Source organism: Calypte anna, chromosome 3 (genome assembly GCF_003957555.1).
Source record: "Calypte anna isolate BGI_N300 chromosome 3, bCalAnn1_v1.p, whole genome shotgun sequence".
Classification (NCBI taxonomy): Eukaryota; Metazoa; Chordata; class Aves; order Apodiformes; family Trochilidae; genus Calypte; species Calypte anna.
Window position 1 is genome coordinate 17637213 of NC_044246.1, and position 71388 is coordinate 17708600.

The 71388-nt window shown below is 40.6% G+C and overlaps 3 protein-coding genes across 7 annotated transcripts; 1 reads left to right on the forward strand and 2 right to left on the reverse strand.

Moving 5' to 3' along the window:
* Window positions 1–4953: 4953 nt before the first annotated feature.
* Window positions 4954–11671, reverse strand: CRIPT (CXXC repeat containing interactor of PDZ3 domain). Its single transcript, XM_008496527.2, has 5 exons — window positions 11571–11671; window positions 11289–11354; window positions 10843–10897; window positions 9667–9770; window positions 4954–6853 (listed from the first exon to the last, which is right to left on the reverse strand). Exons 1-5 carry the CDS (start codon window positions 11584–11586, stop codon window positions 6789–6791), a joined length of 306 nt encoding a protein of 101 aa, XP_008494749.1. The 5' UTR covers window positions 11587–11671; the 3' UTR covers window positions 4954–6788.
* On the forward strand, window positions 11639–29683 carry PIGF (phosphatidylinositol glycan anchor biosynthesis class F). 2 transcript variants are annotated; one of them, XM_030446565.1, is made up of 6 exons: window positions 11639–11703; window positions 12086–12336; window positions 13933–14024; window positions 14767–14883; window positions 18289–18397; window positions 29301–29683. In XM_030446565.1, exons 2-6 carry the CDS (start codon window positions 12109–12111, stop codon window positions 29412–29414), a joined length of 660 nt encoding a protein of 219 aa, XP_030302425.1. In that variant the 5' UTR covers window positions 11639–11703; window positions 12086–12108; the 3' UTR covers window positions 29415–29683. The 2 variants fall into 2 exon arrangements, with proteins under 2 accessions (XP_030302425.1, XP_030302426.1); XM_030446566.1 differs by lacking the exon at window positions 11639–11703 and adding an exon at window positions 11743–11817.
* Window positions 25053–49143, reverse strand: RHOQ (ras homolog family member Q). Of its 4 annotated transcripts, none has more exons than XM_008496582.2 (5): window positions 48961–49143; window positions 48759–48817; window positions 31504–31668; window positions 30657–30752; window positions 25053–30022 (listed from the first exon to the last, which is right to left on the reverse strand). In XM_008496582.2, exons 1-5 carry the CDS (start codon window positions 49100–49102, stop codon window positions 29867–29869), a joined length of 618 nt encoding a protein of 205 aa, XP_008494804.2. In that variant the 5' UTR covers window positions 49103–49143; the 3' UTR covers window positions 25053–29866. The 4 variants fall into 4 exon arrangements, with proteins under 4 accessions (XP_008494804.2, XP_030302427.1, XP_030302428.1 ...); XM_030446567.1 differs by having other exon boundaries at window positions 29728–30022; window positions 31504–31601; XM_030446568.1 differs by having other exon boundaries at window positions 29728–30022; window positions 31600–31668.
* Between the last annotated feature and the right edge of the window lie 22245 nt (window positions 49144–71388).

The following is a 71388-nucleotide window of genomic DNA, read 5'->3' on the forward strand; positions in this document are numbered from 1 at the left end:
ACCGTATGTGGTATGTTTGTGTTGTGTTTGGAGACTCATACAAGAGAAACTGCTATGCCACAGTTTGCTCTCACCTCTTGTTAGAACCTTGCAGTTTCCTAAAATTCTTGCTGAAGTTATTTAATTCATAGCTACCCAGCAAACAGCAGACAAGGTGTTCTCTCACTGTACTCAGCATAATGTCACTCTTACATTTTAGTAGCTGGAATCTAAAATGGCCTACTCATCCAAACACAAGAAATCAAAACCAAAACAAGCCATCCTAGCCACTAACAAAGCTTACAGAAGACAAACTTCTATCCCTGAAAACACTTAGGCTGCTCTTTCTTTTATCACTGATACATGTATATAAGCTCTTCCTGTTGTCTTTGGTGTCTCTGGGCAAATTTAATTTGTTCAGGGTTTAAATTTTTCTAACCTAATCCCTGGCTGCTCGGACAACTTCTCTATATTTCTCCCAGGCTAATTGTCCTTGATTCCATCCTCTGCAGGCTTCCTTTTTATGTCTGAGTTTGCCCAAGTGCTCCTTGTTTATCCATACAGACCTTCTCCCTTTTTCACCCTACTTCCTCTTTGTTGGGATGCATCACTTCTGAGCTTGGAGGAGTGAAAATGTCGAGATGCTCTTGGAAAAATGTCATCCTGCAACAACCTGGACATGCCTTATTCTTTGATAGAATTGGGATAATATATCATAACCCATAGGTGACAAAATGAGAACAAACTGACAATTTTAGGTATGAAATGATTTGCTTTACGATTTGTTTTAATTATCTAAGACAAATTATTTAAGTTTTCTCTTTTCAAATGTATGTGACAGTCTAAAAATCTTTTTTTTTCTTCACGTACCATAATACCTTGCTGATCACTCTTTCCTTAGTTCAACTCAATGCTACACTTATCAAAGTTTAGCAGAATGTGTGTCAGCCTGATGCAGAGGTTGTTATAATAGGGAAATGTGAATAAAACTGTTAAAATAGGAAATATGAAGAAACAAGGGTATTATTAGTAATAATATTCTTCCAGCTGCAGGATGCCACACAGAGCAAGTGCACAATTCCCCCACCTTCCTCTTCACTGCAGCCCTACCAAAACTAGGCAAATACATATTGACCTACTTACCTGTCCATTTTTCCTAACCTAGGGTGGGAAATGTACAGTTTGGTGAGTTTCTGAATTTAGATTTTACATGTTCTGATGAGACAGACAACAAGTAATGTTTTTAATAGCTCACTATCCAAACAAAAATCTATTTTAAGCTTAGAATTAACTATTCTCTCAGTCACTGCTTCAGGCTCTCTCCAAATTCAGGCTCACACCACTGCATACACAAAATATGCCTGGCCTTTTAAGGACTTCTGTGAAAACCTAACAAGTAGACTTGCTGAAAACAAAATAAAATAAAACAAATCTGAAAATCAGTGGAACACCTCTCCCTTATATCACTTCTGCTTATTCCTGATCCTTTAGAAAACAATTTTGGATCACTGAAAAACCATGTCAGCACTTTTGCAAAAGCCGTCCATAGAAAGGCAAGATTTAAGATGGCTAAGTCTTTGATTACTTCAATTAGCACTTAAATATTTTAATCAACAATAGAACTGGACTAGATGCCAGCTCCCCAAGAGCTACGCATCTCATAGCCTGAGTTGTACTGGTGTGTTACTGAAAAGCATAACAGCGAATGCCCATGACACAATCTGGGAGCTGTATAAACTTAAAATCTTTATATTCTATGGCAGCAAAAAGAGTAGCAGAGAATTAATAGCAAGGAAAGCTTTCCTGAAGACTGGACTGATAGTAACATAGTTCAGATGCTGGTGGCAAGACCTACTGGCCAGTAGAAACTGTCCATGTGACCTGGAACAGTTAACAACACTAAGATTTAATCACCAAACCCTTGCAAAGGGAGAAAAAAACTAAACCTCAACATTTGTTTTCCCATCACCACATGGTAGATGAGCATACTGCAAGTGTTTATGCTTAATGAATCACTAACATTAGTAAGTTCAGCCTGCACCTTTCTGTACAAAGGGAGAGACAGAAAGTAAGGAGTCATTTCTAGAAATCTACTAGAAAGCCAATCTGGGAATGTCTCCTTAATTAAGTAGTTATTTGGCCATCAATTCAGTGGTGCCTGATAAACCTACTTGCTATTTATGGCAAATATATGTCAGCAAGGCAAAAAAAAGAAATATTCATAAAGTGTCTTCATGGACCACGTAACAGTAAACTTTACAGCAATAAACTTTACAGCAATACCCACATGGAAAACACTCCTCTCAGCTCTTCCTTCAGCTTCTTGGCAAGATTTCAAACAAATTCTTTCAGGTTCCTTCAACAAATCTGTTCCTCTTACCCTTAGTGAGTGAAGTAAGCACTCCTTGTCAACAGAGAACTCTCATTTTCTGCAGGTGTTACCCAGACATGATGAACTCATGCATACTTCATGAAAGTTCTGCAAAGTCAACTATGGCCCCCACCCATGAAAGTTGATGAAAAGCCAGTTTCTGATGAATTTCAGATGATAACTTCTTCCATAGAGGCAGATGTCTGGGAGCAAGACAGGCAGTTCAAAACAAACTGGTCTTCACATGGGGCACATTTATAATCCTCATTAAAAGAAACATTTGGCTGTTAATACTGAATATTCTCATCATGCCTCATCAGATTGTCCAACTAGCTCTGCTGATTGGGAAAGCAAAAATATTTTTGCTTAATAGCAAACTTCAGCTGTGATGCAGCAATGTGTTCATTATCTCATGATATTCAAGCAATGTTTTCCTGCCAACCGTATTGTGTTTTGCATCCTGCCACATTTTTTTCTAAACCAGTGATCTGGTAAGCAAAAGAGATACCTGCATGATCCCACACTGAACCACTGCCCACAGATCATAATCAAGCTTCTGGTAAATCAGTGACTGGTCAGTAACATCCCGAAAACCACTCTTAGATCCTCCAACATTCAAAACAAGTAACAGAAAGGGCCCATCTTTAGGCCATACATATTTAAAGGAGACCAGGAAGCCCAGTTTCAACCTAGGGAAAACAATTGAGGGTTTTTCAAAACAGATTTTATTAGCCCCAGAATCTATTTCTCAGTGTAGAGGCACTATCACAAACAAAGTTTTGCCATACGAGATGTAAAGAACCAGAGATGCTGCTCTTTCTGTCTTCCAATGAATAATGAGTCTCCCATGCTGGGGATTCCTTCTACATCTGGGAAACTTAGAGCTTTGTGTTAGGAAAATACAGCAACATGGTTGATTGAGCTGCTTCAAGCAGCTGCTTACTTCAATCTATTATTTTTTTAATTTTGCACATACTTCTTATGTCCACTGACAGTAAAAAGGTACCAGTCAACCTTGGCCAGAATTTATGATGGTGATATTTGCAGAGGGCCCTGACCTAAATGTTTCTGTGTAGAGTGATGTTCAGCTCATACAGAACTGGAATATTTGTACAATATTTGTGCACTGCGGAGAGATGGGCTGGTGACAGGAGTGATATCAGAACAAGAATGTAGGTGCAAACTTAGCATCTGAAATCTGTCTCTTATTTTGCTAAATAAGAGATTCTGGTGTAAGTCTGAGCCGTTCTCAAGAAAAACCGAATGCAAAGTGGTTGCTGACATGCATGTATATAAGACAAAGTCTCTACTGATATCATTCTGGTGATTAAGGAAAAGAATAATCTTAGCAGGAGAAAAAACATGACATAGTTCTAAAAGTAAGTAATTAAAATAGTTCTAATGCTTTGAAACAGTATTGGCAAGTGACTGTCCTAGATGGTCTTTTCTCCAGCTTCTGCAGCAGAAATAACAGCTTTAATAAATAAAAATAAAATAAAATTAAAAAAAATTAAAAAACCCCACAACCAAACCCACTAAGAATGCAAGAACACTCTGATACAACCATCAACAGTTCCTCTTCAATTTTCATCTTTCTGGCTGCTACAGTCACAGTAACATTTTTATAGCTAATCTGTTCTTTTCTCTCTATAATCTGCATCAAAATGTTGTTTATCCTTGGCACAGTAATAGCTCTGGCCAATGAATATGCAGAAACAGCAAGGACAGTGCAGGAATTCAGCAGTACTGAGGAAAATTCTAATCCTACTAAATTTGGCAGTACAAATCTCTTATGTAACCTGGGATATAGAGGACAGTCTGATCACCTGGGAACATTAATGTGTTCTTCTCAGTACATTGAACAAAATGGCAACTTTCCATTATAGATTTTTAAATTTTTTTTCCACTGCATAGTGTCTCAGGAAAGGCATCCCATGTTAGCGAGAAATTTTTAGTATCAATGAAAATGCTTCTATATTACAACTCCATTACACAGAAGGTATAGATAAGTTTAAGAGCTAACTTAAAAGTGCTTCTTTTCTGTGGTGCACCTCAGAGGTGCAAGAGAGGGCTTGTGATCTGAAGTTAAAGCAAAGGGTGTCCAAAACAGTGCTCAGAAAACAGGCTTCTGTAAAAGTTGACCAGTAGCTTGGCAAGTTTTACAGATCTCAGGAACTGAACTTCTCAGCAGGTTAAGAAGGTTTGAGAGCTACAGATGGACAATCCCAAGCATGTACAAAACTCTAAAACAACAAATCACTCTTTGTAACCATCAATTTAAAAACCCGGAAAAGCAAAAGAAAAGCTGCCCTTCTTTTCCAACAAAAATACATTCTAACATGCAAAAGCAGCTGCCCAATAATAGGACAGAGGTGCACAAAAACTCACAAAATAATTATTAGAAAGTAATACATAATTTAAATACCTGATGCTCTTAAATAAGCTACAAATGAGGTAAGAGTTCATTCAGTGCCAATATTAAGAGTAAATATTTAAATAAATACATTAAATATTTACTATGTATTCAAGAACTACCCAGCCAAGCATCAGAAATAGAGGTACTGGTAAGATTTAGGAAGAAAGATATAGAAAGGCAAGAAAGATTTAGGAAGGCAAGCTTTATTCACAAAATAGTGAGAAGCAATCTTCTAGAACACACCCATAGGTTCTTCACCCAATCTGAAGAGTATTGGACAATCTGCCACCTGAAAGTGCCACACCCTCTGCTGACAAGCACCTTCTGCAAAAATTGAAGCCAGTTATAGACATTTTCTTTTCACCCACACAGACGATGTGCAAAAGAGATGTACACTAGTATTAGAATTCCTTGATGTGTTTGGAAACACGTGGCCTCTGCCAAGTGGAAATAAGCTTGCAGGCTGCCAGCTACCACCAGCTGGTCCAGGTACCTCCATTCAATTAAAAGGTGAAGCTTTTAACATGGGAAGCAGCAGCATTTCTTTCTTCTCTTGGGGGATCCAGCTCATTCCACTATCCTGACAAAGCTTCTTAGTAAATATAACATGCTGAAAAGAATTATCATTTTAGCAAGTACAAGATGTCAAAACATCTGGAACAAAAAATTTTGGTTTCAAATGTTCAATAATGGCTAGTTAAGGGTGTCAGGGAATGTCAGGCAACCCCTTCTAGAGAGCTACTTATAGCACAACCACAGCATGGCATGAGCTAAGAGCAAATAAAATCACTATATATCCAGTATTATTTATTTTCTCTCACTAACACAAAGAGAACAGCAAATTTTCAGTCTAAATTAGTCATGCAGCTGTCTCAGTAACAGACCTGAGAACAAAAGAAAACCGAAATCCGACTATCTATTCATAGGGAAATTTCCATTGATAGTTTTTCTGTTACAGTTGAAAGAAAGTTGCAAAAGCATACCAGATTGCCAAGAGGAGATTGCTGGGAGAAGTAAACACTTAAATAGGTGTAGTTAAACCCCCACAGTGAATTAAGAGTACCATTCTTTTCCCTTAAGATGCATGCAGTGAACACTGTTCTCTTTTGTACAAAATAATGGAAGGACAAAAGAAATGCAGGGCCATGATCAGCCTCCCACTTTTAGAGAGGCTCACTTCACTTCTTAGATCAAACCAATACTTAAGAGAAGGCAGCCTGTTTTGATCTTTCAAAGGTGACACATCCATAAGCAAATCATAGAATCCGCGAGCCAATATCAAACCAAGTATTAAAAAGCCAGACATAGGAAATCATGAGACTGAGATGGGGCATTAGAAATTGATGCTCATTATTTTATTGCCTTGGGCCACCAGATGCCATATGAAAAGCCTCCTTTCTCAGAGGCTAATAAAGGAATAGCTAGTCAGCCTTCCTGCAAAAGCAAGAACTGGCAGGGTAACACATTAAATTTCTTTACTTTTAACAGTTTATGATTGAACCAACTGTACTGCCAGAAGTAAGAAAATCCAAGAGCGTAATTGCATTAAAATCTGTGAAGCTGAACAACTAAGAGGGAAAGACATAATAGTTTGGGGTCAGAATAATTACAAATACTCATAAGTATAGAATTAAATGAAGATACTACTTTAATGAGGTGACACAAGCTGATATTTTATACATCTTTGAAACACTACTACAGGACTAGAAGACTCAAGAATACAGCAAAAGAATAACGGGTTTAAGAACTGTGTTATGATGGTAACATAGTTTCAAACCTATCCACTAGAATTATCTCCTCCTTCACTAAAAACTGTATCAGCTCCCGAAAACGAGTTCTTTTGCCTATCATTAGTGCTAAAACAACAAAAATCAATTAAGTGCATTTCTAGGCAAACAAAAAGGCTGTCTTTACCTCCTATCTCATTCCAAGTAAATCTATTATCTTCCAGAAAGTAATATTCACAAATAAATTTACAAAGACACAGAAGTTAAAAGTTGATAAAAAGACTAATCGATACAATTAGACAGACGTTTGCTTGTAGTTCTTCGTATCCAAGACCTTCTTGCCACACATTGAGCAGATGCCTATAAGCACACAAAAGGTGTGTAAATTATTTTAAAATCTTAAGTTTTCTTTCACAAAAAAGTTGCTATGTCTTTGTAAAGACTATTTTTTCAATGAGCTCGCAATGACACAGAGCATTTTCTCACCTGACATTGTGAATTCAGAAGTAATAGTAACAACGTGTAATACAAATCATTATTTGCAGCACATGGGTAACACTGCTCTTAAAAAAAAAAAAAAAAAAAAAAAAAAAAAAAAAAAGTATCATGAGACTATCATGGTTCACATCACTGCCCAAAGCCTCTATAACTTTATGGAATACTGGAAGAGAGACAGAAAAGGAAGACAAGTAAAAACAGTGATTAAACTCATTTAAACTATAAAAGTGAGGCATGAGACAGATAGGAAGTAGCTGAACTAAGAAAATACAGTCACCAACAAACTGACTCCTAAGTATGAAATTCAAAGGTGTGGACCTTCAGACAATTGACCAAGTTGAGAAGAACATGTTTTTACAGAATTATATATAGAGTAGCAGAAGTGAGAAACGATGGACACCAAGAACACCTGAGAGCTGAAGTGCAGATGCCCACTGATGTCCCAGAGGACTTTGAGCTAAACGCAGAGGGGCAACTCAGAAGACTTGAGTGGCAAAAAGTACACAAGCTCTGCATGGGCAAAGGAACAGGTTATCTCCATGCTTCCCTCTTCCTCTAAAGCCAGAAAGGGTACTAGAAGTTTTGTCTGGTAGGGAAACGGTCTCATTTTATAAGACCATCCATCAGCAGACAAAAAAATGTCAAGTGACATGTCCTTGTTAATTGTCTCCAAATCCTATGCTTTCATATATTGACACCATGTGACTGGACACATAGCAGAGTCCCTTAGGAAAGAGAACAGCAGCAAATGTGCCACATGATTTACCTTGAGGGGCAAAATGCAGCCCACAGGCTGCTCATTTCAGATACTCAATTGTGGGGTAATTATCTCTAGATTGCCTCTGAATTTAAGATATGCAATAACTGAAACATGAAGCCACACGACTGCATTTGCTTCAAGAAACACACCACAACTGCATCTTTGGTGGTTAGAACTAGAGCCTAATGCACCTCGACTTCTGCATTTTATGAACAAACCAGATTCATTGTGGAAGGACAGACAAGCTGAAAACAAAATACCCTGAAGCCCACCCAAACCAGACATAGGTTTAAGAAAGAGAATAAAGTTCTACCATATGGGATTCAGGCAGCCATCTGGTGAGCAGCTAGCAACTAGAAAAGGCAAACCTCCCAAAGCAGGCTGCTAAACCACTGACTCAGTGACACAGTATGCATTTCTAGAACAAATTAATTTAATAATTTACTATGGGTAAGTTGTAACTCTGCCTCTAACAATTGGTTCACCCCATTTTTGTGTGCTATGTGGATTCCTCGGTATCAGTAATGTAACTGAGTTCATGTTGCTTTTTTTCCCCTCCAGGAACTAAAAGTTTCAGCCCTTCTGCTTACCTACTCAATGTCACAACACTAGTAAAAGTTTCATATTCTTAAGGCTCTCCATCAAATTTGCTTAAAAGAGATTTTTTTCCCCCCAGGAATTTCTGGACAGTTTTTAACAATACTGAAGGCTTATTCTGAATATGGGAGATAGGAACTCAAGGTATAAGCAGAATTTCAGTGCAGTCATTCACACATAACTTGTAAGTACAGAAAGATTTTATGTATTAGGTATCACACAATCCAGTATCTTGCTTTCTAGGAATGACCACTATATTCTACTTTTTCTTTTTTCAGTTTCACCTTATGCCAAACTTGGCACAGAATGCACCAAGCATGTTCACAACTGGTCCAGAGAAATGACTTTTCAATGGCTGAACCACTGAATGCATAAGAATACAGGGAGATAAAAGACAACCATGAGCATAATTTGCCTTCAGAGATACTTTCTTAACTGATTTTACAACTTAGTTCTCTTTTTCTATCTTTACCTTCTATTTCCCAGGAATTCTACTTCAGGTAAACCAGCCTATCACTTTACCAAGATCAGAAGTTGGATTCGAGGTTTTCTGTGGGTTTTTGGTTGGTTGGGGTTTTTGTGGGGGGGTGATATCTGGGGTGTTTGGTCTTTGGTTTGGGGATTTTTTTTTTGTTTGTCCTTCTTTTTAGTGGGTTTGGATTTTTTTTTGAGAGCACATTATAGCTTTTCAGATTTAGCTATTACAAAAAAAAAGAGAGGGAAGAATGTGGAAAAGGGACTGCAACAAGCTATCGAGTTCTAAAAAAATCTAACTTTTAAAAAATCTAAGATAAAATCAAACCATTGCTTAAGCAACTGCCAAGATTAAGCTCACTGTTATTCTTCCAATTCTACTACTTTAGGTACCAAAACATTCTAAAAGAAGCAGAACCTTGGAATTACTTAGGTGGGAAAGGAACTCCAACTCTCTGGTCCCACCAAATTCAAAACACAGCCAAATCAGATGAGGCTGGCTCACAGCTTTTCAAGTCAAGCTCTGAATACCTCCCTTAAGAGATTCCACAACCTCTGTGGGTCCCTGTTATTGCAGTATTTGACTACTCTAACACTGAAAATTGCTTTCCTTGCATGTGATTAGAATTTTCCACATTCTAACCTGTGTACATCATCTCTTATGCTACTACTGTAAACCTCAGAAAAGTCTGACTGTCTTCTCTGCACCTTCCTGTCAGTAGTAGAAGAAAGCAATTAAATCTCATCTCAGCCTTCTCCCTCTAAGGTGAGACAAATTAAACAGTTCCACTTGCTCTCTAATTTCAAACCAAACTAGGATAATTTGGTACTTGGTAGAACTCACCTTTTTTATAGGCACACCCTTGACAATAGTGAGACCCTGGCTGATGGACAGAACTCTTACAAATCCGACATATTGCGAATTTGTTCTTCCCGTACGGATCAAACCTGGGAAAAGGGAAAACAATTTTATTTATACACCTTGAAAGAAAGGATTTCCTCTGCCTCAACCTAAAAAGTCTAAGCCAGCTGGCTTAGACAAGAAATTCCAGCAAAACTACAATTTAGTAAAGGGACATACAAGGATTATTTATAACAGTGATGACAAGGACAAGATTGTTAAGGAATACCAGAAGCTGCTAACGGACTGGATAACAGCCTTGAAGAGTTACAGGAATAACAAGAACTGAGGTAAGAGGACTCTGGCTTGTCTGCCTCAATAACCATTTATCTTTAGAGGCTCCACTTCAAGAGATTAAGAAGAAAACATGACACAAGGCATAAAGTCAGCACAACTCAACAGAAACTAAAGAGGGCAATGAGAGATCAAGACCACAGGCTCAAGAAATTACCCCCTCCTCAATTAAGACCACTCCTGACTGAACACCTGCCTTAATTAAAAAGAACACTGCACCTTTAAAAAGAAGCAAGGAGTACAATTAACCAATGAGACTGGTAGTGGTAAGTTATTAACCAGTAAGTGTAAATAAAGGTGGATCTTGATGCTTGCTAAACGGAGTAAATATTCAATAGCTTTCTGCAAGGGGTGTGCTGGCTTTGTGAATTTACCACCTAACAAAGCTTTCTGCACAAAACTGGAATAAAGAAATACCTTTAACTCTGTGTGCAGACAGGATTATTGCAGACCAGGTCAACAGACCCCATTCTGGGACAACAACAGGCTGCACAAAATCTACAGAAAAGCTCCCACTTTCCCCAAGAAGAGAGGCTTTTTTGCATTATGGAAAAAACACCTTTCCACATCCCAACATAAAAAAAATAATCAAACCTTAATGATTTTCATGAGAACTGCAGTAAAATAGCTGCCCATGCTCTATGATTCCATACACAAGAAATATGTATACATATGCATATTACTTTACCAAATAATAAAATGTCATAATACACACCAATTTTTTTGTTTTTTAAGTATGTCGAGCAACTGCCCAGAAATACAGGAAACAAACATCAGTTGCAGCAAACTTGATTTTTACAGTCAAAATGAGAATGAAATACTCACCTTGCTTTCTTTGAGGTCAATGCCTTGTTCTCATTTAACTTGCGGCCACCGCTTTCTACCAAAAGAATTAAAAAAAAATAAATCACAAGCCAATAAATTTCCCAGTTCCAAGCAGAGTGTAAAAAGCTTTGTTTACAGCTTTACTCATATGCAAATACAGGCACAAAGAGACAAAACGTATAGCACAGCATTAACGCACAGGACAACTGAACGCTTTACACTCTGCTTTGGGTATTGTCATTTCACACAAGGAAAAAAAACAAAACAAAAAGGTCAGGAGAAGTAGATTCCTAGTGCATTAAGTTAGCATGGGATGGGAACTACAGGAGTTAAAAATTAACCTGATTAGCTGTTTCAGATGTTAGCCTAAAGATCACAAGACAGCTCAGGTGTCCAACTGGCTTTAAGATACCCGAAGAACAAGTGTTAAATCTCGCCTGGGTTACCTGTGGTGTTTCTTGCGCCATCCTTCCACGTATCGGGAGTGATCACCGTACCGAGTTTCTTCTCGCCTACGTAAGGGAACACCACAAAGGAAAGGAATTATAACTACGTCGCGGCAACACTCACCACAAGCGCCGCCGGCGGGAAAACCTCAGCTCGCACACAAGGCATTCCCGGAGCCGCCGCCACCCCCAGCCCAGGGACCTGGAGCTGTTTCTGCTCCACTCGGCTCATCTCAGAGGTCGCCCGGGACCTCCGAGTGCCGGGCCCAGGGGAACACTCACACTTCTCGCACACCATGGCGGCCACCACAACAAGCGGCCGCTTCCGGGTACACCTCGGAACTGACGCCACCGCCTTCGTTTCCGGTGCCGGGCGGTCCCGCGGGGTCTCCGCGGCGGCGGCGGTGACGCTGCGGTAAGAGGCGGTTGGGCCCCTCACGCCCCCCACTCCCCGCCCGCCCCCTGTGCCCGGGACAGGCACCGCCGAGCGAGGCCCCTCAGACGCTGCCTCCCGATTGGAGCGGGCGCGGTGAGGAGCAGCCCGGCCCGGCGGCTGAGGAAGCGGCCTCGGCGGTGTGAGGGTGGCGGGGGGGCGGCTGCCCGCTCCCGGTGCCGCTGCTGTGTCCGTGGGCTTGGGGTTGGTTTGGAAACGCGTGGCGTTTCTCTGCCCCAAAATACTCACTTTCACCCCCAAAGTGAGCTCGGGGCTGTGCCCCGCGTGTCGCGAATGGGGCAGCCCCGACCCGGCCGCCCTGCCCGTGTCCGTGTGGGTGACGAGCGGGGTGGGTGTCTTGCAGGTGTCCGGCCCGTGGGGAACACGATGAGAGAAGCAGAAGTCAGGAGGCTCCTGGCTGTCAACCTCCTCTCTGCCTTCTCGGTGGTTCTGACAGCGGTTGTGCCGGGTTTCTTCTGGGACGGGTTCACGGTTTTGGGAACACACCTTGCGTGGCTCTGTGTTTGTTCTGGTTCTGTTGGTACCCTTAATATAATCTTGCACTTAGTCCTTAAAACAAATCAGTGTCCTAAGAGAAGTTCACTTGCTCTCAAGGTAAGTTATCCTCAAATTGATACCAGACAGCATGGAGGGGTAGCAGATTTTATCACTAGAACAGTCAAATGTAAAAGAAAGAAAGAAGACAGGTTTTGGTGGTGAATTCTTGTTTTCCATGAATGAGCTGAGTGTAGCACCTTTTGAAATATGTTATCCAATGTCTTCATGATGTTCAACCTTCCCTGACAGTAAATAACCTCTCCATGTGAGCAATTCTGTGCTTTTCCTTTTTCCTGTCAACACGTTGTTGTTTGTAGCCCCAGCCATTGATCTTCCACCACTTTACCTGCTGACAAAAATCAGCATAAGTGAATGGCCCCAGGACTCATTTCATAGTCCAAGCCTGACCTTCAGTCTTATGAAGAAACACCTTTTCCATGTGTAGTTTCTAATATCTTGGAAGGAAAAGAAATAGTTTTTAGAATTTGGGACAGACAGAATAGGCATTACAACTTACGCAAACTTAGTAAATTTTAAAAAACTATCTGGAAAAGTATTATAATGACAACATTTCCTTGAGTGATGAAATTTGCATACAGAAGAATCTAAATCTAGGAGAAATTTTTGCTGCTTCAATTTGAGATGGGAATATTAAAGGTGTGAATCCAAAGGAAACAGGTTTGAAGAAGGAACTTTGGGCAGCACACAGTTTGTTCAGGAGTAGGGGAACACAGCAGCATTTTGAAGTCTGCACTCCCAAGTTGCTGAGTCAGATGATGTGGTGATTCTTAAACAGTTAAACATCACTTGAAAGCAGTAGCTTTGTATGCAAAGCTTCTGTCTAGTTCTGCTGACTGAAGGGCATGTGAACTACACATCCTCATTATGGAAAACAAGTATTTTAACCATCTGGTTTAAGGATGAAGCAGGGTTAGAGTTGTTTCATGGGAGGTTTCATCCCAGTCTAGCATAAGGAATAAATATTAACAAAAAGTGTTCAAGTGAAATTATAGATTCCATTGGTGACCTGATCAGAACATTCCTAACCAGAACTCTATGCAGTGGCTATAACATCCATATGCTATAGTGAGTACCCAGAAACTGTCCAGATTCATAAAAAAATATGTTTTGAAGATTTATAAAAAGTCATGGACATTTCTCAAATGGATTTAGAATTTAAGATGCCAAGTTCAAAATGCAGTGGTTTTTATTTCATGTAATTTTAAGTATTGTATTTGATTCTGAATCTTTTCACATTACGTATTTTCTTGCTTTTAAAAATTCATTTTCTCTGAAAGACGTCTTTTAATCAATGGACGTAACACTCAGATGTAAAACAAGAATGAAAAAGCATCCAACAGGAGTATCTGTCATCTTGCTATTTTCAGTTATACTTATGTATGCTTGCCTTATTATGACAGGGTGCATGAAAAAAAAAAGAAAGATACATAGTGTGATCATTTTTAATTAATTATTTAAAGTTATTAAAGATGGGGAAAACTTTGGAAACATGCCATGCTGTTACCATACTCTGCTGTAGCTGAAACTAAAGAAATAGGTAGAATACAATGCTGTTGATAAGATATGCACTATGTTACTTATCTTTGCTTTTATTTTGGAACATTATGCTGACATTTTATTGCTCTTTTCTAGATATCCAGATTTGTAAAATGCTGTATGTACTTTTTCATGTCTTGCATACTGTTTCATACGATCATTGTTCTTTATGGAGCACCTCTCATAGAGTAAGTCAGAAGACCCTGTCTTTCTCTCAACATTTTAAGGGGCGATTGTCCTTGCAGATACTGGTGTTAAGTACTCATATTTCCTGATACACTAAAAGTATGAGAGAAAAAGAGTGGCTGCCTTGATTTTTTTAGGGGTTTATGTTGGTGGGTTTTGTTGTTTGTTTCGTGTTGGTTTAGAAGCTGTTTTTTACAATTTTTGAGATGTGTTGTTCAAGAGAGTTACATCAACTCCTTTTACTTTCTGTTACACGTATGGGTACAAACGTTTTTCCAAGTTTCATGTAGTCCTTTTTGCCCATAAGATTCTGAAATGTGCATCCTGCAAATCTTTTATTCTTTTGATATTTTTTATTTTTTAGGGATTATTAAAAAGGAGAGGCATGAATCAGCCTGCTTTCTGAGACATAAGATAGTGACTAACAATGGCATAATGTAGTTTGATTCAATGGCTGCTCTACAGCCATTCTCTATGAGGTACATTTGTGTTTTTGAAAATGTGGCAGGTATCAGACATTTAAAAATATTTCTGCATTTAAGTCTTTGCTGAGGTAACAGCAGAATACTTTCCATTATTCTCTACTATACCACACAGTTAGAAGAAAATTTTTTCTTCTACAAGAGGTTTAAAAAAGCATGAAGTGCTTTCACAAGCTGACTTAGAGGGGTTGTTTTTCTTGAAATCTTGGAACTCTTAGAAAATTACTACCTTGCTTAACTTGGTAATATTTTTATGTTGTAGGTCAGTGACTGAGACGTTTTTGTTTTCAGTTCTTTTGTCTACCTTTACTACTTTACAATGCTTGTGTATGCTGGGACCAAATATACAAGCGTGGATACGGGTGTTTAGTAAAAATGGGTAAGTTCTATTCTAAAGTTTCTGATTTTACCCAGAATAGAAATGGACAGAATTGATATAAATTCAATATATCATGGGATTTTTGTAAAGAAAGAAAAACTTGCCGAATTTAGGGTGATTTTCATATTTATAATAACAGGCTTATAAAAGCTTTTCTGACAAAATTATTATTTGAAGACATTGATCTAGACACTAAATCTTTCTTTATATGTGTTTGAAGGAAGCATTGTTTCAGATGCTCATTTTACTGGTGTAAAATTGTTCTGTGGTCCAGTATAGTGGCTGTCAAATAAAGGAGACCTGAGATGAGCTGTACAGGGAGAGTCTTGCACATGATCCAATAGTACCTTTGTATGTACTGCTTTTAAAGGATGAAAAACAAGTCAAAAGAAAAACTGTTTTAACAGTATTTTTAACATTAATGTAATAGTGAAAATGATACATTATTTGCTGTGGTCTTAAGTATCTAGTCTTTACCCATCCTTTTTTTTTCAAATTTTAAAGCAAGCTCTTTTCAGTGTTGGAGTTTTCAAGCATTCGTTTTTTCTAAAATAGTATATTTAAAGTAGTACGAGCCTTTTTACCTCCTTTTCACCTTAGTGACAGCCATGACATTATTATTATTCAACCCTATCCTTGACACATGCTAAACTTTAATAAAAGAATGGAGTTGTTAAGGCAAAACAAATCATTGCTCACTCATTTTGTAATTTTTGGAGGTTTTACAACTGGAAAGATGAGAAATAACAGATGTTTGACAGCAGTCTGTCTTTTTTGAATGCCTGTCAATTTCTTTCTTTGCTAGTCCAGATCTTAATGTTATTTCAGCACAGTGATGGCATAGGAAGCAGAGTTGTCTTGTTTGTCTTGTTTTGACATTTTTGCTGTGGCAATTTATATGTACTTCTTATTAGTGAGTTATGTGAAATAATCTTGTGGGTTTTTGTGTGACACTGAACAAGTTGAAATGTCATGCTTTTAGGCACAAGCTGAGTATGGACCTGATGCAGTAAAAGTTTATGTCTAACTTATCCATGTAGAATGAGGTGAGACTGGTGGGAACAGAGTAAAAGGATGGTTAGGTGAGCTCAACACATCTGTCTACCTTGAAAGAAGAGTTTAGCAAATGAGTTGTGCTGGAACAGTAAGCTGGAGAGTCTGATTAAGTGTATAGCTTAGTATGAGAAAGGAATGTGTTTTCTAAAATATCTGAATACCATTTAGACTTAAGTCACTGCTGGCATTAATTTTTATTACTCTTACTTGCCTGTGCATTATTTATAAGATCAAAATGTGTCTGTGCTGTTGTCTTTGCAGTAAGACAAAGAGATCTAGAAAAAGAAATTTTATCTTGAGATGCAAGTGTAAATAAGTAACAGACACCCAGCTCTTGCTCTGGATAGCTTTCTGCTGTATTTCTGGTGGTCTAGTGTGAAAATACTGAAGCACTTGATGCCATAGGTCTGTTCATTGTGTTACCTTCAAGTACCTTGTATGTTATCTATTGCATCATAATAGCTATGGTACAACTGAGTCATTCTGACTTAAGTATTTTGGGGATAATCTTGCAAAGTTCTTACATTTTTTTCTGCAGAGATACTTTGCTTCCTCAGTTTCTGCTTGCAGCACTTCAAAGAGCAGTCACTGCCAGTAAAACCACTTGTAATAAGGTTGCTACAAGATCAGTCTCTAAGTGCTCATGTCTCTAGGAGGTGGATTATATGTTCCATCTCATGATAACGTGATCTGTGACACTGCAGGTTTATTGCTTATATTTTAAAGTTTGAGAGTTTGGTGGAGTGAAGGTGTTGGTTGGATTGTTGAGTTTTTTTGTATATATGAAACACAATGGAGGCTCAGAGAGAAAATTGCACATGCTCCACATTTAAAACTGAGTACATTTTTGAGCTGGAGGTATCAATTTGATGGATCAAATAGATTTCTTTTTTAAAAAAATTATTTTTTAAAAAAATTAAACATTTTTTCTTACTGACATATTTATCTACATATAAAATGTGAAAAAGAAGCTTGTGTATTCTCCATCGTAAAAACTTAAATTCTGTGTAAATAGGAGTCTTTTCACTAATTCTGTTTGGGAAGGGCTGAGTCCAGGCCAGCTACCACTGGACTCCATATTCTGACATCTAGTGTTGTGACCAATATCATGACACTGATCATATGCTATCATGTGCTGGTGTAAGCAGATATGAGGGAAATAAAGTCTACAAGAAAGGGTTATCTGTACTAATGAAGGCAGGTTACTGTTTTTTAAATGGCTTTTGCCATTATCAGCAGTAGTTGGCTGAAATAGCCACCTGCATGCAAGCCTTTAAGAAATCAGCTTTCAATTGCTGATTTTTGCTGCTGCTTATGGAGAATGTTTATTTCAAATCACTAGTCTGAGATAAGATATCACCTGGGTAGAAAACAGATTTTATTTAGAGCTTGCAAGAAAATAGTATAAATTCATAACTAGGGCTTCTTGCAATTTTCATTTCACCTATTTTATCACATTTGTGAAATGCATACTCTTAGAAACTTAGCAATATCTTTTGTAAAGCAAGGCATCATCAAATACTAAGTGTTGCTTAGTATTTCCATCCTGGTGCAGCCCAAAATTCCAGATCTTGTCTATCCAGAAGCTGTCTTGAGATGAGCAAAATAATCACTTGGTAGACTGATGATGGACAGTGAATGCTTCTTTATTAAACAGAAACCAAACTTTTTCAGAACTTTCATAGTAGTGGTAGAAGGCAAGGAATTGAGAACCAAAGTCATTAACATCTCTTATGCCATGTGCCATACTTGGCAATGCAAGAATTCTTCAGTGTGCAATAAATTCATCCTGCAGGGAGTGACTTGAGCTTGGATGCAATGTTGCAATGTGCAGGTTACATTTATTTGCAATGTTTCTTTCCAGCTGATGGGAATTTGCTTTGGAATATTCAAACAGTGCACTTCTATTTTAAATTTCAAATGGTCATGGTCTTCAAATAATAAGAACATCTCTACACCAGGGAGTATTTTGTGACTGTGACTGTGTGCTTTGCTCTACAACCCCATGCTACCCTTTGTGTCTTCTTTTCCCTGCAATGCACACAGTACCATTGTGATATTTTCATTTAGTCAGCCAAGCTGTGCTTCAAGCTTAATAGGAGTATTTTCAGGTAAAATAGGTCAAGAGGAATAAAGTCTTCTGAATGTGTTGTATAGAAAAATTGCAATTATAGCTAAAATATGCAAGTTGCACTTTACACATAGATTGTGTCTTTTAGGAGAAACCTTCATGCTATTTATCAAATACATGATTTTTTTAATCTGTAGTCTTAAAAATCTTGGGAGAAATCACATCTAACATTCTGACATAGTAATTTTTACTTCTGTTGAAATCTTTTTTTTTTACAGAGCCACCTCCATCTGGGAAAGCAGTCTACAGATTACTACTATATGCAGTATCCTGGGAGCTTGGTTTGGAGCATTTCCTATTCCTCTTGATTGGGATCGTCCTTGGCAGGTTAGTATGCAAACCTTTATCATAAATATTAACTTTCTGGATATGCACACTACACAAAATTGCTCCGAATCTATACAGGTGGGTTGGACCTACTCATAAGCTGTGTCTACACTGTTATGCCAAAAATGTCATTGGAAACATCTGTGCGTCCAGTGTGAGGATGTAAAATGCAAAATTTTTACCTCAGGTTTTAATAGGCTCTTTGTTACAGATTTATGAATGTCTGTTGCATGCAAATTTTTTCATGGAATAGAGCTGTAAGTATTTTGATGAGAGGAAGCTAGACAGGCAGGAGGAGAAATGTGGCATTATGAAGGTGGCTCCGAGTTTGTCTGCCTTCAAGTCTGGTAGCTTTTATTGTTTATGGGTAGGGATGGGAAGATGCTTTCCTAGTGTTTTAGTTCCTTTCTGTCTTCCATAAAAGCACTTAACAGAATGCATTTTAAATGGATTTGGATTGATTTGTGGAAATGGTGTAGCCAAAGCTCTGTACTGAAAACCTACCTTCTGATTTCAAAGGAGGGCAAGCGTTATCTTTGTAGATGCATAATAAAATATCAGAAGCTGGCAATGCAGTTTCTGTCTTTGTAAATTCAAATGTCTGTGCTATTTTCTTAATATTTTTGTTGGCAGAAAGAAATTATTCCATTAAACATAACTGAAGTCTGTAATTGCCATAAAATGATTACAGGTGTGACACTTTCTTGTACATGTCCTCAAGGGCTATTTTCTTTCCTCAGGTTACCAAACTTACACACTGTCAGCTGAGTAGTAACTAACAGGCTTAAGAAGTTGATTTCAGAGGTTTGTTGCAGAAATCAGTGTAAGAGGCAGCAAACTTTTCTGAGTGGCTTACAGCTGCAATAAAAAGTTGTCTTCCACAAGTAGCTTGCAGCCTGCTTTTATGCCACTGGTCTTTTTTTACAACAGTGTAATGAGATATTAAAACTTCTATTAAAAATAATATTTTTTAGTAAAAATATAGTTTTATTCCCTAAAAGCACTTGGTTTAACTCTTGCAAGATGTTTCACCACCCATCTGACATAGGTCTGTATTAGCACTAGTTAATTGTTGATGGACCTGAATGTAATCCAAAAATCAAGGGATTAATTGAAATAAAATCTGTCTTCTTGTGACGTCTTACTCTTCTGTTCAAATGAAAGGCCAGCAGTTCTCTCTTGCTTAGATAGGATTTAAAAATGACATGTCACATCTGGCAGGTTTTATTTTATTTCCAAAAATTTCAGAATTTCTAATCTGCTGTGTATAAAAATTCTATGCACCAATGATACAAGGATGGATATAGCTATAGCTATTAAGTCAGTAGGGTCTGATTACCAAGCCAAAGACACTAATAAATTAAGACAGATACTTTAAGCACAGTTAACTTTTTACTTTGTTCATTCCCCCTTCCTCCTATAGTAGACAGACACAAGCATAGTAGTGATCTGGCAGCTTTTTGGGTTTGAAAACTTTTCCAATTCAATAAAAGCCAAATATGACTGATGAAAGTTAAGCTCTATAATCTATAGTTAGCTATCTAAAAAGATACTATCTGACTCCTCAAAACAGAAAAGCATCTGCAGAAACCTCTGATACAGAAGTTGTCACTGGCTGCTTCTCGGCATGAATGCACCCCAGAGAATTCAGGCAGCAGCAGAAACTGTATGTCTGCATTTCTCTTTTCCTTCACCATCTCCACCCTCATTTCTGACATACTCTTGATACTAAAGTTGGCAGGGGAGAGTTTCTGACTATAAATTCCTGCATCGAAGCAATTTTCTTGTGCCTAGATCCAGAGCATTTGCTGCTGTGTTCTTTCCCTTAAGGTCCCCTTATTTTTTCCTATCCCTACTTCACCTTTTATCTGGCAGGGTTTGTAACACTGGGGTGGGGCAAGAAATCCTGCTTTTCATTTTGGCTCTGAAGTGCCTTATCATGACTTTATTCATCATTCAAGAGCAGCTACAGAGAAGTTTGCTTCTCAGTCCTGAAGGCTGCCACTTCAACAGTCTTCAAAATCTGCAGGTTTAAGTGCTAATTTTTTAAGATCTGATGCATAAGAGGAAAGTTTTTTATAAAATCTAACATAGATTTAAAAGTCATTATCTCAGCAAAGCAACACAGTGAAGCACCAAAATGGCAACAAATCTTTGAGGTAGAAATTAACCTCTTCAGAGTATTTTGTTAAAGATCCTATTCATAGGTCTCAGAAGTTGTCAGTCACCTATTGATAATTCAGTGTTTTTGTGGAGATGATCTCTTTAAATTTTGATCATCAAGGTATAAAAGGAGGGGGAGTGTCTTGGCCAGACATTTCTAGTAGTTGTCCAGGAAATACCACTTCCCAATTCAGCCAAGATGAGATTTATATGAATCTGATTTTCTGAAAGCACACAACTTCATACAACAGTCTTTTGTCTTTCTATCCCTACTGAGAAGTATGGATTGAAAAACACAAGTATTGTTGCACATAGTAGCTCTGCATTGTTGTCTCAGACACCTTCAGAGCAGAGAGACATTTCTTTTGCTTTTCAGAAGTTCACCAAGCAGTGGCAATAAAACCCCTTTTTGCAAAATTATTCCTTTTGCTACTTGATGTCAGGTGATTACAGAAACTCACAGTAGATTCTTTCATTGCAGCAATGAAAGAGGAGAGATGCCTTCTGTGCTGTCTTCAGCCTAAGGCAGGGGAAAAAAATAACTTGCTCTCATAAAGGATTCTGCTGCTGTTGCATATCTGTGTAGTTTTGGAAGAAAACCTTTAGTGCGGATTGCCAGTTTCCAGAGCGACTGATCTAGACATTGATATAGTGAACATAAAAATACCTGTACGTAGTGCAGTTGCAGGGAGAGTTTCTTTATTTAAAAATAAAATATAAAATATAAGATAAAATACAGCAAGCCTCCAAAAGACAGGGACTGTCAGTATTTATACAGAACCTAATGCAGCTGGTATGCTTATCCGGATATCTACAGATTAAGTCCCAAGCAAAGTCTGAAAAAAATCAATAAATTTTAAGCCTCATGTAGGCTTAAAAGTAATCAGAGCGCAGTCAAAACTAAATTACTGGTAGGTATCTGCGTGAATAAAATATTAAGTTGTCATGATGTTGGTATCAGCTGTTTCTCACGTTAGCCTTAAAATCAGAGTTTGAGGATTACAGTTTTGGATTTACCCTACTCAGATGCAGAAAAGGGACTCCACAATGAAACAGCTTCATCTTTGGAATCACGCCAGCTTCTGAGATAAGAGCAGGTTCATTAGCAATTGTTTTCCTTTTTGTATTTTAGACTTCTTTGTTGTAAGCAATTTCATTTTTTTTAATTTGTAGCGGAAGTGGTTCTGCTCTGGAACAGAAAATGTGGATTAAATCTTACTATATGGGCAAGGTTAAATTTGTGTTAACATTTTAGAGAGCTGTGTTAAGGCTTCTAAGCCTGCTTGTTGTAAAATATGGTTCTGGTGTTCCTGTTGGCTTTGTTTAGTGTTTGTGGTGCAACAGCTACGTTATGGAAACACAGCTGCATGTGTACCTTTAGCTTCAGTTGATTCATTATTTAAGGATTGTTACTGATTTAAGGCAAAATCAGTACTACAAGAATTGGATGGGTCAACAACAGTTGAAATACAGCCATAAAGCAAATCAAAGGGTTGCTGCTGCCAGCCTGGTGCTGTGTTTGTAGCCCTGAAAGGTCAAAAGTTGCCAAAAACCTCTGACATCCAGAAGATGCAGAAATACACTACGAGTTTGTAATGAAAAATGTTATTAATATTGATTTATCTCTCTAGAACAATTTAATCTCACACAAAACATTAAGCCCTGTTTTGAATTCATATATTTTTCTACTTGATCAGGATTTAGCCTTTTTTCAAATCTGTCATCTACACTTCAAACTATAGGCAATTTCACAAAGTATCTACAGTCTGCTTTTAAATTGACTGCAGCCCAATTCAGAGTGGAGTATGTAGAGCCACTTTCATGAAGTCAGTTTTATTCACAGAAATGACTTCAGTCACCCTCCTGAAGCAAATGAGCTTGAAGGAAAAGTGAGCACTGAGGATGCTGTAATTTCAGCAACATATTGAATGAAACTGCTTGCACTTTGCTTTAAGGCACCTGCAGTCTGAATAGCCACAGTGATACACACATAGCACAGCTTTTCTGCTGTCACTCGGCTGGTTTGTGGCCTTAAAAGGAGAACAGTTGAGGGCAACATTAGGTTCACTTTTTGCTGATCTATTTCCCAGCTGTTAGATGTCTGTATTAGATCTAGCATCTTTTCCTGCAATCTTAATCTGAAAAATGTTATGGTAGTCATCCCTTTAGATAATGGTTGACTTAGATTAGTAGAAGCTAAGAAATGTATTGTACCATTACCTATATCTTACCTGATCAGAAAATCAGATGTCAGTGTCTTCCATTTTTTGTCTTTTCACACAAGTTTTTTCCTTCAGACTGCTTCAGACTTTTGTGGACTAAACTTAGTATGAAATTCATCATCAGGAGTTCCAATTCAATGTACTAATGGCTAAAGCCAAGATGCTAATTCTTCCCAAATTATTCATAAGCCAAAGAAAACATACTGGTTATTTAAACATACCTCTTGGGACACACAACAAAACCAAGATCATACAGATGTCTTGAAAATCTTCGCTTTATTTTCTATGGTTGTACGTTTGAGAAATGCTGCATACAGGGGTATTCAGATTATTGGGCCTGTCTGCATTTTAAAATAGTACTGTAAAATGCTTTTTGTTTTCATTTTTAGCATACAACAACTTTTACACTAAGTAATACTTAGTAGGAACAGCGTATTGGTTTGAAAATAAAATACCATTGAATATTTGAATAGTGCTTCAGGAAATGAAAAATATATAAAGTATTTCTTTTAGAAGTATAAAATATATTGCTGAAAGTCTGTTGGTATCTTAATGATTCATTGTTTTCATTATTCTGTTGTTGTTCTTACTGAAACTTTTTAGCAGCATCTGGCAAATGCCTATTGCCCCTTTGCTAATTTTCATAAAAATTAATTCTGTAACTATGAAATAGAGTTGGTCAGGGAGTTCTATGCTATGGTTGTTCCTGGTTATAGTTCTGTAGAATTAAGCCAGACAAAGATAAAAATAATTGCCTTGCAAAAGTGCAGGTTAGTCCCTTCAGCAGTTACATTTCTGGAACAAAACAAAACAACCACTAAAAACCCCCAAAGTTTTCAAGGCTTACTGTGCCAGACATATTTGCTTATTATAAGTGTCAGACTCTTAGAATAATTTTGCCAGTGTTTTGAGATTACTATTCTTAAACAATTTTTAAAATAGTTTGATCATTCAAATAAGGCTACTCTAGATGGTGTTCAAAAGGTCTGAATAGCTCTACAACCCTCTCGTTTCCTTTGGCCCTCTGATGCACAGTGGGTATTGTAAGGATTGAGATCAGTTAGGACAGTTCTAACAAAGAAAGGGAAAATAACTTGTTTTGTTAAAGTTGCTCAGATTTTTCAGATTGTGTCTTTCAAGTTGATGGTGTACTTTTAAGAACCACATGTGATTAAACAACTCCTGGGTTCATGTGCCACATGAGAAGTGAATGACACCACCTCTGAAAAAAAGGGGAATGCTTGGGTGTCACTAGACACATTGTGACCTGTCCTTTCCCTCCTCAGCCTGAGGTAACTTAGTTGCAGAACAAGAAGATGATGGAAGACCAAAACCTTACCAGCATGCTTCATAAGGGATGGAATTAGTATTCCAGACATCCTATTTTTCATTGACAGCAACTGAATTTTGGAAAGTGTGCAGTTCCTGGGTTTATTGCATATTTTAGTAACAGACTTGTAAAACGTTGTTGGGTTTACTCTGTGCATGCCCAGACATCCACCTGCTTGTTTTTGTAGGACGATTTTGATCTGCAGTACTTGTTGTTAACGATAAAAAGTGAGCTTGAAACAATAAACTACCTACAATGGTTTCAAATATTTAAGTGAAGGTGTTGGATACTGCAAAAGTAATAGGTGGTGCTGATACAACTGAAATGGGCTGATTGACTGCCATGTAATTTAGCAAATGTGACTGTAAATATTAACCTAGATAACTCTCGGACATTTGTAACCAGAAAAATAATGTAGAGAATATTGGGTGCAGTTCTTGGTGATCAATTGAGTAACCTGAAATAGGACTATAAACTACCTTGTCATTCTTAACACAGTTTAGAGCTTCCTTCTTGGATTTGCTTTTGGATTTACTACCTATTGTGCAAGTTTTGTTGTAAAAGACATTGCTTTATGTGAGCAGAAAGGATAATACCCAGTGTTTGAGGGGGGTGTTATACAGAGGTAGAAGCTTGTTCCACATTGGTGTGGTTTTCATTGTTTATTTAATGATATGTTTCCTTAATGTAAATGTTAATGGTGAAATCAATATGCTTGCTATAACTAGAACACAAACCCAAAGTCTAGTTACAGATGCCAGCCTGAAAAAACCCCTCACATTTTTTCTCCTCATTGTGTGCTTGTCAACACACACATTCTGCACAATGTGATAAGACACTTCCAGTTAACATGTGCATGCAACCAAAATAGATTAAAGGTATGTACTGATTAAAGAGAGTACAGATGAAACAATTAGGAATTCAAGGCATGTTACGAACAGGGAGGGAAAGTAATTGTGCTCTTTTATTAAGTTTTAAAATGAAACAAAAATTATTACATAGCTTTTTAATTGACACTCATAAATAGATCTTTTGAAATAGTAAGCATACAAAAAATTGAGTTTAGGAATACAAGAAAAGCACACATCTAAAGAATGGGACCAGTTTACTGAAGAAAAAAAAAGTGCCCCACTGTGTTGGCATTTGTAGAATTCAAGTTCCAGCATTCTGCTCCTTACTTGATAGTATTTTTAAAAACTTTATTAGGGTGTTGTTACCCTGGCCTATAAGAATCTGGCCTTCATGTCCTCACCAACGTCAAGGTAAATCCCATTGCATCATAAGCAAGTCACAGATTTGTAACTTGCATGACAGAACTGTCATACAGTCAGAATTCTGGCTTAACTATCTCCATGCATAGTACAGCAGAGGTAGATCCCCTGCTGGGATCCTGCAACATGCTCTGCTTTCCATGCAGCATGCTTGGTGTGCTCACATCAGTTCATGGGTGTTCTGAGGAGTGCTGAGGAAACCAGCTTATTTGTGTCCCCAATGGTTGGCAATTCCTATTTTGAGTCCCTATTCTTAAAATGAGTTCTAGTATATGCTAGAAGCCTTGCAGTTCTGCTGTGTCTATTTAGCTAGCCTAAAAAATCTCTTCTCATTGCTGCCAGGTAAAAAGAAAAAGCAAAAAGAAAAATTACACAAATAACAAAAGACAGGATCATTTTGTATTAACCACCGGCTCGTGCTCTGTCCTATAAAATGCAGTTTTTGTCCTTGTTAAGCACGTAGGTGGAGATTGGTTGTTGCCAAGCTGCTGTTCAGCTTCCTAGTAATCATATATAAGTTATTAAAATTGCCCTTTGCCGCATGCATTTGATAATACACTGACTCTTCCTATTAGACTGTGAGGATGGCAGCTGATGCTTCCTAGCTCTTGGGACAGATGACAGTTTCCTGAAGAATGTTCTGTCCTGTCTCCTGTGCTCCCCACATTTTTCTCTCTAGCTTAACCTTCTTGCCCCTCAAAAAAGGGCAGTGAGGCAATGTTGCCCAGTACCTCGTTCCCAGGCTGCCAACCCAGCCTAGACATTACATCAATGGTGGGGTAGAATGTGTCAGCTTCCTCACAGCAGAAGAGAGCATAAAGTAGGGTAAACTGAGCTGAATAGTTCTCAGGGGATGAGAAGGGGTGTATTACAAGCTGCATACTTTAAACAAATGGAATGGAATATCTTAGAACATGCAGATGGCTGTTAGCTGCTTAGTTCTTTATCACTTAGAGGAAGTTCATACGAAGTCAGAGAAGCTAAATGAAGTTTAAGAGATAATATGAAAGACTGGGCAAAAGCAGACTGATTAAGCAAGTAAAATTCACTTTAAAAGGTCCAGGGAAAAGTAATTGGGTCTCAGAAAAATGAGGCCAGCAGCTAATGCAAAATAAAGCAACCTACTTTCATAGATGGACAGAAGGCATATGTATGCAAGAACTGTTATTTTAGTGCAGCTGATATGCTTATGAGCTACCTCTTAATCTGTCTTTGATAACTTGCTTCTTTAAATATACTTATGGGAGTATCAAGCTATATATAACCTAAAGTCCAGCAGTCAAGAATTGAAAGGTGCAGAACTAGTATAATTACCTGGCTTTAGGGAGTATTTGTCCTGTCTTGAGGGTTAGAGAAAAATAGCATAAGGACAGCAATGTGCAGGGAGTTTCTAAGGGCCAATCAGGCTGCCTTCAGGACTACTTTGGGCCATCTGACCAGCATAGTAAGAATGAGTACTTGGCCTGGTACTCTTCTGATGTATACCACTAGAAGGGATGAGGTGGTGTTTCTTTTCTCATTCATAGACAGTGAGATGGAGCATTCTGTGGTTTTTTCCCTTTGACCCCTGTCTTTGCCAGCTGCCATTGGTGAGTGTTGGATTTCAAACGTCAGAGACACTCGTGTTAAGTGAGACAGCCTGAAACTTCTGTAAAGTAACACTGATTTTTAAAAAGGAAAACCAGAATGTTTTGAAAGACAGACAGAGGCATAATTAACATTAAAAGTTACAAAACTATTGAAGAACCATGTTCCAAGTTGCATTTAGGTAAAAGTAGTACAATAATCAAAGGTCCTATTCAGTTGTACAATCACACACTGTACACAAAGTACCAAAAGACACAGGGTCAATGAGTCATTGGGGAAGTTAGGGAAGATGAAAAATTCAGTCCAACATCTACCTACATCTCTGAAAAGCAAACAGGCAACTTAATTCACCTAATGCAGATTCACCTAATGTAGGTAACATAAATGTAGGTATCATTTAATGAAGGATCATTATTCACTCAGAGAATCTGATGTAAAAAGACCACTGAGTTATGAAGCCTCTGTCCATAGTTTTGTGAATACCAGAGTGGTATCTGACTTCATGAATGGTTAAGAGAGTACAACTTCTATTCCAACCAAATGTTACTGAGTGAGCAGCTGGACTTGCAGGGGCTTTTTTATTCCTTGAGATGTGAGTAATAAGCAAAATGCTAGAAATAACTTAATTACATTTAATTTAAAAGTTGAAAAGATCCACCCAAAGCACAAACTTAGGCAAGGCCACAAACTCATGTGAGTTTTAAATATACATAATATCTTACCATGCCAAAGCATCTAAAGGCTTTTTATAGAAGATCTACAATACCACTGTTAAATGAATGAAAACAAGCAATCTTTGGTTTGAGAGGCAACAGCCAAAATATTCAGCAACAAAAACAAGTAGCAGAGACAGAATATCCAGAAATGGAAGAATGAAACAAGGTCAATAAAGAGTACCTAAGGCACCTTGTTTATAGTCATCTTTGCTACACTCCTTAAGACCTCCAAATAATATATAAAACTGCAAATGCTAAGGAATGTGAAGATGAAACAGCAGAAGACAAAATACACTACTCTTATTCCTGGTTAAAATCCCATGATAAAAGGATTTGAATAAATACATTTTTCCAAGTGTTAATGAAGTAAAGTGAAGAATCAGAGCTAGAAAAATGAATGAAGGGAGGAACCAGTACCATTAAGAATAGGTTAATTTGATATTCATGAATTGCAAATCAAAATGAAGTAGAAAAGGCTGAACACTGAGATGTGGGTATTTTCTTTAATGTCTAGTGCATTTCTCAGTCTCAAGTACTACAGAGGGTGGAAAAATCCCCCTTAATTTAAAAATTAAAAAATAGGAGTGCAGTCTGTACATACTTCAGTTAACATGTGTTGTACAGTCAGAAGTGCAAAATTGTCCTTGCAAGAAAAACGAGGAAAAAATAATGCAAAGGAGAATTTTGAAGAGGAATAAGAATTCAGTTTATTCTAAAATACTTTTAACCATCAACTTATTTGAGACTTTCATCAAATGCAGTACACAGCTGGCTGGTTAATATAAGCTATAGGTGTGACAGACTGGTTAAGTTTTGGGTTGGCCACTCCTCCCTACAAATCTATGCCAATTTATTATTTTATTTTTTAAAAAGGAGCAGGGGGAAAATTCCCATTACTTCTTTGCCTCAATACTAGGTGGTCTGTGAAAGTGAGTAAGGTGTATTGAGTCTGTTCCCTATTCTTCTACTAGGAATTTTAGCTTATAATTAAAGTTCTCTTTAACATAACTTACAACATGTTTGCTGAACTGGTTGCAAGATGTTGAGTCAGTTTCAAGATTTACGTTCCCTCCCTACTGCTAGCCATAAAGAAATTAATTTCTTTGCCTACTTTTTAAGACCAAAAAAATAAAAACCTTCTATTCGTCTCAGTCTCTGGCCTTAATAACAGTTAATTTATACACACCTCTCAAAGTTTCAGAACACCAAGTTTACACCACGTGAGACTGAAAGGAGAAATCACCAAGGAATCTAAAGGTTTTCAGATGTGTGCAGCAGAACACAAAGTTTAGGGTAGCTGAACACTTCAAGGAATATAAATACCTGTGATTTTTTTTCAGGTAGTTTAGGGAATATGAAACTAAACTCTGCAATAGTCAGAAGCCTGATTACATTTTAATGCATATTAATAAAAAACTGTACAACAGCATTTAGTGTTCATGAAGATGATTGTTACACTTTTGGCATTTTTAGGAAAGCATGGCAAACTTCAAAGGATGGTAAGACTGTACTGTCAGTATCTAGGTTACACCAAGAATTTGTGCTCACAAAGTACAAAAAAACCCCACAAACATTTTCCTCATTGTCTGCTTGTACTTTGTGTTCTCCTTTCAGGTGTGGCCCATTTCCTGTTCCCTGGGAGCTACCTTTGGCTATTTGGCTGGTCTGATTATTGCACCTCTGTGGATACACTGGAACCGGAAGCAGCTTACATACAAAAGCAGATAACTGGAGCAAAGAGAGACAAGGTATTTCTTTGTGCAGATTCCATACAGACTGTGCAAAAGTTGTTGTTTTTTATATAAGATATATATATATATATATGTATAGTCAAAGCAGAAGATTATCCAAAATCATTTAGAGTATTTCAGGCCAAGCATCTCCACTCAATAAAATCATCCAAATGCCGTTTCAACGTGGTGCAGTTTTTGCTTCCTCTTGACTATGTAACCCTGAGAGATTGTTCCTTCCAGTCTGAATAAAATATTTGTAACAGATGTGGTAGCTTCTTATTTCAAGTTCGTCGAGTTTGATTTTTATTCCTCTGGATTTCACTGGTTGTAGAAGGCAAGAATCATAGTTTTAGCTTTCAAACCTGTAACACATTCACTGTGTACTTAATGCATTGCATTTAAATTCAGTAGAATTTCACAGTAAGCCTGGCCGTTGTCAAATGTATCTCACGTGATCAAACAGCAGTTTATGCATCTTGAGCCTATTCTCTTCTTCACTGTGTGTTTCTTTGGAGTTAGAATGGCTATAATAGCTTCATCAAAAACGGTCTTCAGTCCTTTCTGTGTTAAAGCTGAACATTCCACATAGCAGTAGGCTCCTATCTGTCAAGAAAGTAAGTTAATTCAATAGCAATGTATTTCAGCTGTTTCAGTTCTATCTGCATGCTTCTGCAGAAATTTTTTAGGTAGTGACATCACAACATTTCACTGTGATGTCTTCACTGTGAATGTGCTTCTCCCTGTAGAAGAAGAGATTTGTCTTTTGGCCAAAGATCTGGAATGTATTTAAGTTGATTTGATTTCTAAAGGAGACATATTAAATAGGCTCTTTGGAGCTACAGAATAACATGACCAATTTACATCTCAAAAGTAAGTGCCCTGATAAGCATTATCCACACAGAGTGTTACAGTGCATTCTCAAATAATTTCTTAAAAGTGCTTGAGCAGGAGAGGTCCCTTGACAGCTGAACCACCCTGTGATTTAAATTCTCCCTGAGTAAATGCTTCTGTAGTTTTTAGGAGTGTCTGCACAGAAAGTTACAACTGTTACTAACAGCAGTGATTGGTCTGCTTGTTAGCAATGCAAGGAAATATTGCTACCTGATAATCAGTCATGAGATTTCATATGTTGACTGGTAAAAGAAATAGGCAAAGTGGTAAAGGAAGAAGTAGTCAATTGGGCATAGTTTTTTTCTCTTCTTTGCTACTTGATTTCATTTAGAAGTATCTGGTTTACCTCTTTTGCCAGCTTCTGTCCTTGCTCCACAGAGATGGGCTTCTCTTTCATATCATTCAGTCTTGCCAGAGTTTTGGGGTCATCACGAAGATCAATCTAACAATAAAGATTGCAGTCATGTTGTTTACTTTTTCCAAACAAAAGTCAGCAAGCCATGTGATATCCTCTTTTTAAAGCAGATTTATTTATTTAAAGGTGCCTTACATGTGTAAAAAATGGAACCATGTCATGAATCTCATGGACCCTTCCTGATCCAAAAGCCCTGGAAACTTAAGCTGTGAACTACTTACTGCCTTACATCCAGAAGTAAAAAATGTTTATTGTGTAACACAACTCTTCAATTGGAGATAATCATCTAGCAATGCCAGAATGTATACTCAGCAGTGGCAGAAAGAGTAACCCTAACATTTTACCAACGTGTGGGTCACTTTGTAACTAAATCATTCCACTGCCCACAATACTTGTGGGCAATTGCCTCACTTCTCCCCTTCCTCCTTTGCTGCAAATACTGGAGATAGACCAAGGGTCTGTAGTTGTAGATACAAGGAACTCTAGTAACCTGGGTTATGAACAGACAATTTTATTCCATAAATTCCATGACTTTATAGAAAGTCACATGGAGAGATGCAGCCAATCTGGTTGCCCTCGTTACCATGCATTTATTTTAACAAAATGGAGGTAGCTGATTAGAAAAAGCCACAGACCCAGGTTTTCTGCTACTTTGTTCCTCCAAAGCCAGGAGGAGATGCTGCTCAGCTCCTGTCAGGCCTGGATTTTCCAGCCTTAAGTAAAGCCACTATACAATTATCTGAATTATGTAAATAATGTAGAACAGAACCAGATATACCTGTGTTCCCACTAGTAAAAAGGGAACATTAGGTGCATATTCCTTCAACTCCGGTACCCACTCTTCCTTCACATTTTGAAATGAAGCAGGATTTACCACTGAGAAGCAGATAAGGAAGACATCGGTCATAGGATAAGATAAAGGTCTCAGGCGATCATAGTCTTCCTAAGAAAGAAAAACTCTGTTATCTGCAGTACTAAATTGTTGCTTGAGTTCTCTTTCAACACTTACATTCAGAAACTACTACTATTTCAGGAATTTTGTTGAAACAAACTTTGTGAATGTTTACAACTACTCCAGGTTAGTTAGTGTGGCTGTCAGAGCAAAATCTGCATATGAGGATAATTATATGTGAACATAAACGTAAAAAAACATGTGTGTTAATACTGGTAGAAACTTACTTCTGTGTAAAAATATAAAGACAACCCTTAAAAAGGTTATCACTTAAAAAAGAGAAAAGGCTTATGGTTCAAACATATTTGCTGACCAAAGGTTAGCGCCAAGTTATACAAAGCTAGGCTAGACTTAGGCTATTTAACACACTAAAATTAAATGTTTCCTTATGGATCATATGTAGAGGTGACATTTAAGTCCCTCACTACATTTTTCTTTCTGTCTCCTAGGAATCTTATTGTCCTGTTGCTAATGATCAGGGCAGATGAAGTAAGCATCAGATAGGACCTCTTTTGTCCAGACTCTGCTTTCTGTAAGCAGGAAGTCGAAGGAGTAGGAGAAACTGCTCTGTGGGAATGAAACAGAAAATGAAGATTAAGAACACTGTCAGGGAACTGGGGTTTTTTGGGGGGGGGAGCCTTACGGAGAGAAGGTATTGTGAAAAGATTACTATTTGTGTCATTTATAATCAGAGCATTTAAAGCCATGCATCCTACTGCCAGACAGCTGCCTGGTAACAGAGTTACCTGGGAACATTGTCCATATTGTATTGTGAAACAATTCTCCCTAGCAAGAGAGAAAAGTGCATTTTGCCATAGCTTTTAGTTCCGAGCAGAAGGGAACATGCCCCATCTTCTCTCTGCAAGGCTTCCTTTGGTCTGTGGCAGTGAACCAATGCCCTACAGGACCTACTTCAGATTTTTGTTTAGGTATTTTTTGTAATCATCCATAAGTAAGACTGCACACAGGCATTGCAGAGACAGCAAAGAATGCTGGTTTTGTGCATCCTCTTCCACAATAAACACCACTTTATTTATTATCTGCAGCAGCCTCCCTCTCCCCTGTGAAGCTCCTCATCTTAATTAAATCTCACAAATATTGAAACAATTTTTTCATTAAATGTAGAGACAGAAATGTAATTCAACTGCATGTTTGAAATAAGCCAGAAAATTAATATTTTGTTTATTTCTCAATAGTCACATTACCACATTATTAACCTATCATTGGACCCTCAAAAAAGCCCTTCATTGATTAATTGTTAAGTTTTAAAGATGGTGTCACTAGAATTTAAGAAAATATGCAAGAACTTCCTCAGAACAGTTTCTGCTAGACCCATCTTTTCACTTGAAAGTCAACAGCTATAAGAGGGCAGTTACCCTCAATGTGAAATGGAGAAAAGACAACATTCTGCACTAGAAAGGAGGCCAATTGGCCAATAATCTTCAGTGTTTGTTTACACAGTATTCTTATTTGTAATCAGTATTCTCATGTGTCATTTTGATTATAGCTCTACTGCCAGTCTTGTATGCTCTACAGACTGTCAATAACTTAGAGAATGCTTAGCTGTAAGCTGTAAACATGGGCTTCTCATCCCACACCCACAGTAACTGAAACTACTGTGAAACTACATTTGAGAGGCCTTTTGAAGATCAGTTATTGCCCTGCTAATGTCAGGCTCCTATCCTGCTTCAAAAGATTAAAACTAGTAACTCTGTCTTTTCCACATCTGTGGACATTCATCATGGAAGGCAGAAATAACTAAAAAAATCACAGCATCACCTTGAAAATATTTAACACTTGTTCTTTTTTTTTAAGCATGCATTTTATGTTTCCTTTCTACTGAATATAGTTATATCCTGCTCAGGGCTGCAACTGTCTTTCTAGGGTGGAGATCAAAATCCTAAAAGAAGCTTCCCAACTGCAAATTACACCAGTCCCTGGAGTACAAAATCTGCATGCAAGAGGAGGCAGATCTGCCACTTACTCTCAGATTCAGCTCTACTAAATCATATGCAGGGTATTACTGAAAAGGTTTTCTTATTGAAAAAAAAAAAGTTTAAAATCATCATTTATTCCTCCCATCGAAGAGCTGCCTTCACTCCACTCAGCATCTTCTATCTCACACCAGGATTACAATAATTACAGTAATGTCTGAACTAAATATTGGAATGGAAAAAACATTTTGTTATCACCGGAAATTACTGGTAGTCCGTTGACCTTGAAATACCTCTTAGTTAATCCATTTCAGATTACAGACAGACCTTTCATTCGTAGCAAATAGTCATCATTTTCTGAATTCAAAGCCAGGTTATATTTGTATGGTTTACTTCAGAACTCATATTTAGTTTATCTTTTTTAATCCCATTAGATACAAATCCTTGCACATTTAGCCATATCTTGGTACTGCACCTTACTTCCCACTTACTCATCAGCACCCATCTGGGAGCGAGTGATGTTACTGCTTCTAAGGCGTGTGTGTTGCTGAACTCTTTTCCTGTCCCTGCATCTATTTATACACCTTTTGATTTATGCCCTGTCCCATCTGCACTGGGCAAGCTGTGGGTCTATCCTGTGTAATTAAGAAGTTAAACTGAAGGCAAGTACGGGGTGATTGGATACACCATGTACTGCTGCCAAAGATGTACGTGGTATTCACTACAGTGACTGTGCCACATTTACACTTACTTAAATTAACAGTGGACTTGGCTACGCCCACCAATCCTGCTGCTTGAAACAAGTCTCTGCTCTCCTTTGAACCTTGCCTGTGCTACAAAAAATAGGCTTGTAACAATACTAACAATAGCAGGTAATTGTAATAAAGCCTCACAATTAGACTGGACCCGGGTCCTCCTAAGGAGACCCTGGCTTAAATGTTACCAGCATCTATTAGGCCATGTGTGCTTAAACACTCCTTCTGTTCCCCAACAGCCCCTCAGAAATAGCAATCAAACCTGCAGACTTTCTCTATTGAGCCCTGAATAACTGCTGTACTCAGTAGACCAAATTAATTTAGACTGAGTGTTAGAGAAGCCTGAAAAAAATCTGATTGCTTCAACTATAATTTATTTCCTGAATCTAGTCTAAGGGAAATAAATGTGGTTTATTCTAAAATTAAATGCAACAGCAAAATCTAATTATACAAGCCAGTCAACATAAATTCCAACTTGACTGCATGTACACACCACACTGTACAGCAATTAGACTTCCAATCTAACAGGGGAAGCACTGCATGTGTATTTAGGCATTAAAAATATTTAAAGAATTTAACTGGAATATTTTAAGAATAAGATGGGTAAGAAAGCCACTAAGGATTGAAATATACAGCACAACCCTCAAAACTCCAGGCTATAATAGTGCAATGGTTCATTATCCAACATACTCTGGAGTTTAAAAAGAAAATTGTTTGCTGTTTGCTGAAGCAGATAAAAACAGAAAAATATGCTGAAAACATGGGAGTTGTAACCACTTTAAACAAATTGAACACATGTTGGCTTAATGAATGTTATATGGAGCTGTGTTCCCTGTAAAGGATACGACATTGCAGCAGCACCATCCATCATTTACTGAGCATCTCTGGTAACCCAGGACAGCTGCCAATAAGGAACAGACGTGGGAAAGGAGACAAAATGGATGACTAGACTTGGCTTCTCAACCAGAGACTGGGAAGAACTGTTTGGGTGTTTTGTTCTGCTCTGTTTTGGGTTTTGTTTTGTTTTGAAGAGGGCAGAATGGAAATTCATACATTGAAATATTCATTTCACCCTAGTTTTGTATTCTGTGGGTAAGTCTAGCACTGCTGTTACTGCCTTAAATGTATCTCCTTTAGAGCTCTTTTTTTCATATTACGGTACCTAAATAATCTTGCTTCTCAGGTTTATCTATCTGAACTTCTGCAAGGCCTTTGACGTGAGCCCACACAACAGCATATTTACCAAGTTGGAGAGATAAGGATTTGATGGGTGGACTGTTCAGTGGGTAAGGAATTGGCTGGATGGCCATATCCAGAGGGCAGTGGTGAATGGCTCCAAGTCCAGATGGATACCAGTGACAAGTGGTATCCCTCAGAGTTCTGTACTGGGACATGTACTGTTTAATATTTTTACTAGTGATACAGACAGGAGGATCAAGTGCATCAGCAAGTCTGCAGATGACATGAAGCTGAGTGGTGCTGTCGATGGTCAGAGAGATGGGGTGTCATCCAGAAGGACCTGGACAAACTGGAAAGGTGGGCCCAGGTGAACCTCATGAGATTCAAAAAGATCAAAGCACAGGGTCCTGCACCTGAGTTGGAACAATCCACACTATCAGTACAGGCTGGGGGATGAGGTAGAAAGCAGACCTGCAGAAAATTAGTTGGGGGTACTGGTGGGTGAAAAGCTGGACATGAGCCAACAGTGCCTGCTTGCAGCCCAGAAGGCAAATCACATCCTGGGCTGCATCAAAATAAGCTTGGCCAGCAAGAGGGGTGATTCTGCCACTTTGCTCTGCTCTGGTAAGACCTCACCTGGAGAACTGCATCCAGCTCCAGAGCCCTCATCACAGAAAGGACATGGCAACCAGGCTGGTGAAGGGACTCGAGCACAGGCCCTATGAGGAGAGGCTGAGAGAGCTGGGGCTGTTCAGCCTGAAGAAGAGGGGGCTCAGGGGAGACCTCATTGCTGTCTACAACTACCTGAAAGGAGGCTGTAGCGAGGTGGGAACTGGACTCTTCACAGACGACCTTCAACAAGACAAGAGGACACAGTCTTAAGTTGTGCCAGGGGAGCTTTAGGTTAGATATTAGAAAGAATTTCTTCACGGAGAGGGTGATTAGGCTATGGAATGGACTGCCCGGTGAGGTGGTGGATTCTCCGTCCCTGGAGACATTTAAAAAAAGACTGGATGTGGCACTCAGTGCCATGGTCTAGCAACTGCTCCGGTGGGTCAAGGGTTGGACTAGATGATCTCTGAGGTCCCTTCCAACCCGGCTAATTCTATGATTCTATGATTCTATGACATGATGAAGTGGGTCCAGAGGAGGGCCACAAAAATGATTAGGGAGGGGGCTGGAACACCTCTCCTACAAAGACAGGCTGAGGGAGCTGGGGTTGTTCAGCCTGGAGAAGAGAAGGCTCTGGGGAGATATAATAGTGACCTTCCAGTATCTGAAAGGAGCCCACAGGAAGGCTGGAGAGGGACTGTTTGCAAGGGCCTGGAGTGATAGGATGAGGGGCAATGGCTTTAAATTAGAGAAGAGGAGATTCAGATTTGATGTTAGGAAAAAGTTCTTTACCATGAGGGTAGTGGGAAAACGGAACAGGTTGCCCAGGAAGGTAGTTGAGGCCTCGTCCCTTGAGATATTAAAGGTGAGGATTGATGAGGCTCTGAGCAACCTGGCCTAGTTGAGGGTGTCCCTGCTTACTGCAGGGGGGTTGGACCTTTTATCAGAGTGGTTTCAAAGAATGTTTATCAATATGGTGATAGGCGCTTTATATATATAAATATAAATATTTATATATATAAAGGTCCCTTCCAACCCAAATTATTCTATGACTTTCTGCTGCCTTGTACCTCAATACTGAATCACTGATTTTTCACTATATTTTGATGTCTGAGTAGATTTTTTTAACACATCCAAAATTCGTCTGTTTCTTTTTCTGAATTTTACCTGCTCAAGACCAGAGATTTTGATGTATGCAGACTGCAGAATGGTGTTGCAATTCCGCAGCATTATATTTTTCTTCATTTCAAGGGTCTGCTCAGACTAAAAGTAGAATGCAGTGCTGTATGTAAAGTTATACAAATAATTTTGAACTAGTCCTTTTGCCCCATTCCATGGATATCAGCTGAGACATAATTAAAAACACACAAACTGTATTCATACCTCTAGCACTGACACAATCTGTCACCCTGAGCATGTTTTCATCCTCTCTACTTGCATCTTCCCATCTGTAGGAGTTTGCTGCTTTCAGAATGTGTTAGTCTTTGCAAAACACTCCAACAGCCTTTGATATACATACGGCTTATGTGCATCCCTTACATGCAGGGATATCTGTAAAAACATAAACTAAGACAAAGTGAAGTCCTGCAATTTTTGGACAACCCTCTTGACTCACAAAAAGCATAATTTCCTTGTAGTTATTAGAAAACTGATGTAGAAGTGCAGGCCTATTGAGATCCTACAGTACTAGAGCCCCTCTAGCTCCAATTTTCTGTTGTATGTATGGTGCACTGCCCCACCCAAGTTAAAGCAATGGGGACAGAGGCCTCAACCCATTCTCAGTGATGTGGGACCACAGACCTCTTTCTCTTCTCAAATGGTATTAGGGTCTCTCTATACAACTTGTAGAGGTGAAAGGCACATAGAGGAGGCAGTCAATACTTTCCCATGCCTTAACCCTGACCTTTGGGGAAATTCAATCCTCTCAGATCTGCTGTTAGCAGGTAGCAAAGAAGATATTACCCTAAATCTGCTTGCTTGCTTTTTTTTTCCCCTGCAAATCTGAGACTTAGTGTCTTTAAGCAAATAGAAGAAACCAAATTCTGGTCTGTCATTAACACTGTGGCAGGGGCTCCCAGCAAGGTGTGTCACACTTCTGTTTTAATGTTTTGTACTCGGATGGAATCAAAGCAACTAATGGTTTTCTATGTTTTGCAGCTTACAAAACAAATTTTAACTATACATCTCTGGTTATATCATGCTGACATGCTCTAATAAATAAAAGGGTAAGCCTATTTATTTTCTATTCTGAGATGGTATGAAATGGATGAGAGGGAACAAAATCAATCTTGCACCACTGGAACTAAAACTAGAGCTCAACAACTGCAGGCTTGTGATCTCTGTGTTAGCAACCATCTGTTGCTTTCACAGCTTACAACAGCAATCGTAAGAAGAGGCTCTCACTCCCAACCATCTGTTTTTAGAGAGGAAGCCAAAAATAGACATCAGGCAGAGTTGCTGGAGGAATCCAACCTTCATGCAGCAAAGGGTAATCACTACTGCTCCTCTGATGGTCTCGGTGAGGTACATATATGTAAATAGCTGTTTTCTATCAAGAAAAATCCAAGCTAAAAGTCCCAAGTTTTAACCCATTTTATAGTGGACTCTGGTAATGACAGTCAAAGTCTTCTCTTAATATGAATTGCCATGCTTTGGGGTTTGAATTTCATTTCAAAACTATCCTTCAAGACTGCATTCTTCATGGTTTTCCTCCCTGAAAATACATTCACATTTCAGCAGGACCCCTGTAGGATTCTGGAAAAAGTAACAAGGGAACCATAACAACTATTTTACCTAACCTGTGTCCCAGGGACTTACTAACAGCTCCAAGTTTCCCCAGTGGACACATCCTGCATCTCCTCCAGATTATTTGGAATTAAAGGGCTGCTTTGCAGCTTTGCCGTAGGCAGAGCCTCCAGGAGCGACTGCCTCCTCCAGAAGCACACCAGGAAACAGCCTTCACCCTGCTGAATCATCCTGTGGTTTCTCATTCTGTGAGATGCTTGGGTGGGGGAGGAAAGACAGGGAAGTGGTCTGTGGTGCCTCAAGCCAAACACAAATTACTGCCTTGGCTAAAAAACCTCCGAATTTTCTCATTCTGGGCTTTGTAACACTGTAACCCTTTGCAAGGCAGCAGAGCGGAGCATCCCCAGGGCACTGACTTCCTGGCACTGCCACTCACCAGGCACCACTAATGCAAGAATTTGGCAAGATGCAATTTAGACTGACACAGCACTACCATAAAACTTCTGCTTGTCCAATTCTGCAGCCCAAGCCAGCCCCGTGACGCTGATGCCTACGTTTGATTTTTTCAGACACCTACATCTGTAGGCACTAACCAGCTCCTGCACAGGCAGAACAAGATGCAGTGATTATTTCCTGGCTGCAGGGGGAAAGTGCACTCACTACAAACCTTCTGCCTCCTCACAGGCTTCTGGGGATACAGCTAAAGAAAGCAGAACTGCCCTATTGTGGCTCGCTCGCAGAGGTTTCCCAGGGAGTGCAAAAAGCTGCTGATTTGGGCCCAGCATCTATTTTTAATTTACAGATAAGGCTGCAAGAATGCAGGGTAAGTACTCTTCCATTGTATTCTAAAAATGAAGTAGGATGATCTAAACCCATCTCTAAATTCCTGTGAGGAAGACTATTCAAAGAAGGTATGAATTATGCATTGAAAAAAGCCCAGGGTTTGTGAATTAGGCTTCTTTTTTTCTCTCTCTCTTTTTTTTTTCTCTTTTTTTTTCCTCTCTTTTTTTTTTTTTTAATTTTTTTTCCTCTCTTTTTTTTTTTCTCTCTCTCTCTCTCTTTTTTTTTTTTTTTTTTTTTTTTTTTAACAAAGTTCTCCTAGCATATCTGGGGACTGTGCTGTTTCTTAGATAGCTGAAAAGCTTTCTGTATAGAGAGAAATAACTAGCTGGAAAATGGAGCTTAGTAAGATGGATTTCAGAGCATTAGCGACAAGAAGGACAGAATATTCCTTTAACTATACCTAAAATTGCCTATAAGTTATCAGAATTTATTCCAGTCTTAATGTGGGATTAAATACTGTCCAAATCCTACATCTTGCCATGTGATGATGCTGAATGATTTTTCTAGACAGCCCCAACAGGAGGGTCCCTCTTTCCAAACCACCACCACAGGAACTTCAACTTGCTGGCTTCTTCATGATTTTCTGAAAGTGGAAATCCCTGAATTTTCTATGTAAGACAGAACATGAACTCAACTGACTGCAAGCAGTATTGTCAAGCACAGTTTCACTTAAACACGACACTATTTCCACTGTGGAGCTCCAAAGAAGTGGCAGAGCAGCTGCCATGGGCAAAGCCCTTTCACTCCTCAGCCATGAGGTGTTCCCTGCAGTGTGTTCCCATGCTGGTAGATTCTTTACCATCATCACTGACATTATGGACAGCACTATTCCCACACAGGATTTCCACTTTCTCCAAGTGAGAAGTTTACCCCAGGTTTGGTGACTGCACACATGAAAAATAAGGATTTTTCCATTCCTTCAGATGTGGAAAATTAAAGGAAAAAAGTAAAATTCACCCTGGCACAAGGCATCTGGATCCTCTGTAGAACCTGCTCTTTGGAAAGATGGGTTCTTTCTTTTTATAGAGAGTATGACCATCAATAAATCTGTTTCACAGGGAAAACACATGATGGAATAGAGATGGTTTAATGTAGTTATCCATTCCATTCCCTTTCACTGTTTACAAATAAACCCTAAAAGCTTTGTAAAATAGAAGACTGAGCCTTCACAATAATGCCTCAAGATTAATTGCTATCATACAATGTCTCAGAAGACAAAGTGCAGAGTACCAGTGCTACCACGTGCACATTTAATAAACACATCACAGAGGAAGAGTTTCTGGAATTAAAGGAGTTCCTAAGAGCCTTCTGCACTGTATTTTATGTCAAGTCCTGATCTATCAGAACGTGGTAATATACTCAGCAATTTCACTGTAGCAGAAGTTAAGGCAGTTGAAAACCTGCCTGTGGTCTCTCTTTCCTAAGTGATAGGAGTATGAAAGCCATCTCACTGCCTGGGGCCAAGATATTTGTTGGTCATAACTAAAGATGCAGCCCAGGTCTGCCTGGCATCCATCCCTTACTGACTACACCACAGCCACCCAACTGGAAATCAGACAAGCAAGGAACTAGCACTAAGTCCTTATGGATGATATTTTAGCATTCAGCACTACATCTCATTTAGAGCATAAGCTGCCTGTGGCACTTTCAGTCTGTTTTATTCACCTGAAGCAACAAGCTCTCCTAGGATGCTGATAGATGTTCCTTTGGAGAAAAATGCTGCCACCTCCATTTTTATACACACACCAGTGAGTGCCACTGCAGAGAGTTGTTGCACTTGTGCCACAACATGGATGCAGCACCAAGGATTAGAACAGACTGAGGAAAGTAACCTCTAACACAAGCTCTTCAGGACTGCTGGAAGTGTCACAGAGTGTTTGGACACATTTTTCTTAATACAAATCCTCCAGTCACCAATCAAAACCAATTCACTGCTCATGAAACTACAGAAGAGAGCAGTAAAAAGATACAGTCCCCCTCCTCCCTGCCCTCATCTTGCAATTTTTTAAAATTAAGAGGAGGGGCAGTTGTGTTTGAAATGTAACAGCTAATTTGGGGGTTTAAAAAGAAAGTTCCAAAGCACTCATGTTAGTAATGTTTCCGGTTGGGTTGTTTTGGTTTTGGGTTTGTTTTTTTTTAATTTACAATAAAACTGCATGATTTGGAATCGGTATACTTTAAATTTAAGACCAGGTTCCAGGAGTATCATGATTATACAAAGAAAAATCACATCATTTTTACCTTTAAATGAAAGATAAATTTCTAGCACCCCACAGATACAAAGAAAACTGGAATATATGAAGCCCAAAGGCTCAAAGGAAACCCACATCCTGCAAAGGGCAAAAGAAAAAGTCTCAAAGGATTTTGATTTCCTAGGTTTCTTAGGTAGTGGTGTCTGCAGATAGGAATAGCTGACTCATCATTTTGAATGCCTGGGACTGACAAAACCTCAGTATTGCTGACTTAAGTTTTACATCCACTTTGTCCATGTGTTCTCAGTAAAGGAACTGGAACAAAGCAACTCAAATCAGCACAAGGGTATCTGCTAACGCAGAGCTTTGGATCAGACCCTACCACAGACTGGAAGTCCTTCTGCCCTGCAGGTCTGAGCCATGGAAGCAATACACTAATCTGAATTTTGTTTGTTTTAAGGTGTAGATTGGAGGCTGAATCAGGAGTTAAGCTATAAATTAAAACCATGCATTTTTATACTTTTGGCATTTACCAAAAGATAAAAGACCTCTTTGCAAAGGAAACAGATTTAATTCAAGAAGTCTGGCTCTGAACTTGCCAAAAATTCACAGGGTCTCTCATATGTTCTCCATCAGAAAAACTTGACAGCTTCATGCCACCTTACCCAGCTGTCCCTTTCCCTCACTCTTGCCTTCTGCAGTACAGCTGTAGATTATATGATACTCAAACAAGTCCAGCTTCAAATGAAGTCAGGAAGTAAGAGGATATGCAATAACACAGTGCTGGAAGAGCAGTAATTATTGCTTACAGTCAATGTTGCCTTTTTAGCTGGTGATGTTTGGATAGCACTGCAAGATGTTGCTGTACCTTGAAGAAATTTTAAATGAGTAAAATTCAGAGATAACTCGCACAAACTAAAGAATATCTACTGACTCCTGCTCCAGGAAAAAAGGATTTTTACTTGACCACATAATCAAGGTTTAGCAAGAGTCTCTCTGGGTCAGTGGTCTGCATAAAAATATGCTAACCTGATAACCTGAAGTTTCAGAGATCCTCTCAACCTGTTTGAATTGGGTTCTTTACTTTTGTCTGCCACTAACTTATTGTTCATTTGGCAGAGATATTCTGAATCTATGTTTTCAAGCACGTCCCTTACATTTGATTTTAATGTAACTCAGTGTAATTCAGAAGTGCTTTTGACCCTTTGATAATGAAACATAACTGTCTCGAGTTTGCCACACAGATTTAGTGGTTGCTTTTGGGAACTCAGAGCTCCATCTCCCATCCTGAGGTTCTCCATCTGGCAATAACAATACTTACCTGCCTTTCTAGGAAAGATACAAGGCTTTCACAGTCTGAGTCACAGCTTTGGCATTTGAATGGAAGCTCTGCACTGGGATTATTATTGCTGAAAGGCCGTTTTTAAATGCGAATCTACAGGCAAGAGTCCTTTTCATTTTAAATGGAAGGACCGTCTTTGCTTAAGCTTTTGCCCAGAGATGTCTCAACACCGCAACTGTAAGCTCAGGCAAGCACCTCCTTATTTCACCTTGAAAATTTCTGAGGCAGAATCTAGGCATGGTTTTGTTTTATCTGCATACACCCAGTTGTTGCTGCGTAGCCATGAAACCTACGTGGCTGGCAATGTTCTGAAGCCCAGAGCAGCCTCAGCGGGGGCTGAGCTATTCACAGGCCGGGAGCGAGCTCATGAGCTCACAGCTTCCCAGCTCCAGCTGCCAGCTCGGCTGGGACGATGTAAGGAGAGAGAGAGAGAGAAAACACATGTGGGAGGAGGGAGGCACAAGGGTGGACAGAAAGGGGACAGGATGGTAATTGTAAACATTTCAGTTTTAGATCTGCCAAAATCACGCTCTAGGTTTTGGTGTTTACAACTCCAGAGTAAAGGGTGTCAGGCTTTGTGCTGGGTGAGACCACGTCCCAGGCTTGCGTTTGGTGCTACAGCTGAGTGGTAGCTGCAGATCTGAAGGAATAACATGGTCTGAGGAGGGACAGGCCAGCCAGAATGATCAGCAGCTGTCTTTCCTTTCAGCAGGATGCTGAAAGTGGTAACTACTAGACCAGGGCAACCTACTAAAGCCAAGACAAATAGCCAGCAAGGAGTATCAAAATTACTGCTATTTCTTGGATTTATTTATAGCACCCACTGCAAGTTTGGTGACCATGCATTCTAATAACAACACCTTAACCCATCCCTTTCCCACACACACACATTCACAGTTAAAACCATTTGTTTGTACACCTGGCTTTAATGCAGGCAATGATCTTGCTAATACTTGGGTGAGTTTTACACACTTGTGCAACCCAACTGACTTTAATATAAAATTGCTTTTAACATCCAGGCTTCCATTACAACCAAAAAATGGGTTATCTGAATTAAGACACCTACAGCTGCAACCAGGGTAGCCAGCAATATCTGAGATGAGAAGAACCAAGAAGTGGCTTGTTCTGTTCTTGTGCTTAGCATGTGACTAAGCTTTGTGGCTACTGTCCAGTTGAGAAGGCACTGAGAGCTTTATTCTATCAGCCCTACAGCTTGTCTTACATGTATTAGGGCCTTTAAGGCAGAGGAATAAAAGCAGAAAGCCAAGGAACACAGTTTATCTCAGCTTTGTCCAACCAGGCCATGCTAGTATCACAAGGCATGTAAATGTTATTATTAAGCCCTGCACCATGTAAGATTCACTCTGCTCGTTCTGTACCCCTCTCTGCACTTCCCAGTTACTGGCTTGGTGCCCAACCTGCACCAGACAGCCATGTTATACCTCAGCATCTCTTCCTAGGGCAGCAAAGGCAGCACAGGCTCTACTCCTGCATTCCCCTCGTCCTCCTTCCAGGCCCTGGCAGTCTTTCACAGCAATGACAAAGGATCAGAGCAAAGCTTCCACCTGTATCTGGTCAGCACATACTGGAGGAAAGGGACACCAGGAATGAAGATTCAACAGCAAAAGGGACTGAGAGAAGGATGGACCCCAACTACCATTCTGAGCAGCAGCTTTTAGTATGGAGCAAAATGCCCATGAGCAAACTCCTGTGTGTCCTCCCACTAATCCAAATCATTTGGGATGTGGCAAGGGGATATGCAGCAAACTTCCCCATCAGTGCTTACAGACATTTCTCCAAACGTTTTAATATGGTGAGAGTTTGCAGTGTTATTTGCTGTATTATGGAGGATAAAGTTATAATGACTTGTCACTAATTCAAAAGCACTGTAACACAGTCAAGCTAACAGACCCCTGATGAAGCCATGGTTCTCTTCTCATGTTAATTGTGCCACGTATGCCTGTTCGAATACAGAGCAGTAGTGACATGCAGTTAGTCTCCCAGAGCAAGAAGAGCTACTGCAAAGCCAAAGGCATCCAAGCATCAGTATCACAAGAACCTCATACTTAAACTTCAGTGATTCGACACTCCCAGCTCCAGGCAACGTAGTTACAATGTAGGTACATTCCACAGCTCCCATCTCCCTGGGGGAACCAGGACCCACTCCGAGCCCACCCAGTCTCAACACATGGCAATGTGCAGCAGCAAAGCTAAAAGAAGCTGCCAGCTCCACCTCTGGGAGGAATTGCTGGAGGAATGTCCCCTCAGACACCACCAGCAACAAATTCTACCTCTCCGGTCTCCACAGCTGCAAACCCAAATGGACTCCAAGATCCTCCACTTCCCAGCAGCTGTACTGCCTATTTTCTGCTGAACCAAGGCCTCAGTATTTTCAGCCAGAGAAAAGCCTGCCTGAACCCACACACACCCAAAAGAGGTATGGTCTGTCTGCATATCAACCGAAGTTTGTGAACTGCCAGTGGCATTTTTCCCTCCTATATATAACCTGGAAAAATAATGGGATTTTAATAGATTTATTGTCAGCTTACTTTAAACTTGAAAGATATGAGACATGTCATCAGTATAGTTACTACACATGATTCTGTGTGTGCTGTGATGAAGCAAGCTAGGAATCAGTACTGGATGCCATGAACTCAAAAGCTTCCAACTCCTCTGCCAGAGAGAAGTCTGTCACAAGTTGCTAAAAACATAACTATGCGAGTTAAAGAGACCCACAGGCTGAGAAGTCAGTACTTCAGGGCAATGAGACTGCTGTGCACTAGACAGAAAACAAAAGGTCTTTAACCCCTACTCTGCTATGTGCTTCCTACATGGGTGTGGAGTAGGTCTGTCTGAACCTCCACTTACCCCCTCACTTGTCTTACCCCCAAAATGAAATCTGTAGCTTGTACCTTTGTACTCTGTCCAGAGATGGGAGTGTAAACAAGCTGAAGATTGTGAATTGCTCAGACAACACAGTGACCATGCTCTGACAAGTTCTGATAAAATTATACTATCAGGCTGGTATTTTACAGAAGAACTGTTTTGGGCTGACAGACTTAGAAACAAAAGCACTGATGTATGCTGGCACAGAAATTCCAGCTCTGAGCAGCAAATAATCTGAGCCATACAGAAATCTGTGCAAGCAGCAGACGTGTGCCAGATGTATCAGTCTGCTTCTTCAACACAGAGAACTCAACACAGAGAACTTCAACTCCTATCTTTTCTGCTCTTTACTACATATACTTAAGCTTTAAAGCTTTCTGTTATCACATAGCTCTGGGAAGACAGGCATGTCAGCACACTGACAAAGCAGCCAAAAGAACAAAATCACTAGACTGGCATCTTCACACAAACCCTACTCCTTAGCTGCACTGGATGTTGGGATGGGGCTCCCCGGGCATCCAACAGTTCTCCAAACATGCTGAAATGGGATGGGGGATGATGGTTAAGATTTTATTAGCACTGCAGGTCTGACTAAAAGGGAAATTTTGCCAAGAGCAGATCTATTTGTAAAGGCAGCCTCATTAAAACACCCTGCCCTCTGAATTAGGCCAGCAAGATCTGGTCCTGAGTACATCAGAAACTGCTTTGTAATTCAAGCATGAATTCAGCTTCTCAAAATTTGAAAAAAAAAATAGCAAAAAAGCTTACCTCAACTTTTTACACATCTGGATATACAATTTCATACTGAAAAGTTTTGCTTAGTACAGGAATACCTTCACTTGCTGTTTGCTGCAAAATGACCAGTTTTCCTCTGCTAGCTTCTGAGGAGGCCAGAGGTCACTCGATTTTGTACTCAGGACATTTGGGCAGAGCAGGACACCACAAAGCCACCTTGGTTAAGATGACACAGAGCTAACAACACACGCTCCCATTAATAGCAACAAGCCCACACAAGCAGTTTGAGAAGGCATCCACAAATAAACTACACATATGTACAGTAGTGCTAGGGTCACTTGCACATTTTCCAGTTCTCATTGTAAAAGAAAAGAGTTGTATATTAACCAAAGCTTTATTTGCCTGAGCTCTAGATCCTCGTTTTGTAACTTACTTAAGCAATATTTTATAATGTGTGTTTTGAGCATATTTCTACTTAAAAACAGGACTATGACAGTAATAACAAATGCACTTTGTTAGCATAAATCTGTAAAGTCTGTGTTTATGTCAGTGGGATGACAATCATAAGGTCATTCATTCTGCAGAGCCTCACCCTTCAGGCATCAGCTTTCTGGAAATGAGGCTGTTTCCTAAAATCCTCATGGAATTAATTTTATTACAGATTTCAGACCTCACAAGGATATAAAGCACCAGTTAGGTGCTGCTTCCCCTACTTAAGGCTGTATGCAGATCTCAGGCAGTTGTTTTTCAATTAAGTATAGGAATAACACAGTTATAACACAGTTAAAAAACATGGCTTTAGTCTATGCAAATCCAGTGAGATTATCTTACTAGCTGCTCTTTACAACAAGGAAGCGTGTCTGAGGTCATGTGAGAGCAAAGCACATGCTCACACTGACAGAAGTTTTAATATAGTGAATACACAACTTTACAAAAACCTACGCAGCATTTCCACGTATGCTCCGTGCCTCTGTGGGAGATGCCTGCACCTCCCGTGGTCAGGCCTTCCAGAAACTATTTTGTTTCTGACAAGGCACCTCCAGAGAGCTGGGAGTACTTTAATCCAGGAGACTGTGCTCGGCCCACGGCTACTGCTCTGCTGACCAAGAAGTGACGGAGCCCTTCAGCTGCCACTACACCACTCATCCCTCCAAACATCAAGCATTTCATCCATCATTAAAGTTACTTAAGCTATATGCTGACAGAGCATCTTTCAGAACAGGCTATAATAATCTTAACCAAGCGAATCAATTGAATTGTTTATGTTTCGGGTATGTTAGGGTAGTAGAGGAAACCCAGGTTAACTGAAAGACAACGTCTGAGAGTCACAGTTTATTACTCTACACCTTTAAGCTGAACAACTCTCCTCAGCTATTTAAGAGCTGTAAAGTGTCAACAAGGCAAACTGCGGCAGCCTGGGTCTCTACCCGACCGGAGGCGTTTGAGGCAGCAAGTTCTCTCCGTGCTTTCGGATGCACGTTTACCCCGCACACAGCCCTCCGATGGCGGGCGGGAGGGTCGACACCCCGGGGAGGCTGCCCCGGGGTTATCCCTGACCCGGGCACACCACCTCCCGGGGCGATGCCATGGGGCCTCGGCCGCAGGTCCCCCGGACCCGGCGCCGCACCGCTAAAAATTAAGTCGGCAATAAGGGTTGGATCGATGGTTTTCTTTTAAAGCCGGTGTTTATCAATCCTGTCTTGCAGTCCCCTCACTAACCCGCCTCTCAATCACCCAGCCCGGACTGCAGTCCTGCAAATAACTTCAGCGCCGTGAGCGCCGCGGGGCCAAGGAGCTCTAACAGGGGCAGCGGCCGGGATCGCGATCGGGGGGGCCGCGGGCAGCGCTCGGAACTCACCTGCCCGGCGGTGTCGTAAAGCCCCAGCAGGTACTGCTTGCCCCCGACGGTAACGCTGACTGCGAGGGGGGAGAAACACAGTGGGTGAAGAGAGGGGGGAGTGTCAAACCCCGGCTGAAACCACCCCGGTAGGGTAAGGCCAGGGAGTGGGGGAGTGCAGCTGCCACTGCCGGCGGCCGGGCCAGGCCCCCCTCCCGCTCACCTGCGTAGTGGTCGAAGACGGTGGGCACGTACTCCTCGGGGAAGGCGTCGTTGGCGTAGCTCATCAGCAGACACGTCTTGCCCACGGCGCCGTCCCCCACCACCACGCACTTCAGCATGACCGCCGCGCTGCCATGGGCCATGGCCGGAGCCCGCCCTCATGGCCCCGCGGGCGCGCCCCGCCGCGCCGGGCCCCCCGGCATCGTCGCCGCCGCTCAGCGGGCCCCCCCGCCGGACCCCGCCGGGCGCTGCCCCCCCGCCATCCGCCGCCGCGCCGGGCCCGGCGAGAGCCGCCTTTCCCCGCGGGGAGGGCCGCGCCGCGCAGGGGAAGCGCCCGCCGCCTCCCGGGGCCCGGGGCGCGGGGCCGACCGGGGGCGGGGAGGGGAGAGGCGGGCGGGGGTCTGCGAGGCTGGAGCCGGCGGGCGGGAGCGGCTCCTGGCCCAGCCCGCTGTCCGCACACGCATGCACAGCGGCAGCCGGCTCCTCCCGGGGACCGGGCTCCTCCGCAAGTTACTTGGGCGCTGCGGGCTGGTCCTGCCCCGCAAAGCAGCGGGGGCTCATTCCTTCTCCATTGCTGCCCCCTCCCTCCCACCCGTCGCCCTGTACGTACAAAGGAACCTCTGCTTGCATCCTCCGGCGCTAGCCCGTAACTGAGTCGTTAAATATGAAAATAATCAATGCGAGGAAGGATTTTCATCTGCACTGAGTTTGTGTCTGAAATTGAGGAGCGGGCGCATATTTAAAAACATTATCGTCTGTGATTTAAACAGCTTAGAGTACCCATTTGAGTACTAAGGCTAAAGGACCGGAGGGCAAGGGCTAAAGGGTGAGTGGATGCTGCATGAAAAATCAGTAGAATCATACTCCTACATATGTCGATGGCAAAAATCCCACTACCCAGTGACACCAGGCTTTCATCCCACCAAGCTATATCCAACTACATGTTTTCAAATGTGTGAAAACCGCTTACAAACAGACAGAAAACAAATGCCCGATTTTTAAATTATTTTTTCTAATATTTATGCTATACGCCCTATCCAGTTATTTCAAAAGGTGGCACACAGTAGCACAAGCCACGAAGAGTGTCATATAGTTTGTGTTTCTATTTGATCTAGCATGCTTGAGGGAGAAAATAAATGCAAATCCCACATTACACAAAGCTTATCTGAATATTCAGTAAAACACGTTTTCAAATTAGGACTAAATAGAAAAGTTATTACTTTGCAAGTTTTTCAGCTTAACCAATTAAATTTTCATGCCTTCAGACCACAGAGTGGGAAAGCAGGACATCCAGGACTTCTGTGCTGCCATCTACTTCTGATCGATCCGAAGAGCATCAACCCGCACCCACGAGCAGGCAGAGTCTGCCCCAGAAGGCATTTCCGGCTTTTGGAAATGCCAGCTCCAAAAAAAAGCTGGGTTTACCGAGATGTCTGCTGGCAGCCAGAGCAGGAGCCAGTGCACTGGTCTCCAACCGTAGAGCAACTTCGCCTGATGAGCAGGTATGTCCTGCACGAGCAGCTATTTCAGGATGGGTTTTGGGACTAGGTCCAGAAAAACCACTTTACAGTGATCTGTCTCCTGCTACCTGAGTTTAGAGATTCCCAGGTACACATGAGGGAGTTCAAAGCCTGCAAATATTCAGAGGCCCAGGTGGCATCCACTTCCTTTTTGCTGTAGTTGCTAATGTGCATGTTTAGGAGCCCAGAATACCTGGATGCCTGGACAGCAGTACAGCCTGTGCCACCAAGGGGAAGTGCACTCCCTTGCTTAATTGCTGGTGTTGCTTTTCAAATGCTGTAATCATCATTTTGGGCTTGCACAGTCTCAGCCAAATAATTCTCATCCAGTCCCTCATCTCACTCAGACAATGGATGGACAATAAGTCTGCACTAAATATTTAGAGAAAATGAAGATAGAGAACTAAACCAAAACTCGCACCTCGGCTCTCCCCAGCAGCCTGGCTGGTCCCACAGTCACCTCGGGAGTCACCTCGCCGCAGGAGTGGGACCTCATGAAGCCTCACATGAGCTCACACGAGCTCAGACAGCTCTGTGGAATCACCCACAGAAGCATAGGACTGCAAGTGATGGGGCTCATCCACAGGGTATTTCTTCTGCTTGATTTTCACCCTTTGCAGGCGTTGTTTTCCAGCAAGAACCCACAGAACTACAGGAAGAATACAGTCACTAAGAATTCTTGGAAGTTAATTTCTTCTCTTAAACTTTTCTGACTCTCAGCTCTCAAAGCATGTGTTAGAGCCTCTGCTGGTGTCAACTGAGACATCTTCGTGGAGGAACTAACTCAGCCTCTGTCTTAGCATAACAAATACCTTACCAGGAATCACACTCTTCTTGAAGATTAATAATCTGTTCTGTGTAATACACTTTAATTTTTCAGCAGCACAGATATAAAAAATGAGTTAAAATAATTGCCTATCTCTGACAAATATTATTTTAAATATCTTTATTAAAGACACTAAATCTAACAATTTTTCCCTAATTTTTCATAAAATAGTAAAACAAACCAGTATTTAATGTTAAAATGAAGTTCTTATCATCTTAGCATTGTTTACAATGTATTTTAATTTCTCATTATTTACTATAAAATTGCTAGGAAATTAAAAACAGCTTGGAGAAATCTAATTTCTCACAAAAAATAATTTTTAAGGACAGTTTGTGACTGATTCTACCTTGTGCACTGAACAGTTACTTCTGCATTATGTATGAGTGCTGAACAGTCCATTTTTCTCATTTTAGGGATTAAAAATTTTCCTTTGTATGACTTCTGGAAGAGCTCTCTACATGTAACACTAAGCCCTTACTGGGAGGACGAATCACATTTAGATTACCCTTAGAAATAAGGCTTGTTCCAAATAACTCTGGTCAGTAATGGAGGAAAGCATGTAGAGGAAAAGGTCTATTGAATGGTGGGAAGCCTATGAGGACACAAGCCTAATGAAACCCTGTAGATGACCACGCAGCTGGGTGACAGAAGAGAAACACTTATTGGAAGCAATTTTTGGAGTATACAGACTTCTGCAAGTGAGAACATGTAGTGGGACCATGAAGTAGAATCACAAAGTCTATGTGTCTATGTGACTTACCAGCAGCAGGAAAAATAGAAGAGAAGGCATTGAGCCAGGCCTTAGTGAGAGCAGCAAAAGACATGTGCAGTCTATGAAACCAGGCAGTAAGTGTTGTTAATCCTCCAAATTCAACACATTTTTAAAGATAATTCTGTGCCTTGCAATTATTAACATCTCTGTAAATTCAGCCTCAAAATTTACACAATATGGTTATTTTCATCAGTTGTGCTGCCACTCTGTGTTGGGAGTACACTCCACTGTTTCTCTGTCCAAATCCTCTTGCTGTCCCTGCCAGATGTCCCTCACTTTGTCACCCGATTGATGCTCACTGCTCATGGCTGTGCATCTCACTACAGAGGTGGACACTGTCTCATGTAGGGTGAAATGACTTCATGTGAATATCCACTATCTGAGAGAACACCCCTAAAAATGCCAAGTCCCAGACAAAGCTCAGTCATGTGTGAAAAACACTCCAAAGTCTCACAAAAGTCTACCAGAGGATTCAATTTTTTAGGCATCCTTGTCTGTGGAAGACTGGAGCCCTGGTTTATGATTGTCTAAAAAAACCTTTCAGACTTGCAAGGAACGTTCATGAAAGTCAGGGAAAAGGGCAATGTCATCTGAATGCCCTGTTTGCAGCCTATCATCTTTCAGGCCAATCAATCTCCCGTTTTCGAGCAGAGCTGTCCATAAGCAGCAGAAGGTAAGACCCAAAGCCAGCTCAAGCCTGGCTTTCAGTCAGAATGATTTATTCTTGTCATAAACAGTGAGAATGCCATTTTTACAATTTATGAATCCCTTCACTACAGTTTTACTTCTTTACCCAAGATTAGGTAATGCAGAGTGTTCATGTATCCCAGCTAATGTGGAGGAAACAAATCACATCTTTCTAATGTGCCAAAAATGGATAGGCACTTCTATAGCTGCAGATCCATTTCCTTCTGAATGTCAGTTTCTATTCTATCCCCCTCAGAATTTTTCATCATTTAAAGAGCACTTGTACTAATTTCTTCTCTACTTAAAGAATCCTGACTGTGCTTGCTTCCCTTATAGTGTGTTTCATGAACATGGTGATGTCTCCAAGCAAAAGCATGCAGTATATAAGGTCAGAATAAAACAGAATGACACATTTTAGGTCATCTGCTGTAGTCATCTGATTGCCAGAGTGCACTGGCTCTTCACCATGCTTGGAGTGGTCCTCTTTTCAGAATGGGGCTGAATGTCACAAGCAAGGGGAACATCACTTGTTCTCTTCAGAGAGCAACCTAGTGTGGTCCACTCTATGGAAAAATCCTGCTCAGGTCTCTTGAAATGCCTCATCCTATTCTGTTGTGCTATTGCAGCTTGTGATAATTTATTAACCACCCTAAATAATTTCTTTCCTTTTTTTCATGGCTGTAACTGAGATGGGAGTCTTTATTTGACTAAAGTGAAACACTGGCACCAGAACCAAAACTAGAATCCACCGCTGATAATGAGATACAATGTTTTAAAAATAAACTTGCCACTAGCCACTGGGAAGTGTCACAATCACTATTCTGTGTGCTTTTAATAAATGCAGTGCAGGAGCTTTAAAAATGGTCAGAGAAAATGCATCAGTGGCTGCTGCCTTTGAAAAGGTAGCTCCTTTGAGGTGAATACTTTTTGAAATCATGTGAATTCCATGAAAATGCTTTAAGAAAGGCACAAAAAACTGTCCTGGCAGCTTCAAAGAATCCAATTTTTATATTTTTAGAGCAAAACATTTTCATATCTAAAACATTATAGTTTAAATATAAGTGAGCACAATGTTAGACTACGGTGTAACATAAATGAAAAGGTAACATCATGAAACATTTCAGTCAGCTTTGGTTTTCATCGAGAAGTTTTTTGGTTTGTTTTTAAGGAATTTCAACATTTTCAGGTTGCATTACAAATCAGGGCAAAGACAAATCCAAAAAATGTTCATAAAAGTGAATTTTCATCCCCCCACACAGCTTATGTACTGCTTCATGCTCATGGCATGCTAAGCCATGGTAAGGCAGTGTGTTTTGTCTTTGTTTGTCAATGTTTCCAGTAATGAAGTGCCCAGTTTTCAACATCATTGCCCAAGTATAATCACTCAACAAGTGCTGTCCACTTCTGAGCTGTGATACTTTCAGAAATACATGCCAAAAATACAAACAATTTTGTAGCAATACTCCATGGCCACACTATTATTAATAATTATTCTACTGAATCATAATAGAGTCTTGTGTCCTCAGTTAAGGCAAGTGCTGGATTTCAATAGGAACACTCAAATATAGAGTGGAAAACTGTTTATCTGCAATTTTCCTGAAGAATTGTCATCTCAAATTTCCTGAAGAAATTCAAACAGTGCACAACACATAAAAAGGAGAAGGAGTGAGTGAAGTCAGGATTAAAATTGACAGGATCAAGCTGGATAAACCATGAGTACACGCCCTGCTTTCCATGTTTCTCTGGATCAAGAAATGGCTGTGAATTTGATTGGTTTTCCCAAATACATTTTTTAAGATCTTACTTAATCTGTTTCTTTATTTCTCTAGGGTTATTTTTTCCATGCTGACCACTATTGCTATCTCCCAAATGAGTCTTTGCTGCCAAATTCATTAGCATGCTATTTACAAGCCCCTCGTAGGAAAATAAAAGAGAAATTAAGTATAACGGGACTTTATTACAGTTGGAAAAGAAGATTCTGTAAGAAGAAAGGAAGGAAAAAAGAGAGGCAAAGCCAAAGCAGGATGAAGAAGGCTGTAGGAAATGGAGTGAGATGGAAGAAGACAAAATGAAAGTCAAGAAAGCAGAGGGGAAAAAAGATAATAACATAACATAACATAAAATACCAGCAACCAAAAAAGGAACAAAAGTGTTAGCCTCTGAGGGAGTACTTAATTTCAAATATAAGGAGTCTACAGACCTAGGCTCATGCCTAAAATTAAGCTTATGTATTATTCAGGCCAACATAAACTGCAGTTTTCTATACAAGGATTTAAAGCACCAAAGAGAATAAATCCCACGGGAACTTGGTGAGATTCGGTCACCTATCTAATAGGTTTATCTGGGGTTTCAAGATACAGTATTAAACTATAAAATAAATTATGCTAAAGCCCTTTTGGTGCTATTCCCTATGCAATGAAAGAGCCTGAACAGAATAAATCTCTACTCAGCTATTTAGTACTGGGCTAAGTGTCAAAAAGGAGCAATTCTCTTCCTCAGGCCAGCATTGTGACAACTACTTGCAGTTAACCAGCCATTTTATTGGAACTAAACTCTGCATCATGACAGGGCATTTTGTGCAGCTGGAGTCACCACCATTCCCAGGCACAGAAGCGAGGATAAAGCAAGCAAACATTTCCTCTAAGCATTTAAGATCTAGTGTTGATGTAAGCTCTATGTCTCCATACACCACCATAGTAGGAGAACATCCCTTTCGTGGCTGCTGAGAAGTACACACCTCTGACTCATGCCAGCACTCAGGACTTTATAGTCTGGCATGGCTGTTGTGTACCATGGTGTACCAAGAGGAGAATGAAATAAAATCTTGAATCTTGGCTCGCTACCAGAGAGCAGAAGAGGCATCTTCTACACAAATGGGGCAGGATTTGCAGAGGGAATACTGATTCCTTCCTGACACCCTGTATTTTGGGATGAAAGATAATCCCCAGAAACATCTCACTCTGGAAGGTTAGCCATCTTTCCTTTTAGCTAAATGAAAACAATTTTTGAGGAACCAAAAAGGCCACAAAATACAACGCTACAACTAAACTGAGCCTATTCCATGGCCCTGGAACCAGCAAGCACAATCTGGCCATATGTCCATGACACTGATGTCTCATACCCTGTTGGGAATGGTGCCTTGTCAAAGCTGGCTCCTGCCTGGCATTGGTGCATTCCCTGGGAGGGTCCTAGTGCTGCTCCACCCAAAACTACCCCCAAAAATGTTCTAGGGCTGTCACAGCGCTGACAGCTGAGTCTTAGCATTCAAGATTATAACCTGGCTTTGTTTAATTGCAAGGTCTATGTGTTCCAAATCTCATTTTTACTGAGCTGTACTAATTCTAATGCATATTACTGTCCTTGGTTCTAACCAGAATTTATTACTTATTACTTCTGGCAAACCTGGTATAATATTTCCCTTTGTACAAAAAAACAACTAACCAACCAACAAATACTCCAGTTCTAAACATATATACATGAAAAAATGTCTTTTTTAATTCCACTTGCTACAAATGAATCTGTGCCTAAAGCTGGCTTCTAGATTTTTCCCAGCCTTTGATGAAGTCTGTATTTGGGTTTGAATTTTCATGAAGTCTGGACTTCTTTGAAGTTGATTCTTGATCTTTTTAATTGACAGAAGCAAGCCCCTAAACCAGTTAGTCTTCTGTGTACCAGTAAGATTCAACAGTAAAGCCAGCTGATGAAACAAAAGTCTTTCTTGATTTAAGGATGTTTCATGCAGAAAAATGTAGCCATCTTTTATCCCATGCCAGTTATCAGCTTCCTAGTGAAGAAATGTCTGGTGTCATGGGGAGGTAAAGAATACTGATGGGTGGGAGACCCCTGCAGTAGCCCCACTCAGTCCTGGTCTGGGACCTGAACCCACCCTGCACAAGGAGGGAAAGTATAAGACCTTTTTTGGTTTCTTCAACTATTTGTCATGTAACCTGACACGTGAAGAATGCTGAAAGGGTTTAAAATACAGACCTGAGGACAGAAATCCAGGCAAGCAGAATGTGACATAGGCAAGGGAGCATGAGCTGTAAGCAGCTCTCTGTGAAGCAAGAGGAACTCTTCAAGTGCTAATAGCTTTTAAAAAGCTAATGGCTTAATTGTGATGGAAGAGAAGAGTGTGCTGGAAATTTTCTCAGGCAGGGCTATGTATATCCTGCTAGGAAGTGGAGGGGAGGGAGAAGAGACCTGTAATTTTCTCCTTAGGTGTTTATTGTAATCAACACAGAACCATAATTCATGAGGACTCTCTCATCACTCTGTCAATTACTTCACTTTCCAAATATTTCAGTGAGTGGTGACAACCCCCTTCAATATAAAAATGAAGAGAACAGGGCTTCAGAGTTACAGGGTTGCCTTGTTGCAATAGTAACACTGCCATTGCCACAATAGTAACTATAAGCACCTAAATAACTCCTAAGTTCTACAAAAATACGTGTCTTCTCAGAACATTGCTGAAAAGATTTTCTAATGTATGGTTAATATTGCTCACTTGCTTCCATCAAGTCAAGCTCAGCGTAATTTAAACCCCTGAGATAGCAAGAAATTCAGAAAATAAAGCAGCATTTACTCCATCCTTTATAACGATGCCTCAATATATGTGTAATGGAAATAATTCACCTTTTTAATGTGTGTTTTTCAGAGAACATAGTATGTAACTATTATACCACAGGCACAATTTCCCTTTGAAAACTGGGGGCTGAGGCCCAATCTGGGATGTAAGGCTCACCACGTTTCCTACTATCATAGTTTTCTACCATTTGGCACAGCAACAACTCCATTCATCAAAACACCACCAGTCGCCTGTTCCTATTCCCAGCTCTCAGGAGAGAAAAGTAAAGTTTGCCTGAATATTGACCTAAGCTCTTTATTTCCTAGCTTCCAAAAGTCTGAGTTTTGCTGAAGATTATATTTTATAAGGGCTCCAGCTACTGCCAGGAAATCCCAACTCTGCACTAATTAAAGGGGTTTGGCAGTCAGTAAGAAGGGAAGATGCTTTGAGGACCTGAAAGTCACTCTTATCTCCTCAAAATATAGCTTGAGAGAGAGTGTCTTTGCAATGTGTTGGTCTGTGATTCAGGACAAGAAAAATTTTGAAGTTACTGGAGTCCTGAATTTTCTAATAAGGACCAGATGCATGTGGGGATGGGAGGCAGGGTGCTGGTGCTCTTTTTTTTCTGTGTGGGGTGTGGTGGTTTGGGTTTGAACATTTTCCTGCTGACTGGATCAGTGGTGGGGTTCACTGACCATTTTGCTGTTTTCTTCATTGTTTTAGTGGGCTCTGTTTTTACTGGCAGTGAGAAAGCACTGAGTTAAGGATGAGCAGGCTTCTTCTAGCTTTTGAAAATAGATGCATGACTGAAGTCACAAACACTGCACCAGTTTTCAACAGAGCTCAGCTCTTATCTCTTTGAAAAAAAAAAAAAAAAAAAAAAGCAACAGCAAAAAAACCACCACCACCAATAATAGTAATGATAATAATAAAAAGGATAATAATCCCAAAATACTCAGTGGATCTCATTGTCACTTTTTACTTAATTTTCAGGAGTACCTGAGTGGGCTCTTTGTCTGGTGCATGACCAGCTTTTAAAACTCCAATCCCATCTGCATATCAATGAAAGAATAAACCTGAAGTTTTGATCTAGTACTACTCTTAATCTAACCCTTTGGTCCAAAGTCTGTCAAAACTCAGCCATGAACTTATCACTTAATTTTGCAGTTCTGCATCACTACAATAGGATGGAAATGCTGTGGTATGTCAGTAATGCTTATAGGATAATGGGGATGAAGGATCAGTGGTGTCAGTGGAAACAGGGGATGCACACATCTCACACCCTCCATCTTCTGATGTAAACTGCATACATATCACAGCTGTCTGTTAAAGGTGGCTCCAACCTTCTTGGCCTTCCATTTCCATAACCTGAAAAACCTTCTCAGGATGACTGGAAAAAGCTGTGGGACTAAGGCAAAGAACAAATGTTTCAAAGATCAGCTCAAGCATCCAAAATGATTTAAAAAGAAAAATAACATGAAGACACATTTCCCATTGAAAAACTAGTATTACCATGCCAGTGCAGGAATGACAAAACATCTCAGCAACTTGTGACTATGCATGAGTGCACTGCTACCAAATTCACTGCTCCCTCCACCCACTAAACCATCATCAGAAAGTGACAGTGGATGCTGGGCAATGACAAGAGCTCAAGAAGATACAAATGATGTAGCCTTTACCTCACATTAATGGAATGAAAGTAATTCATTGGTGGCATGAAGTCAGCCCAGTTTCATCAGCTTCTATGATGTCTGAATTTCATCAGTGGATGAATCCAAACAAAGCAGATCTTGCTTTAGAAATAAATTTTACATGGCTTTTGTGTTGTTGAGCAGTATAAATGAGGAACAAAAGAATTCCAGGCACAGACAACTCCAACACTCCCTATGGGGAAGATTTCTGTGGCAACCAGTGATTAAGTGTGATTGGAACCAGGCAAAATATTTTCAGAGCTCTGTTTCTTGCCAAGTCAAAATGGGCTTGGTTTGGAATTCACAAATTCTGAAATGAAACTGGACATCTTCTCCTGTGTTTTAATTTGTGCCCCCTGCCTCTCCCTGAAATAAGTATTATCATCACTCATTCACCAGAAAACTGCCAAGTTGCTGGAGAGTAATGGTTGTAAATCTTTCAAGCTTGGTGATTTGTTCTAGATTTGCCTGTTGCCTTCAGGCAAATCCCAGTTCCCTTACTGGTCATGCAGCCTGGTCCATTACCCACAAAGCCAGTAGAAAATTCTACTTGAAGTTTTCAGATAGGCAACTGCACTCTCTGTGTTGCCCTCTAGCTGGAAAAGGTAAAGAAGTTGATGCTTGCTGTGTGTGGATCTCTAGTACCTTACTGACCACAAGAAACCCAAAGAGACAGACAGGTTCTTAAGCATCTGCAGAAATAACAGTGCGTATAGTAAAGACATCAGAGGAAAGTAATATAGGTCACCTTCCCCCTAAGATAGTAACACTGCATAATTATGAACGACCTTACAGAGTACTCCAAAATCATAGACAGCTTTGACTGAGTTAAAAACCTCAAATCCTTTCCTGGCACCAGAGATGGATGTAGCACAGTTATGTAGAAGGCAGTTTTGTATGTTTGCATACAATGGTGCTACGTGAGCACAAGGACTGCAAAATCAGGGTTGTCTTCATTGCTTTACCTCTCATGTAGCCATGGTGAAGCAGAGCTCTTAGTCTCATCCTGCATGTCACAAATCTGCAGTACCCAAGACACCTTCCATCTCATTTGCATCATCTATACAAACAGGGACTCACTTCCCAGAAAGCTCCCAGGCCTGATCCATCCTTTCAACAGAGGTTTGAAAAGAGTTAATGCAAAAAGCAGAAGCAGAGCCAGAAGAGGAGAGCTTATGCTAATGGCAGCTTTTATGCAAGTGCTTTGCCACCTGTCAGGCTGACTGCAGGATGCCAGCCACCCTTTGAGCTCTGGTAGGGTGTACCTAGAAACATTTTAATGGCAAGTGGCCCATCTTTAGAATGCAAAGTGTTGGTCAAAAAACCCCAAAAACAAAAAAAAAAAACAAACAAAAACCACACCACATGAGAGAATATCTGCATTTCCTAATGCAACTCAGTGTGTAGGTATGTGGTTTTGCAAGAATCATATTTTTTCTACCATATTGTTTTTTATTAAGAGACTACAGAGGTATTTTTCCTAAAAATCTCTGTTCTGGAGTCACAATTTTGTAACTCCTAACTCAGTTTATTTTCATTAAATTTTTTGCCCTCCTGGTTGTGAAGAAAAGGTGGAAAGGTGAACTGTAAAGTTTCAAACACTAAAGGAATTTCAGCAGGTCTAGGGATGGAAGTTTGAGGTCCAACTCTCACTTTCTGATTGCTGGGACCAGCAGCACTGAAGGCTTAAAAATAATTACTTAACACTCATATAAAGGTTTAAGCAGGATATTGTCTTTTATTCTTCCTTCCTGACCCCAAACTAGTTCCAAATTACATAGATGTCTTCAGATTTCCAACATTTCCCAATCTGGATTAATTTACATTTGGAGAGAGGGTGTGAATTAAACTGTTAAAAAAGGCTTAGATGCAGTGCCAACTTGTTACTATGCTCTTTCAAGCACCAAATGCATTTTCTATTAAGGAAGCTCTCAGAGAATTTCTTACATCTGGAAATCTCTCTCATTGCAAATCATATTTATCAGATGCAAAAAAAAAAAAAAAAAAGACATATACAAATGAAGGCACTCATAGTAATACAGCTCCTGGAGACCTTGCTGTAGTTGGAAGCTCTATTGTATTAAAGCCTACAGTAAGATGTTGCCTCACAGATATTTCAGTCTGAGAAAAACCCAGGTGCTGCAGGAATGCAGAATGCAAGAGTAGAATCAGAAGCAACAAGAATAAAGAAGAAAGCAGAGGACAAGAAAAGTACACACCAAACTGTTGCAGCTGACTCAATCACAACTCTCAGCCTGCAGCCTGAATCACACTCAGCAATCCAAAGAGAGAAGGTGGACCTGACACCACTTCTTAATTCATTAATTATGGCAGGGATGATTTCATCTTTCATGTAGACATTTATACCTAGGAGTGAAAATGAGGGCCTTTCTTGTTTTCTGCTGTTCTATTTGTTTAATTTTCTCATATATCAAGTGCCCACAGTCATTACATTTTCTCCCAAGCATGTGATGTAATTCCTGTTCCCTGTTGGTTGCAGACATCACATTCATACCACACATTCTAATTAAATTCAGCATTGGATGAGGCTGATTCAAATTTGGCTATGTAAAGGGTGGTCTCATTCTTGCTGTTACTGATACTTGTATCAGAGCTGTGTTAGTCACTAAGGATTTTGCTAGCAAATTGTGTTCAAGCTCTGTTGAACTTCTCCCTTGCCAGCATTCACAGACATCTCTCTGTTATATATTACCTTAATTAATTAGCCTCTACCAATTTTTCTAGGCTCTATAAAAATTATTCAGGAATCACAAGCTTCCCAGTGATGGCAATTTCTATCCTGAAGCATTAATGGCCAAAACACTCTCTGGACACTTTAGTATACTCATCTACTTGTGAGCTTTAGTTTGGCCTAACTTTCAGCTTACTGACACCTGCCTCCTTCAAGCTAGAGAGCTGATTATCTTTAGTTTCTATCCAGTGTGCCCTCAGAAGCAGAAGGGACTCAGAGCTTTGAGTGGAATCATTGGTCATCTTTTGTCCTTTGTTCACCCTTTCCAATCAACAGCTATAAGAGCTTCAGAGGTTCTGCACTCCTCTATTGTTTTTTTTTGGTCATTTCTCCTTCAGTGGATTTCTTCAGTCATTCCCCCTGTATGGGGTTTCTTCTGTCCTTTGAGAGCGTGTGGTTGGCATTGTGGGGTAGCTACCCCACATCACCCACATCACTAGAACTAGTGTCAAATACAGCCCAAATGCTGCCAGCAAAGATCCTAATTCTCACCACCAATTTAAAAGCTTTCCTTCCTTTCCTTTCTGACTCTCTGCAGAGTTGAGTGGATGCATCAGCTTATAACTCATCAAATGTGACTAATACTGCTATGGTGCTTAATATATGAGATAAATGAGAGCTGATATAGACTGAAATGTAAGGAAATTACCAGGCAGCAGGTTTAAACCAAAGAGAAAGCAATTGTTGTAACACAGTGCTTAATACTGCTGTGGGACACATAGCCATCAGCTGTTGGTGCAGTGAAAATGGATAAACAGGCTTAAAAAGATTGGAAAGATTTGTGGAGAATGATTTCATCCTTGGCTATTAAATATAATGATCCAAATGCAACCTCTGACTCAGAAAATTGCTCAGCCTTGCCAAAAGTTGCCGTGATGTTCTAGGAGAAGAAACACTATTCAGAGAGAAACATTCCCTGAACATTGACCTTGGCCCCTGTTGACAAAATGTTGATCTAGTTGATCTAGCATGGCATGAATGTTCTCATATTTTTTTCCCCAATATTTTTCCCCATATTTTTTCCCCAAAATTCTGCATTTTGCTAGAATGTTTAATCTGTGTCATAGAGGGGCTTATCTGTAAAGACTTTTACATTTCTGGTGAATTTATGACTTGCAACTAACATGATACTGCTGGACTCCATGCAATTAAATTTTTATATGTTTCTAATTATTGGGAGTTTACCTAGTATACAAATATACCTAGTATACATTCTTCTCTGCTCATCAAGTAAAAATTGAAACTCATAAACAACGGGAACCAGTCCACACTGTGCTCACAGTGCTTCTAAGTCTGCAATACAGAAGGTAGGCTACAAAGAAAGAGAAAACACTGGTGTACTGCTGCACCTCCTGATGTAACCCACTAGAGATCTGGCTATTCTTGTAGTCATAAAACTGTCACTGAAAAAAAAACCCCAAACAACAGCCTTCCTTTATCCAGTGACTGCATGTCCTACACATCCACGCTGCATCTGAGGTGAGACTCATGCTTTCAGATAGTTTGGAAAAACACTCAAACCCCAGCTCCCCTGGGCCGGAGATTCCTTTCACTATTACTCAGCCTAGAAGGCTCAGAGCTCTCCTGAAACACAGAGGTTAAATTTTCAGCTCCCAAACAAACACACCCAAGAGATTGGCCTGAAGCTTTTTATGAGGAAAGGATTTAATTAGAATATGATTTTCCCGCTACATTGCAATATTTGCTATAACAGATGACTGCCAAAATAAATGCATTGTGATTCATGGTTCGGGTTTGTACAGACAATGTTTAAGATCATCTCCAAGTACAGAAAGGGCAAAGGCACCAGAGGCAGAGGAGAGGTTTTTCTGAGCAGGTTTGAATGTCATAAATGCACAGTTATGGCTTAGTAATTGTATCACAGTTGACAGATGCTGCAGCAGTCACGTGAGCATAACATGACCTCATATTTCAGCTTTCTCCCCTCCTCCCCCAGTGATGAGAGCAGTGCTGGCCCTTAAATAAGCAGGAGGCATTTGCAGAAGGCTAGTTTGTAAGTTACTTAAAGGAGAAGCCTGAATTTGGACACAGAGATAAAGTATGGACTATGAAGTAGCTGCTCATCAGCGGCATTGAAGAAAAAACTCTTTTTCCACTTGGGATGCGCACTACAATTGATACTAAGGTAAAAATATTGAATCCCAAGTCACGTGGGCTGAGATCATCCTGTCCCAAGGAAAATCTTCAGTACCGGTGGTAGAAGAAAGAAATGCCTTCGTGATTCATTCACAGGATTATTCTGCAGACAATGGGGATGCTGCAAGATCAGATGTCCTCCAGGGATCTGCGGGAGGATGCTGCAGCAATGAGGAGGTCATCTCTGCTCTGACACTGCCTCAGAATGGAACTGCCTGGAGCAGTACTTAATTTTCTAGATTTTTTTTTTTCTGGAGATTTCTGTCCTCCTAAACCTGCCCAGTCCTCTTTGCCTACATTTGGATCATGCAAGTTGCAGGAGGGTCCTGGAAGGAAGACAGCTGAACACCACTTCACCATGATGGTGAACCCCACTTTGGAATTTTCCAAAGGTGCAATTGGCCCCCTCTACCACAGGGGATACACAGGGACCATAGCAGAGGCTAGCTGAGAGTTAGAAGTTCTAAATTAAAATCCTAGCTTTGGCATTGATCCCCTTGGTAAATTTAGAGTTTTCTCAGTAGCTCATCTGCAATTTGCAGCTATTTGTAGACTACAGACCTGGAACTTTTCACTACAGCTTCAGTGTTGTTCAAAAGATAAAAATGAAGAGTTTTGTGTACAACTGCTTTTCTCTAAGCATCCTTTTGCTCGATACTGCTTTTTTTTTGCACTGAAAAACAGCACAGCTATTCTAATATACCAGTTCCAGTGATAATGTTCGTGAGCACTAAAATCACAGTTAGCCTTGTTAATATTGACAACATGCAGAACAGGAGGGGATTTCTTTGTTTTTGATACACAGGGCTGCAGTCATGTTTGGGTTTCAGCTCCAAGAAAGCTTTCGTTTGAAAAGCTCGAACTAGATACAGCAACCATTATTTTTATCATCCCAGCTGAAGTTTTCCCAAAAGAGCCACCAGCTCAGTGGCCTGCTGCCTGTGCCCTGCTTTGCTGCTGACCTGATGTTTTGCTGAAGACCTTTGTATCATTATTCAGTTTTGTAAATGGAAGAAAAAGAAAACTGAAAGTTTGGGAACAAGAAGAGCTCTATGTGTGTGTGAGGTCTTATTGCTTGGCCATAAGCAAAGGTCTCCCTGTCCTTTGGTGCACACCTGGGTGACCGCAATGCTACTCCAGCAAGCGCCATGCCTCTCCTCAGTGGCACTTGAGGCTCCCTCAAGGGCTTCTGGCTCTGCAGAGCTGCAGGAAATCATCAGCACATTTTGGGTTTACTTGCTTGGTCCTTTTCCCCTTCTTAAGCTTCCAGGGCAAAAAACCTGCTCATTTCTTGCTGTTTTCTGTGCTGGGTAAGCAACAGGTGCTGCTGGAAAGGCAGCAAGTGGAAGGGAAGGTGGGAGGCTGTATTTGGCCTCGTGTTTTCCCCAGGGTCCCGAAAAGCCGCTGCAGTCCATAACCGTGAGCACCTCTCAGCGCCCAGGGAGCTCCCCTGGGGTGGGGCCCTTGCCACGGACAAGGGCACTGACTGTGGTGGCCCAGCCCTGACAAAAGGCCCATTAGCAAATCCACAGATGACACAGTTCGCAGATGACACTAAGCTGGGGGGGGGGGGAGAGTGGGGTTTCAGCTGGAAGGCAGAAGGGCTCTGCAGAGGGACCTGGACAGATGGGAGAGTTGGGCTGATTCCAATGGGATGAGGTTCAACAAGGCCAAGTGCCGGGTCCTGCACTTTGGCCACAACAACCCCATGGGGAGCTCCAGGCTGGGCACAGAATGGCTGAGAGCAGCCAGGCAGAAAGGGACCTGGGAGTCTGGATTGACAGGAAGCTCAACATGAGCCAGCAGTGTGCCCAGGTAGCCAAGAAGGCCAATGGCATCCTGGCCTGTATCAGGAACAGCATGGCCAGCAGGTCCAAGGAAGTGATTCTGCCCCTGTACTCAACCCAGCTTGAGTACTGTGTCCAGTTCTGGGCCCCTCAGTTCAAGAAGGAGATTGAGGTCCTGGAGTGGGTCCAGAGAAGAGCAAGGAGGCTGTGAAGGGATCCAGCACAAGTCCTGTGAGGAAGGGCTGAGGGAGCTGGGAGTGTTCAGCCTGGAGAAGAGGAGGCTCAGGGGAGACCTCATCACTCTCTACAACTCCCTGAAAGAAGGTTGGAGCCAGGAGGAGGGGGGGGGGGGGGTCGGGCTCTTCTCCCAAGCAGCCATCAGTAAGACAAGAGGGCATGGGCTTAAGTTCTGCCAGGGGAGGTTTAGCTTGGATATTAGGAAAAAATTCTTTACAGAGAGGGTGATCCGGCATTGGAATGGGCTGCCCAGGGAAGTGGTGGATTCTCCATCCCTGGAGGTTTTTAAGAAGAGACTGATGTGGCACTCAGTGCCATGGTGTGGTAACCACAGTAGTAGTGGATCAAGGGTTGGACTTCATGATCTCAGAGGTCCTTTCCAACCTGGATGATTCTGTGAAATACCCAGTACTTCACCTCCAGTGTTCTGGGATGCTTTCAGACAGCACTTTCAGTCAGGAGGTCATTACGAGGCGGAGAGGAAGCCTGCCCGTAGAAAAATGTGCATGTTTGGCAACACCTGAGGGGTTAGCCCAGCTCCCACCGCCCGCGATGCTCCCCTTGCCCGGCAGCCATGTCGGGAGCCGCGGGTCCGGCACGGCGCCATCTTGTGGTCGGTGAGGGCTTGTGCCGGAGACAGGCGGGAGGGACGCGGCGCCACCATCCCCTGGGGCTGGGAGCCGCTGACGAAGCCGTTGTCTTTCCTGTCACGGAGTGGAGTAAAAGCATTTCAAAGTGTTGTAGGGCTGCCTGCAGAGTAAACGAGTGGCTCCTTGCCATGCCTCCCTGTGCTGGGTGTGCATCTGGGTGGAGAGCCGCACCAGAGCTGGCCCCTCAGTGTGGGGATTTTGGGAGGCTCAGCGATCCCCAGCATCTTCCCAGGGTATCAGAAGGCACCTTCCCGATAGAAGCCACATCAGCACCAAACACTGCACTGGTTGCTAAACAGGTATAATATGGTGACAAATATGCATTATTTCTGTTTAGGGTGAGTCTAAATCTAACTTTTAAGTGCACAAAGCTGAAAATATAGATCTCAGCATTTCACCAAGATTTAAACCCCACAGGGACCTACGATAACATGTTTTCTGGTATAACTCTGAATTGCAATTCAGGAAAAATAATCTGTTAACCAGCCCTACCATTCTTCAACTAATGCTTGTGCATGATGGTGTCACCCTGAGGCTGGTGGAGAAAGCTGGTTTATCCCCAGTTCTGACTGGACCGCCCCCTCTGCTGGCCTACACTCACAAACATCAGGCACAAAGCAGCTCAGGTAACACTGGAGAGAAAGCTCCCACACCTTCTGAGGGCTTACAAAGCCCTTGGAGCTGGATTTTAACTGAATGAGGTTGGCCTAGAGAAGGACAGATAGCAAAGTGGGATCAGTCACAGTTTCAGGTATTGACCTGTTTGTCCCAGCATCATCCCTTGGGGAGTCTCACTTCATCTACCTTCTTGCTAAAGCTTTCCAAAAAGTGTTATTTAGGCCCTTTTTTCTAATCCACTGTCCTATATCATTGAACAAGAAGTTTTCAGACAGTCTGTACTCACGGTGTTAAGAACGTTGTCAAAACATCTCAGTTTCTACAGATTTATGCTGTACATTTAGATGCCTGTAAATATTTGAAAATCTAGCTTTTATTGTTTAGCTCATTTTTTCCTTAATTTTCTTAGTACTTGAAAATTAAGTACTTACCAAATTACTGTTGCTATTTAGTAAAATAGCAACAATAGGGTGAAAACATCAATCTAACACATATCATGTTGTATTCACTTGAGACTTTTAGCCACTGAGAAGTAGTTACAAATCACTTTTATGAGGTAAAGCAATACAAGCTCTGTGTATGTGCCCTGCCTAAGGCATGAACATTGAGGAATGAAGAAAGGTTATTTTTAAAAGTTTCCAGTAAGCTGTGGCTGGAGCATAGACCATCCATGGTTTTGAAACACACACCAGACTCCCTATAGCCAATCTGGGTGAGAAACGTATTGGTGAAGGCCCTCAGGATATGCCCCCTTACAAACGTTATGTGTCATTGTGACTACATTTTTATTATGGGAGCAGATTAAATGACAATTGACAATTCTTCTAGGGCTTATCTTCTAAATTCTGCTTTTCTGCTCACAATCTTCCTAATCAAAGAAGGAGATCCTCCAGAACATTTCAGTGCTAAAGTTGCTGGTAGGAGTCCCTGATAGATTTCTCTTTTAAATTTAGCACAACTCAGAATAGTAACTCTTACGTAACATATACACAGTAAATATTGGACTTGCTATAATTTCAGTGAGAGACTGCAGACTTCCAGACTTCCTGCCTTGCAGAATAACTAAAGCAGACAGCATTAGAGTCATCCCTTATGTGAAAAGCTTGAGCAAATAAGCTTGGTCTTACAAAGCAAGGGATATTGTTTCCCTTAGATATCAGAATATAGTTGACAACCAAATGGACTGTGACAGATCCTAGCTTCTGTCATTTGCCTGTGAGTAGCATTGTGGTCTCTGTTCACCTCAAAACATAGAGGTGTGCTGGACCCCTTGCTTCCGAAGATAGAGACAGCAGGGCAAGAATTTTTGCTCCATTGTGGACAGGCCATCGGAGCCATTTGGGAAGGGGATTTCGTAGATAAATACAATCTCTGCTTATTCACAGCTATCTGTGAAGCACATACAGCCCATGCCACAAATGGGAAATGCTGAAGGAGTAAAGAACAGGAATTAGACCTTTCTGAGATAGTATGTTTGCCATGGGATCTGGTAGGAGAAATAAAATAGGTCTCCAGTCTACTTTGACCCCTTCCTGCCTTCTGTTTTCCGTAGCTTGACACTTCCCATAATACAGAACCACTTGTATTTGCAGAGCCTGTGCGTGTATCACAGCTGGAGCCTGATCCCTGCCATGTTTCAGGGCTGAATCCATAAAATACTGTGTCCTCTAAGTGCTCTCTGTCTTTCAGGCTGACAGAATTTGATGGCTGTAGCTCACTGAGTCAACTGTTCTGGTAGGCAGGATACCAGGATACTGCAGCTTCCCAGAGTCCCTTCAGTGCTGTTACACTGGAGGAAGCAGCAAGGACTTTCACTGTGCTCCATCTATCACTTGGTAGTAGTCATGTGGACTCTTGCACAGGATTTCATTTCACGGGGATCCACAGACAGAGTGCCCTAGAACTGCTGGCACCTTGCAGACAGAGTACAGGCTGGCCCTGTGTCACTTGAGATTATTTCCACACAGGAACCTGCTTAGCTAAGAAACCTGAATGGAAACAGAAACATGTCAAATAAGCAATTACCCCTATACTCAGAGGCTTACAGAGATCAATCGCACTGACCTGTAGTCCCTGCCATTTCCTGAGTTGCTTTAAAAATAAGAAACCTACCAGGAAAGGCATTAAGGCATTATTAGCCTTGATTTTGCACAGTTGCCTTGGGAACTTTGATAAGAAGTATCCCCTCTGCTGATTTGGTAAGGTATCCTTTTCTTGTAGGTATAAGTGATGATGCAGACAAGGCAGCAGGGTCTCAAGACCAGTTTAACTGTGTATCCCTTCAAGCCTTGCTTATCCTGGCACAGTTTTTCCAAGCCAAATACAAAGTATGCATGAACACACACAGCTGGACTGGTTGAACTAAAGCAAAGCAGTATGATGCCATATTTTTAGCTAAATCATTAGAACTCCTCAATGAATATTTAGGCTTGGCATTTACCTATTCCTCAGACCCATAGGTTTTTTTGTGGTGGGTTGTTGTTTGGTTGTTTGGTTGGTTGGGTTTGGGTTTTTTTGGTTGGTTTTTTGTTTTTGTTTTTGTTTTTTTGGTCTCTGGATCTAGTCTGTTACTTTTTTCTGTGCTGATACAAAGCACTGGGGACTGAACATGCATGGGGTCTTGTTTCCTGCTTGCTTCCCTACAGACCCTGGGTTTTCTGGATCCACAGAAGGAGAGGGCAGCGGTCACTGGAAAGGTAGATTGCATGACAGGTGTTATCATTCATAACCACCAATGTACTCTTTCTGCTCCCACAGAATTCCAGGAGTCACAGATATGCAGAGCTCCTGTGGAGCTAGATTCTGTGCCTTAATTCAATATCGTGATTGCTGGTCAAAATAAACTTTCTTTAAGGGGTAAAACAAAACAAAACATAGAAACAAACCCCCCCAAAACCCAAAACAAAACAAAAAGAAACAAAACCAAGCAAAGAAACAACAACAACAAAACCCAAAAAAGCCAAAACAAAAAACAAAAGGAAAAGGAAAAAAAACAAACAGAGGAGCTTGTCTATCTGTAGGCATTAGGCTGGCAATCCCCATACTAAGGCAAGGAGGAAGACTCAAAAGAAAAACCCCAAAACAAACTAGAAAGCTATCTTGTTACGATTCTCTGAAATTCTTGCTACAATTCAGGCTATAGCTGCATGTTTTTAAGTGAAAGATAGTTTGGTATTGGGTGTACTGAATTCCCTGTTGTCAAGAGAGGACGCCTTCCTAGAAGTCTGACTACTTCTCAAAGGAGAGCCATGGTCTTTTAATAGGAATACCTCTGTTATTTTATTTATTCAGTGCCTGGTCAGAACAGAGAATAATTCAAACTAGGGAATCATAATTGATATAGCTGAATTTAAGCTCTTTGAGACAGATTTTGTTTTGCTAATAACAAAATGGGGACAGTGCTATTTACCTTACTGGGATTTTAACCTATGTGTGTCCAAGTGTAGATGGCTGTAAATCTGCTGGTCTGTAGGCTTCAGCAAAAAACGCCATCGTGCCAGCCTCCTGTGGGCTGGATCTCATTCTGGAAGACTGTAGAAAGGGAGTGATTTAGGATATAAATCAGCAATGAAATGTAGAGTTTTAATTTTAAACAAAGCATGATTAAAAGGGTTAGATTAAAAGCAAGTTTTATAAATAGTCATGTGGAAGACATTCACACAATACAAATACCTTTTATGAAAGACAGTACTGGAGTTCAAGAAACAGTTAAATAAAATGTTTTCCCACAGAACTCTTGGAGAATTCTTGGTCAGTTTAATCACATTCTTTCTGATGGTATAAATCTGTCCTTAGAAACACTTCCAGTTCCATTACAGGTCTTGACAGGGACCAGATAAACACCTTGGGATACTCCTGCTGGGTTAAGGGCATCTTTATGCAAAGAGAAATCAGTGCTCTATAGCAGCATCAGAACAGGACTTAAATAATGCATAAATCTGAGTTCACCATGAGTTATTTTCACCCTCTCTGTATGAGAAGAAAAGAAAGCAGTTCCTTTAATCCTGTGTGGCTTCTGTATTAAAATAAGCCTTGATATTAATCCCTGGCTATCTGGATTTAAACTGACATATATCCTGCAGCTTCAAATACCAGAACATCTGAGTTACCAATGTGCCTTTAAACCCAGAGTGTTTATGCACTTAATCATGCCAAAGGACAGAAAAGT

Bases quoted from the DNA above. Each gene is read 5' to 3' on its own strand.
- CRIPT (XM_008496527.2), bottom strand. The intron at 10,898-11,288 runs GTAACCCAGGCG...TTCTTTTGGTAG, and splicing joins TGGCGCAAGAAACACCACAG to AAAGCGGTGGCCGCAAGTTA. The intron at 6,854-9,666 runs GTGAGTTCTACC...GTGTGCTTATAG, and splicing joins AGGGTGTGCCTATAAAAAAG to GCATCTGCTCAATGTGTGGC.
- PIGF (XM_030446565.1), top strand. From the start codon at position 12,109: ATGAGAGAAGCAGAAGTCAGGAGGCTCCTGGCTGTCAACCTCCTCTCT. The intron at 14,025-14,766 runs GTAAGTCAGAAG...TTTATGTTGTAG, and splicing joins TATGGAGCACCTCTCATAGA to GTCAGTGACTGAGACGTTTT. The intron at 14,884-18,288 runs GTAAGTTCTATT...TTTTTTTTACAG, and splicing joins CGGGTGTTTAGTAAAAATGG to AGCCACCTCCATCTGGGAAA.
- RHOQ (XM_008496582.2), bottom strand. From the start codon at position 49,102: ATGGCCCATGGCAGCGCGGCGGTCATGCTGAAGTGCGTGGTGGTGGGG. The intron at 30,753-31,503 runs GTATATCTGGTT...CTTTATTGTTAG, and splicing joins TTTTACTAGTGGGAACACAG to ATTGATCTTCGTGATGACCC. The intron at 30,023-30,656 runs GTAAACCAGATA...CTTTCTTGACAG, and splicing joins GACAGAAGCTGGCAAAAGAG to ATAGGAGCCTACTGCTATGT.